The sequence below is a fragment of the Tetrao urogallus genome (assembly GCF_951394365.1).
Source record: "Tetrao urogallus genome assembly, chromosome: 3".
Lineage (NCBI taxonomy): Eukaryota > Metazoa > Chordata > Aves > Galliformes > Phasianidae > Tetrao > Tetrao urogallus.
Genome location: NC_136815.1, coordinates 35,620,320 through 35,692,408, shown reverse-complemented (window position 1 = coordinate 35,692,408; position 72,089 = coordinate 35,620,320). Strand labels below are relative to the sequence as shown.

General features: G+C 38.7%; 1 protein-coding gene across 2 annotated transcripts; it reads left to right on the top strand.

Moving 5' to 3' along the window:
- Positions 1-29,483: 29,483 nt before the first annotated feature.
- On the top strand, positions 29,484-70,489 carry RAB2A (RAB2A, member RAS oncogene family; the record flags this gene model as incomplete). Of its 2 annotated transcripts, XM_079533751.1 has the most annotated exons (8): positions 29,484-29,529; positions 39,231-39,302; positions 42,712-42,779; positions 52,355-52,437; positions 53,811-53,903; positions 57,016-57,127; positions 68,140-68,208; positions 70,394-70,489. In XM_079533751.1, the coding sequence occupies 8 exons, from the start codon at positions 29,484-29,486 to the stop codon at positions 70,487-70,489; spliced, it is 639 nt and encodes a 212-aa protein (XP_079389877.1). The 2 variants fall into 2 exon arrangements, with proteins under 2 accessions (XP_079389877.1, XP_079389878.1); XM_079533752.1 differs by lacking the exon at positions 39,231-39,302.
- Between the last annotated feature and the right edge of the window lie 1,600 nt (positions 70,490-72,089).

The following is a 72,089-nucleotide window of genomic DNA, read 5'->3' as shown; positions in this document are numbered from 1 at the left end:
AAGTGTACAACACAGAGTAGAACTCAATAGCCAAGGTATTCTCTAATAAAGGACTGTCCTATATTAAATACTCATAGAGAACCATCCAAAATAGACAGATTTCATGGCAATTTGTAAATCAATTACTTACTTGTTAACGCTGCTGTGAGGACCGCTTTGGACATTACACAAATGCCCAAAACAATCAAATTGAGTTCAGTAGCAGAGAAGTGCCCACAGCCAAGCAAACACATGTGCCATGTGTAGAACAATTTCACAAAACAAGTAACTATATAGAATCAATTTAAAATCAGTTAATTTGAAGTAAAAGTGCAGCTTACAATATCCCAGGAGATAGGCAGGTGCTAGAACAGTTGCCATATATGCTGTGTTTTGAGTGGCAGGAACAATTTGGTTACAACAATTACATTTTAATTAGTAACAAACCAAAGATCTGTAATAACTTATGTGAAAGGCGTAACTACAGACAAGAAGAACAAATCCTGGCCTTACAGCTTGAGCAGAAGTAAGTGAAAAGCAGAAAGTATTAGTCATAGCACTTACAACACTTACTTTGAAATATTTGATGGTGTGAGAACAAAACTGAATATTGGCAGAAACATTTCTTTTTGGTCTTATTGAGCAACACAATTTTTTTTGTGTGTGTTTAAAAGGATGGAAAAATGTTTGAACTGAGATACAATATTCTTAAGTCATGAAAAAAAATCTGATTTATGCCTTTTATCATTAAAACATTATGTGGATATAAATAAGGACCGTGATTGGCAGTGGCTGGAAAAGAAGTCTGTTGTTAACTCATTAATTAACTGCATCAAGTACTCGTTTGGAATTGTAGCTAAGTATTTCAGAATGGATCTAATGACATTACTTTCATTGTTTGATGCAGATATACATATTTTACCCCATGCCTCATCGCTCAGATTTTTGCATATTTCATAGGAATATAAGATTGGAAGTCCTCCTCCCCTTTAGTCACTAAATACATTCCCTGCTAACTGAGACAACCACGTGAATAGTTTGCTATCATTCTGTTATTATTAGATACATCAGACAGCTTCCTTTTTCTTTTCTGTTCTTTTTTTTTTTTTTAAACAAACTCGTCCCAAGAAGCTCTGTAAATCTCATTATGTTAAGTGCACTGCCAACATTCATCAACAAAGGGGAAAGACACGATAAAAACAAAAACAGTTATCTTTTAACCACATGTAAATTCCTGACATGACTGAAGTTGATGGGTACTCTGCCATTTGTTTGAGATTTCACCCTGCAATTATAGAAAGAAGGTGTTCCCACTCCTTCAGGCTTTCCTCGTGGAGCCATAGAAGCATAAAAGGAAGGATGGGATTATAAAGCTAGGTTCATACAAAGGGTTTGGGATTTACACACTGAGTCTGAAACTCACCTACCTGATGCCTTCACTTAGCAGCTCTTCCACTCCAGAAAGCCCACAGTTTCCAGATTCCTAACTTGTGCCTATTCTGGGATGCACCAAGAATTACTTACACACTCAAAGGGAATTCCCAAACCATGAGACTACCACTGTATTTTCTTCCTTGTGAGACCTTATAAGACTGATGTTCTTAGACCAACAACAACAAAAAAAAAGCTGTTTCTTCTACAAAATTAAGGAAAAAAAGTATCTTTTGTCCTTACCTTTTAATGTCCTCATCTTTTATGCAAAATTTGCAGGTTAAATTTCTCATCCAGGATATACGAGATTCAAGGTTAAATCTCAAGAAGGTTTGATCAACCTCACCCCCTTACCAAGGGAATTTATTATCACCATGTCTCAAACAAGTCAGAGTGAACCTCAATTAGCCGTCTTAACTGTCTCCACTTTGCATATCGTAATTCAGGAGGAGTTCAAAGCCTGGAAAGATCTGAACAGTCCTAAGTCCATTCAGCTGTTTCATACAGTATGCAAAAATGTGAAGAAGAAACTACAAAACCTGGACTCAACTCTCCCAGCACCGCCACCTCTGAAGATAAAAGAAACGAGTTTGAATGCAACAGTGAATGCTCCACATCATTAAGTTGCACTGGCTCTTCCTCTTACCTTCATTAGGGATTTGTGAGAAAGGGAGACTCCAGTTTCAGGAGAGAGGTACTGACACTGGAGAACCTTAATGAGTGAGATTCGTGCTTACTTGGGATTTCTTACCACAACTGTGTGTTGATAGGTGGGTCCCATGGACCCCACTCTTGCAAACCTCACTCTCCATATACATAGCACAACTGCCTAACTGTTGAAGTCTCTGCATTGAAAAAATGGTCCCTGAAAATTCTTCAGTTGATGGTGGATTCCCAGAGCATAGTGATGCACTGGAATGGGCTGCCCAATGAGGTTGTGGATGCCTCATCCCTGGATGCATTCAAGGCCAGGTTGGATGTGGCTCTGGGCAGCCTGGTCTGGTGGTTGGTGACCCTGCACATCGCAGGGGGGTTAAAACTTGATGATCATTGTTTTCAACCCAGGCCATTCTATGATATGATTCTATGACTCCGGTACAGAGAATAAAAGAAAATAGAAAATAAAAAAAAATAGATTTCCTTCCTTGCCTCTAAAATTATCAATCTTACTGATCTAATGGGATATAATAATGCCAGTGTGAAACTGGACAGTTCAAGTACTTTTCTGGGAAAGTTATACTTCTGGGACTTGCATAAATGTGTTTGCATTCTGAGGAAGTATTTTGGACTGAAAACCAGTATTTCCCATACACAGAATAAGTCATAGAGACTCTCTTAGCCAGATGCAAAACAAGCAAAATATATCAGCTGGGAAACTTGTTTGAACTGACAAGTTAAGGTAAAAGATGCTTGTGTTTGTTGTCTTCTGAACACAATAAAAGTCTTTCAGTTTCATGTGAGCAGATACTGGTTTTCTCATTTCACTGTGTTATGCATTTGTAGTGCTGAGATCACTTTCGCACAGCTGTCTCATGGGCAGAAGAAGGAGCGCACAGTCTTCCTCTTCATGAGTTTTTGTTTGTTCTACAGATGTAACACTTTAAACTGAAAATCTCCTTCATTACACCTGAACTTTGTGTCCCATGATTTTATCTCTGGCTGTGGACATCTTGGCTCTTGATCTTCTCTTTGTATCCTAATTAAATGGAAAACAATTACTCAGAGGAGCTGGTTATCTGGAAGGTTTCCATACAGAGATCTGAAAACAGAAGTTTCTTCTTCAGCCTGGCTCTTGTTTCTATTACTTCAAGGCACAACTGAGATGAATTATTTTCTGTTCTCTGCCCATCAAACCGAACTCAGGGGTACAACAGCCTCATGTAGCGTTACCTGCACTGGCACACATGGACTGCTACAGTGGTTACAAAAGTCAGCAGAGCAAAACTTGCAGTGAAAAACTGACAAGAGCACTCTTACACACAGAGCACTGTTCCAGGGACCAAGGAGTTCTCAGCATAGCAAAGAAATTTGACAAACTCCCGATCTGTGCTTAATTAGCGGGTCATTTGTTTTCCTCATCAATCAATCCTTCCCAAGCTGTACTTCAAAAAAAAAAAAAAAAAAAGTTTCTGTTACTGTTTTATTAAATGATAGCTCTTGAATGACTATTTCTTCAAGACAACTATTGAGGCAGAGGTGATTTATATGATACAAATGTGATGGCATTCCCTAAGCGTGTTGCATTTATTTGGTACAGACATATGCCTCATTTGAACACTTCTGAATGCTCTTAAGCAATTACAGAAACAAGGAGGGGTATGTTTTCTCAAAAAGTAAAAAAAAAAAGAAAAGCTGTAAGCCTGTATTTCTTTATTGATGAACCAGAAGTTGCAAAACTGGTGCAGTGCAGAAGCCTAAAAGTTATTTGCCTTCCATTCTGTACAGAAGGTCCTCCTTATAACCAGGCTCAGTGACAGCTGGCTTTCTGGACTGAAGAAAACTGCTCGGTCTTGTGGATCCCAAGAAATGTTTTTTTTCCTACCCGTGGATGTTCCCTGCCCCTCTTGACTGTCTCTGCCTGAGATTCCCTGCTCCTCTCCCCCGTGCTCCAGTTGCTGGAACTGTTGCTCTCCAGCTGTGCCCAGATGTTTCCACAGGAAGGATCCATCTTCCTCCTCCTCCAGGAAATCACTCTGACTCCAGTGCCCTTTTACCTTTAACCCAACATGCAAGCAGCAAGCAAAAAAAACAGGCAGACAGTCCATAATGGTCCACTGCTCTCTGTCAATATTTTTCAACTTGTACCGGAAGAAGAGAGAAAAGCGTTACAGGAAATAAAACAAATAATTAAAGGATGTTACAAGCTGAAAAGGAAGCTGAGTATTAAATGACCAGAGAAACCCGTTCATTCGTCTGGCAAAGGACAGAAATGTCAGCCATCCCCAGATTTGCAGCATCTCTTATGCCGTGAGTGTTACAGGTCAAGTGAAATAAAGGTTGCCATATCCCGGTACAGCAGATGCATTCATGTTCCCACTCTTCCTGTATCTCTCAAGGCAAAACAGAGGCCAGCAATAAACTGGGCTCAGAAGGCCATCAAACCCTCACTCTAACTCTGACTTCAATTACTGGCAGGAGCTCCCTTTCATCCACAGAAGGAAGACAGCGTGTTGCCCAGAAAAGATGAATTACCCCTTTCTGCTTCAGTGGGCCCTGTGAGCACCACACCCAATTGGCTCTTGATATACCGACTTTCCAAGTTAAACTCCTAAACTCAATCTTAATTATGCTTAGTTGGATCTGGCCTCTCATTATCATCATGTCTTTTTAAAAATTGTTCTTTCCACGCCACGGTAGACCTTCCTAATAAACTACTTTTTAAGCTTTAGATTTCTAGCCCTAAATTTGCTACCAACTCTGAACGTAAGCTTAATTATTAGTAGGAGCACATTTTAGTAGAACAGAGAATATGAAAAAATTTCCCTTATATTATTTAATAATTTTAAAGTCATTCTTTTATAGCAATTACTAATATTAAAAAATTACATATTACTTATTGCCTATTGCTGTCTTTGTAAGTCATACAAAGTGTGCATCCTAACACAAAATCTAATTATATGAATGAACTGAAGGAAATACAGAAGTAAATGAAAATATAAAACACTGACCAATCCAATTGTCTACCCTATTTTTAATTAGATCTTTATCTAATTTGCAATTAGATAAAGATGGTTCCTTTAAAAATTAAACCCAAAACTTTAACACTAGCTCCAAACCTAACGTTAACATTAATGCCAGCAGTGGATACAGCAAGGAAAAACTAAACAAAAGCTTATTTCCATAGAGAAACATGTCATCCCCATATTTTCCTAGTCCCTGGAGAATCCAACAATAAGTTGGAGTCAGTAACCTTCAGGTTCCCAATTCCTAATACTACCCCTAGCCAGCACACTTGTATGAATCGAGGTAGACTGTGTAGAGCCTTGATCTTTCCAAAAAACTGCCCACTTCCAAGTCTTTAGGAATAATGAAATACAACCATGGCCTGGGCTCTCAGCATGCCTCTTAACCCAAAACCTAATTTTGGTGCTAAACTCAAAGCAAGGCAGAGCTTTAACCTAATCTATAGACCACCACTCGACCTAAACTTAATAATACACGCATACCAACAATAACATATTTCCCTTTATCATCCCCTGTTGTCCCGTCTTTTAAGCTCTGCAAGACATGGATAATACATTAAAAGCTGCAGTCATGAAAATGAAAATGTGGTTCCAAACCCTATATCTGGCTGTAATTATTTTCAGAGTTAATCACATAATGATAGAAATATCCAGTTTCTTCCCTATCATTACTTGTCCTGTTCCTAACTTAGGCCAACAGAATAAAGAATTCAGCAAATGTCCTTAACACACGAGTTCCCAAACCCCAGCTCCAACACTTGCACTAATTGAACAAGCAGATAGTAGATGTGGATATAGAGCATTCACTCCTTTCAGATGCTGCCCTCTTCCTGATGCTCCACTCCCCGAGGAAACCAAAAAAACACCTCTTCTTCTCCAGAGTTTCTCTTACATTCCCAAACTGCAGCTCAAAATGCATCTTGAAGTTTAGTGTTAGCTAGTACATCCCACCAAGCACTGCCTTTTGTGGATTGTTCCCCTCTGCAGCTGTGGGCCTCAGAACCTTTATGCTTAGACTCTTACAAAACCTTATCCCACCCTCCAATTATTTCCAGTAGACAAATGCGCAGACCGCAGATTTGTTTCCACAGATTAATCCCAGAAAAAACGGCCCCATTAATGAAGATTAATGAGATCTTCATTCTCCTCCCACCTATATGGGACCTACAGAATATTGCAACATGCCTGGCTCCTGGATCTGCAGAAACTCTGCAGTTAATCCCAGCACTGATCCTACACAGTGGCTGAGATCTGTATCCAGGGTAAAAAGACCCTTTCAAACGTTCCCTTTAGTCAGCATTTGTCCTCTTCCCAGTTTTGAGGAACTTAATAGTTTTGTACTGGCCATGTTTACAGAAACATTGAAAATAATAAAGTATTGCTTTTCCCACATTTAACTGGGATTTAGATAAGAGTGATTTAATCTTTTTTGGCAAACATTTTTTTCCCTGATCATTCCTCTGGAGAGTCTGTGCAGTGAACACCCCATCAGAATCAGCCGGATGGGGAAGAAAAATATTTTCAACGAGTGAATTTCACAGAAAATTTGATAACAACCAAAATCGACTTCTCCAACTACAATTCCAAGAAACATATTTTCAAACATAAATTAAGACAGTGCTCTAAAAGCACACCGTTTCTATGCCGTAAATTTGAAAACCCTCTTTCAGTGAATCATAGAATCATTAAGGTTGGAAAAGACCTCTGAAGTCATCCAGTTCAACTGTCAGCCCATCCCCACCATGCCCAGTGCCCACGTCCCTCAGTGCCACATCTACACGGTTCTTTAACACCTCCAGGGACGGTGACTCCACCACCCCCCTGGGCAACCTGTTCCAATGCCTCAGCACTTTTTCTGAGAAAAGAAGTTTTCCTAACATCCAACCTGAACCTCCCCTGGTGCGACCTAAGGCCATTCCGTTTGTCAAAACTGATAAAAAGAAAATATTACACAAAATCTACTCCACTGTTTGCAGGTTGATTTCCGCAGCAGCAGCAGCTGAGGTTTCAGCGCTGCCATTTCAGTTCCATACTTGATGCAAGTTCCCCACCTAGTGGAGTAATTCCTAACGCTTCTCGAAATGATAGCACTTCCTCGCATGTCATTTTTATTTCTGATTCACTTCAGGGGTAATAGCAACAGTTTCCTTACACAGTGTTTCATAAATATTTAAGCTAGATAGTAAGTTCTTCCAAAATTAAAATTCGTTTCACACTGCAACTGAAATATTTATAATACCTTTGGAAAACAGAAGGGCCAAGGGAGCTATAACAGAAAACCTCATTGCCCTGAGCAAGCCGGTAATTTGAAAGCACAGCCTCAGTTGTTTTTCACTTTGATTTGGACAAAATTCTATTTTTCAGAAATCCTATGTGCTCCACAAATGTTAACAACAATCACATTTTACAGAGCATTTTACAGCAGGCAAAATACTGTTCATAGCTCTAACAGCATACCTACGTACATCAAGCAGAGATTCTAGTGGAAAGGAGGGATCATCAGAATGCCAAAAGTCAGACTAAGCAATCAGAATCCTCCACCCTATTTAAATGTATGCATCATCACAATATCCCTCCTTCCAAACTACAGCATCTTGGAGAAACACACAAAGGTAAGGGCAGCTCATGCCAAACACACAGGTCACATCTCACATCTGCTTAAAATTAAGCTGGCACGTCACTCCTTGGCTTAACCCTGCTCCTGCACTCATAACCACACGTGTAGCACAGAGCACAGAGAAACCAATGTCCCCTCACTAGATTTGGCCTTGGGCCACTCAGGGTGACAAAAGCCAGGCCAGAGGACATGAGTTCCCCAAGGCTTTCACTCAAGCAGTTGCTGCTAAGGCAGTGGATGCAATGAAGGGTATTCTGGGCTTTGTCACCTCGCAGCTGTGTTGTGACTCAACAGAGAGCACAGAGTTACAGTATTCCTACACTGGAATTAATGAATGTATAGATTATGGTAGAGTGCCTGCATCAGGTGAAGGTCTTTTGTCCTCACTTGATACAAATAAGCATATAAATGTGGTATCATTTAGCATGAGCTTTGGAAAGATACCTTGACTCATTTTGCCAGGATTGGAGATCATATTGCTCCCAGTTGATGGAAGTTGCTGCTAAACCTTCGGCTTCATTCTGGCTGACTCTGGCAGGGCTGAAGTCTTGCAGATGCAAAGAGCCATGGAGCTCCCACTTGTGCAGTCACAGAACCACAGAACTGCTGGAGTTGGGTGGGTTCTGTGGAGATGGAGCTGGAAGGAACCTCTGGAGGTAAGCTCACCAACACACTCAGCATCTCACCCTATCCTGAAGCCTGTCAGGAGCACAAGTGTATAGTGAAGTCTCAGGGCTGGAGTTAACAGGACCCAAATGACCCATCTAAGGCCCTCACCTCCCCAAAGAACTTTTGCTGTAACCTCTGTCTTTGTGGTCAGTGTGTGTATGGGGTGAGTGCTGTAAGCCATCTTACTACAGAGGGCTGCCCAACTGCACGCAGTTGAGTAAACTGGCTGCTGCAGGCACCCTCAGACAACCTTACCACTCTTGTTGTGGTACAGTAGGCATCTGCATGGCTTAACAAATCTGCCACATTACCAGAGTGCCAATGCCTCAGCAAAAAAAACCAAGGATCAGACACAGTTACTAAGTCAGACAGTCCAAGCAGCCCATTTCCTGGCCGTCCAGTCAGAAACAAGAGGGCAAAATTCACAGCATCTCCTCACTGTTCTGTCTGGAAACGTGTCCTGTGGTCTTTAGCTGGAACTACACTGGCCTTTTGCCAACACACTGCTTTCCACTTTTTCTTTGTCACTATCAATAATAGTCTACTGATTTTGTCTGCTGCTCCTGATTATAATTTCCCTTCATTTCTTCTTGTGAATCAATAAATATTACTGTCCTCCATAGACAGAAAGATAGACTGGGTAATAATGTTTCCTGTTTGCTAGGTTCCTTCCACTACAGCAGCAAGGCATCTGGTGAAGGGCTGGAGAAGCTCAGCAAGCTTCTTCCATCCTGCCAGCCACAACAGGGCAGAACTTGTTCTAACAGCATATATTCAATTAGGTGCTAAATTTTTCTAGTCTAACTGATATTAGCTTATTACCTGAATGAGAACAGACATTCTGTTCCTTGAAAAAACACCAATAACCAGAAGGGAGAAAAGATTTCCACAGATATTTGAGTAAATGCTCATACTGTGGAGTTTTCTTTAATTTCCCTTATGGAATTGGATGAAGCTTTCAGTAGTTCAGCACTGCAAACTGGAGAAATCAAAATCAATTTGGGGAGCACATGTCAGAGTTACCACCCAGCCAAATTTCACTTCATCTACCACCTACTGTGTCAGTGCCAGGATTGTAACAAATTTTAAAATTTTAATTTTTTAATTTTAATTATTTTAATTTAAATAATTTTAAAATTATTATGGAAAAATGTACTTTTCACTCGGCATGACAAAAGGGCTGGGAAACAGTGATGAAGTCCTCTGCGAAATTTGTGCGAGAAAAACCTGACTGTGAATTGGAAAATGTAACTGGAAGCTACATTTATTTACATATGTAAATGAGACTGTCTGGAAGTTTCTGGAAGACATGAATACATAGAAATACTGGTTAACGAAGGCAGTGTTCACAGACTGTTGGTCAGATTGCAAGTATGGCACTGGAATATGTAAGCTTCCTAAGTACTCTAAGTAAGTTTTGAAATAAGGTCACAACCATCTCTGAATCACACTACAATCAATGCTGGTGTTCTTTCAGGGTTTGGGGAAGTGGGTTTTTGAGTTATATTACATTAAGCTGGCATCTGAATACGACTTTGGGCTCTTTGGTGCTTTCCTATAGCATGATAGATTCTTCTTTCTTAATCACAGTTCATGAAAGAATCCCTTAAAAGGTGTGGGCTATTGTGAGAACACAGCTCACTGTTTAAGAACGTATATTCGTTTATCTACAGCAGAAGGCAATTTTCTGCACATTGCCACATTGTACAGCTACAGGAAAAGAGGGAACTTTTCTTCGTTACATATCATTATAATTTGAGTCACATTGGACACTGAGTAATGATCCCTTGGGATTGGGTAAGCAATACCAAATTCTTTTTTATTTCCTAAAGATGATAAATGCAAAACATTTTAAGTAGCAGTTGTCCCTTTTTTCTGTAGAGTACAAGGACAAAATCTGCCACATTGTTCTTTTTATGAATTGACCATTTACTTCAGAAATTCCTTTAACAATCGGACATTGTTTGTTGGCAGGGGTTATATTCAGAGTTATGATTGTGGATATTGTGGGAGACATGGAGGCTATTTATGTATATATGACTTGTTTTTTCCTTCTGATCTATACCAATCTTTGACTGAAGATTTACAAAAAGAACTTTCAGAAAACTGAAAATTTCCACTTTTGGCCTATAGCACAAATTCATCACTTCCTTATTACCTACTACAATAAAGCCCAGAACATAAAGAGGACAAGTTCATACTGCCCGCAGTAATAGCCATGGCTCTGTATATAGTTCATGGAGCAGGCCAAACGTACCTGAAGGAGCTCTTTGAATTGCCTTCTGGAGGTGTCTCTCTTTATTTGCTGACTAGGGAAGGAATGGCTGATGGCTAAACCTAGACAAGGAAAAGTCTTAGATGTTTTGGGTGAAGACTTTGGTGTAAATTACAATAGCCTCAAAAGAAGTAACTATGTTAAGCTATGTTATTGGGGCAAGAACAAATTAACATTTCTATTTGCAAGGCTGATAGCATCTTTCTAAAGAAAACACCAATGCAAGGCTTCATTTGGCAAGAAGGTGGTTGCTGTTGTCATCATAGAACAATTGTGACATGAAGAGTTTGGAGTATTCTTCCCATTCACAGGCTCTGTCTTACAGTTAAACAAAATTGATTGCCACCTTGCTCTTTGAATTGGCCCTTCAAATCCTTGTGTTTGCCTGCCTGCCAAAGATAGGAAGAGATTAAGAGTGACTGACAGAAGAAAAAGATTATGCAGCTGCATATGTGTTAATCTTGCCATCTTTTCTGCGGGGTTCGGAATGAGAAGTATATTTATAACTGCTCCTTTGTCTTGCTTTTGGACTAGCCACTCACTTCCCAGCTCCCTGGAAAACAATGCTAAAGGTCTGTCACAGAAAAAAAATAATTATTTCAAGACAACTAATCTCTCCATTCATGCCACTCATATGAAAGTACTTCTGCATCCTTAGTATTGACCAGAATGTTTGGTCCAGAGTCTTGGGCCAAAAAAAGACTGGGAGACTGATAAACATTTCCTTTATTACAGTCTAAACTAACCCAATGCAATATGACATTTGAAATCAAATCAGTATACTTTTGCTTGTTGGCAAACTTGGGCCAGCAGCCTGTTTCTGGTCACAGGCTGAAGAGACATTTTTGACCTCAATAACAGTTAAGGTCTTATCTGAAGGTTGTCTCAACATCAAGGGCTCAGGATGTTGGTTTGCATAACATGGCTACATAACTTTTATTAATTTATCCTCAGAACATAGTCACCAATAAGACTGAAACAGATTTTTGTCTTTTCTTCTTCTCAAGGCAGCTTCGGGTACCACATTGGAGAAGTAATCTGCTACATATCCCTAACCCCCATCATTTGTTATTACTACTTTTTTTGGCCATATTGGATGCTATGACAACATGTTATAGACAGCCGATGTCTGAAAGACAGGACTTACAAGGAACATAAATGAATGCACTTTTTTCTCTTACAACTAAGTACGAATATTCCAATTTTTCATTTTATTAATATTTTACACACATAAAGATCCTTTTGTCCTAATGGTTTCCAAAGCAAACCATTAAAAAAGAAATCAGTGACATAGATATTACTTCCCATAATTGGATTATATGTTCCTTGCCTCTGTGCTAAATTACTGTAGCAGTTCAGCCTACAGATGACTAAAGTCTCTGATTTCTCAGTTGAGAAACAGCCTTCTCTTTGAGCAACAGACTTGTAATTGTAAGACAGAATTTGTCAAAAGATCCATTCTATCCTCAGCTGAATTAAACACATAAAAGATGCAAGAACACATTTGTGCTGCTGATAGTGACAGTACCAGCTCTGCAGATGTCACTGTTGCTGTCACTTTGCCCCACATAACTCAGGCAATCTTGGGTATCTTTCCAGAAAATAACACAAAGCCTGATTCAGTCCTCCCCTTTCATGCTTGGCTTTTATAGTTAAGGGAATATAGCAAGCAGGAAAAGGAAGAAGCCATTTGGATAGCAACTTCTAATTAATTTATATTTTTAGGGTCTGAACTACAATTTCAGCAAACTATTGGTCACTAAACTGACTCTTTGGGGTTAAGTCCCTCTAGGTTTCTGGTTTTGGAACTTGTTTCTAAACCTGTCAGTTGGGTGTAAAGGTCCAATTGGTGCAGAACAAGATCTTCTGAAATACTAACATTCACTTATATTTTAGAAGTTCTAGCCGTCAGAGTTTAGTGAGATACCCACAGGACATCAAAGGGTAAGACAAAGTACATTTGTAAATGTTCTGTTTCTTTCAGGATTTAAAGTTTTCAAAAACTCAACAGACAAGACAGGCTCCCATGCAAGCTATACCTAAGTTTAACAGACCTCTCGTGTTAAAATTGCCTCATGAAACATTTAACTAGCCTGGCAAGATAAGTTTAGCTTTAAGAGTCTCACTTGCTTGATACAGATTGCTTTAGCAGAAGATTTCTGCAGAAGATAGAGCAGAAGTGTCATCTAATGAATAGTTGAAAGATGTCTGTATTGGGATAGGAGGGGTTTTACTCCAGCAGAAGAAAGAATACCTAAGAGAAGTCTCTGAGTATTATTTTGGGGGAAAATAGCATAGAATTACATCAAAAATCCATTCTAACTGAATCAAATATTAAATTACTTGGAGGAGAGTTAGAAGAATAGAAATGAATTACAACAAGGAAAAAAAAAAAAAAAAAGAGGAGGAAGAATTCAGGAATATAATGAAAAATTAAAATTGACATACTGTTCCAAGAAAGCATGAAGGAAATGATGTGCTAGTGGAAAATCTGTTAACTGTCAGCAGCTAAAGCCAGAACATGCAAAAGAAAAGAGTTTAAAGTCACAGCTCCCTGAATATGGATAGATAAGTCAGCTTTACCCATTTTGGTTTATCATAATGAAAGTGGGATTTGATCAGAGTATCCTGGACAGCTGAAAAATGGATGCGTTAATTCTGTGAATAGTATTTTTTGGGACCAGTAGCCGAGATTCAGGATTGCTGAGTGGTGTCATTCCAGAGCATTGTGCAGAAGAATAACAAGTGAAAAGAGACAAAGCAAGAAATACTGACACCTAAAATACTGTGAATAAATTAGAGTTACTAATTTAATTGGAAAGAGAAGATGAGGTTTTGTGGAACACTGAAGCCCATGAGCAGATATCTGAGGATATGCCTTCGTTTGAAGGGTAAGGAAACTGTGTCAGGCTGTCAGTGAACAAAAATTTATTAGAAAGGATGAAAAGAAATCTTTTTTAATTAAGCAAAAAGAGTTGTTCACTGATGGTTCTCAACTGAACTGGGTATTTGATCACTGGCAACAGTGTTCCTGAAATTATAAACAGAGCAGTACAGTGATATGGCTGCAGTTCAGTGGTGTGCTATCAAACCTGACTCGCTAAGAGCGTGGAGTATCTTCTTTGTCAGGCCAGCTTGTGGGCATCGTTACATTCCTATAATTTAGGAAGACTGAAAAGGAAAGAGAATTAATTCTCTTCCCAGAGAAAGGCCCTAACGTAGCATGTTGTACTCGTGTATCCAGCTATTGAAAATTTAACAGCACTACTTTGGAAGGAGAATCCTGCTCAGGAACTCAAAAGTAGAATATACAAATACTAACCTGAGTATTATAAAGGATCATTGGCGTTATTTTATAAATTAAGTTTACTGATAAGACACTGTATTGGATACTTACAATGTATTGGTGGAACATATCTGGAAAAGAAAGGGTTCGTGTCTTGGATTAGCCATCAGATAGAACAGCTGTTCTGAGTCAGCAGGAAACAGCTTATCAGAGATGTACAGGAAAATAAGCTATAAAATACTCAAAGAAAATATTCAAACATTTGTGAAGACTTAGTCTGGATCCTTAGTCTATATGCGTATGTTAAGTAATGCAAGAAGTAAACTGTAGACAAGACTTACCGATGTCTCATCTAACATATAAAATGATCCAGTAAAACAAACAAAAAAAAAAACCAATAACAAAATCTAGAGAAAATCAGGCTCTGAGAAAAGGAAGAAAAACATACTGGTATACAACAGATCCATGAAACTCAGGCCTGTCAGCATGTGAATCTCACTAACTCATTTTTAGAACAAGAAAAACTGGACCATTAATGGTTAGCTGTTGAACAAAGCACAGCCTTGTGCAGGCACAAAAATCCTACTTGGTTGATACATGAAACTTGTAACAGAGGAGAAACGTATTGTGTATAATTTCAAGGTGAAGCATGTACTCCAAATGTGGAACAGCCTTACTGCCATCACATCACCACTGAAGTGTAAGAAAAATGCTGTAGCTATCACAAGAACATCTGGAAGATGGTAAGCCCTCGAAGAAACCTCACTGCTTGATTAAAACTGGGCTGAAATTAACCCTCCTGAAAGGAATCTGAGGTTTACTGATGCAAGTTGCTAAGCATTCTTATCTGCTTTCAAAAGTATTTTTGCAAGCCTTTTCAAGTACCAATACATACATAAGCACTAAAGGAAAGAAGAGAGAAAAAAGATCTATATTATCAAAAGTTACCTTCTTTTGTTGCTATTGTTCTGTTGTTGTTTTGTTTTTGTTTTGTTTTTTTGCCCTTTTGTCCTTAGGAACCAAGTAAAGGAACCAAGTGCTGATTTATACCAAATTTTAGAGGGCAAACTCAGTAAATGATAGTGGACCACTGACTATAGTTGAAAGCAATTATTACTTGTCAAAAATACTTAGAGTGGCAAACTCTACAGTTGATGAGTTGATTATGGCTCAGTATGCCCTTAAAAGGTTTAGATTCTATATAAGCATAATTAAGTGGCTTTTTTCCTAAGCTACCTAACATTTTTGTAAATCTTGGCTCTGCTACATGTTAATAAAAAATGTATAACTCCAAATAGCTTGCTTTGGAAGCAAATAATTCTTGATATTTTTTTTTTTTTTCCTTTTCTGATGATAGTTGTTAATCTTAGTCAGTAATGCTCAGTTACGGAGAAAAGAAAAACAGCCACTAGTTCAGGAAATTCAGGTTGGTCAAACTCATCTCTGTGCTGGGTAAGCACAGATCACGTCATAAAGCAGATCTTGCTGGACGCTATGCCAAGGCTCTTAGAGAACAGAGAGATGACTGGTGACAGCCAATGCAGCTTCATTAAGAGCAAATCATGCCTAATAAATCTGGTGATCTTCTATGATGGGGTTACGACACTGGTGGATAAAGAAAGAGCAAAAGGTATCATCTACCTGGCTTGTGGAAAATGTGTGACACTGTCCCACATTACATCCTTACTTCCAAATTGTAAATACTTGAATTTGATGGATGGATCACTCAGTGGATAAGAAAGTGGCTGAATGATTGCACTCAAGGAACTTCAGCTAATGGCTTGATGTCCAGGTAGAGACCAGTGACAAATGGTCTCTCTCAAATGCTTGTGTTAGGATCAATATTATTTGTTGGTGACATGGACAGTGGGATTGAGTAAACCCTCAGCAAGTTTGCCAGTGACACTGAGATGTGTGCCGTGATCAACACACTGAAGGGAAAGAGGGACCCTGATAGATTTGAGATGTGGGCCTTTGCAAGCCTCATGAAATTCAACACAGCCAAGTGCTGCACCTAGGTCAGGGCAAACTTAAGCACAAATGCATGTTGGGTGATGAGTGGATGGAGAGTAGCCCTGAGAAGAATGACTTCAGGGTACTGATGGATGAAAAGCTTGACAGGATGCAACTGCGGCCCAGAAAGCCAAGCATACCTTGGGCTGCATCAAAAGTGTAACTAGACAGTGAAGGGTAAATAGATTGTCCCCATCTACTCTGCTCCTATGAAGTCTTACCTGAAGTGTTCGGCTATGTGTCACCCAGCATAAGAAAGACATGGACCTGTTGGAGTGGGTCTAGAGGAGGGCCTTGAGGATGATCAGAAAGACTAAGGAGCTGGGGTTAGTTAGCTGAGAGAAGTCTCACAAGGGGACCTTATAGTGGCCTTCCAGTATTTAAAGGGGGCCTACAGTAAGGAGAGACTTTCTATCAGGGATTGTAGTAACAGGAGAGGAATAATGATATCAAACTAAAAGAAGGAAGGTTTAGATTAGTAGAAGAAAGAAATTCTTGATTATTAGGGTGATGAGGCACTGAAATAGGTTGCCCTAAGAAACTGTGGATGCCCCATCCCTGGAGGTGTTCAAGGCCAGGTTGGATGGCCTTGGGAGGTCCCCATGTCCATGGCAGAGTGGTTGGAACTAAATGATCTGTAAGGTCCCTTCAAACCTCAATCATTGATATGATTCCTTAAAATTGATTGCTTTGAAAATTCCCCTGTTATTGGTTACCTCAAGAATGACTTCATACAGAGGATCTTTCTAGATAAGAGGCTGGCACAGCGTGCTAAATTTCTTGAGGAAAACACTTTCAGTGATTAACTCAAAATAATTAGTAATTACTTCTATGTTGATAGGAATTCATTATTTATTACAAGAGTGATAAAAGATTAGAAAGGAATTACTCAGTTATAAATCAAAGAATGAATTCAGTGCCATTACAGAGTTTCTAGTTACATTTCATAGTAAATTCAGAAAAAAGTCGCTAAAATAGCTGTATCCAAAACATATGTAGAAAGTATTTATACAGACAGTCCCAAACCCTGAAAATGTTTGTATAAACACATAACATCCATTCTCTGGTGTAATATTCTACAACAGTCCAGCAAGATATCTTACTGGAAATCTAAATGATCTTAAGTAATCTAATTATGATCACAACATCATCTCTGACCCAGCCCAAATGTAAACAGGTATTTCAGGTCTTTTCAGCTATGGAATCATAGTAGATGATGGTGGCTTTTTCCTTCTCTATTCATAGTTACAGAGGTACATCCTTTCTGATGCATGTCTATTTTCAGCTGACTACATATGCTTGCATTGCCATTATTACTGAGATATCTGAGCTCTTCAGTCTTTCTTGATCTTCATCTTTTGTAATGTTAGAAACCAGAATTTTTACCAGGGCAACGGTAGATCTGTGGCAGACCAATAAATTCAAGCCACAAGATGATGTCCCAGTTCTTAAACCAACTTCCTATGATATTGCCAAAGTAAATTTAAACTTTCCATCTTAAAAATATCCTGCTTACACTTTGAAGTAAAGTTTTGGAGAGATAATAATAACAGCAATAACCTTCTTGGCTGTTTCTACATTATTTAACCAAGAATTGTGACCAGAGGAATGGTAAAAGTGACTCTGAAAGTTCTTTGTGTATGGTAAAAGTAAATATTATAATGCAGCCCTCTAAACTGACAGAATATTGCAAAAGAAAGTCTGACTCCACTAACCTGTGCTAGCCTAAATTGTTTATTTTGACAGTGACTGAAGAAAGTGATGTTTCAGCTATGACTGCTGACCTTCCTCAAGGTTTCTTCCAAATGAGTCGAAGCAAATTCTCCAAATACCTGGAAGAAAAGCAATGTCAAATCACTGTACTTCAAAATAACTGTCAACATGTATGACTAAATTAAATTAACCTGGAGATTAGATGTCGTTGTTCTGAAATGCTTATCAATCTTTATATTCATTGAAGCAACTGCACTAAGATAACCTTGATAATTTCCGTGAATTTGGGGAGGAGGACACAAACATAAGGCCGATTAAATTCGGTGGTCAGCCGTGAGCGCTGGCCCAAGTAAACAATGAAAAGTTATGTTACACTAAACACTAACAGTTCCAGTTTTAATATTTAGTACCTGAGATATTGACGGTGTTGGATGTAATTGTTAGCCATAAATCACACTCTGGGGAGAGCAGCTCTATGTTCTAACATATCAAATCACTACAGTTATTTAACAGTAGTAGTGCTATGGAGGTTTTTAATGGTTATGTCACAGTTTCCTTCTGCAGCGAGTGAGAGCATCCAAACACTGAAATGTTGGTGTATAGGAAACAACAGTAGTTCATTTACATTCTAAAATCCAATCCTGTTATTCATATAAATTTCTTTGATAATTAAACAATTATGGTAAAGCACAGATTGAGTTCCACCAAAGATTAAACTACAGGGGTTACTACAGTTGTTGTTTGCAGAAGCAGAACCTGAAAAGATTTTATGTAGCTATTATTCATATGTATGATCATCTCAAACATGTAGGCTACCTCAAGAGAGCTGGAGTTGCACTGCTTAGCCCTCAACTGGTTATATAAATCTAAGCTGTCATTTTCTCTTCTCTTTTAATTTAAATTCCTGCCAGGATAATTGTGAGAGTATATGCATGCAATTTTTATTAATTATTTAACTGAATATAGAAACCTTTGCAAATTAGGGGGAAAAAACACCGACCCTCTACCAGTCTGTTAGTGCAAGACAGTCATCACTGCTTAGTTTATGCCAGGCCAAGGCTGGTTTTATTCTCTTGATATTCAGAGATATGCTTCTAGTTATTTAAAACCTCAGCAGCTCCTCATCTAAAGCTCCTGTATCCTGTTACACACCAGGAAAAGTACATGAGCCAAAATGCATCTTCTGGGATGTTTTATGCTCTGCATGATTGGCTATTCACACATGTAGAGTCTGCACTTGTGTCATTAGATTCTAGATGACATTTAAATCTTCTGCATCTGCAATGTTTTGAGGGTAAGTTTAATCCAGTTAAGAAAGACATTATTAGCACATTTCAAATAGTTCCTTTCCTTCATTTCTCGGTGTCTGCTATCATATAAACTACTCCTCAGCCTATTCTTAGCCTTCCCAGAGTAATTGCAGCTCTAGAAAATGCTTATATACTACAACAATCCATGCAGCTAAAGGAGATAAATTATTCAGTGAAGTATCGTTTCCAACCTCCAAATCTTGGCAAAGACTTTTATTTTGATGGAGGCTTACTAGAATGGACCATCACACTCTGATTACAGTACCTTCTTTTTTCTACTGTTACTGGCAACCCAAAAGAAAAAAGTTGCTTATTAGTTTTGCAATTATTAATGGACTTCATTGATTTTTAAAGTCTTCTTCCTTTCTTATTCTATGCATCTCGAACACAACAGGAATACTCTGCTACGCTTCCATTTCCTTTCCACAACTCAGTCTTGGTGGAAAAAGGACTGAAAAACTCTGCTGGCCTTGTTCCACCATTAGAAGACTACTCTGCAGTGCCCTTTTCCTCTTCCATTAGCTTCCCTAAGGGATTATGTTTGTTCTTGCTCTGCCTTTCCACAGGGGCTCCCTAATCATGGTTGGATGCAAACAATCATGTTTGACAGACAATTTAACCCGTACATTTCAAATGAAGTCTAAAATCTGGTCTTGTTTCAATACCTGAGGAAAAGAGCCAGGAGCTACCTTATTCACTTTCAAGATTCAGCTTCTTACCCAATGGTCTAAGTTCAAGGCCTGCTAAATGCAGTTTTAGCCAAGTTGTAATTACAATTTGAAGCCTCCTGCTGATGCTTCCTGGCTACTTTTTAAGGCTCTTCCTTCAGAATGTGTTTTCTGTAAAGTATTCTCTTTGATGTTCCATTTATCTTTGTTGCATCATCCACTATCAATTCCATGGAAAGGTAACAGTTTGTGAGAAATACTGAAGTAATACTAAAAAAGCTTCTTCTTGTATAGGATTGAAAGTTAAAGCAGTATAAAAAGAAATACAAGACACAGTTAAATGAGTATTTCTAAAAGAGCAATATAAAGAATGTATATATTTTTTTTTACATAATATTTTTTCAAATATAAAAAATATAATGCATGTGACAAAATTATGTTAAGGACCTTTCACTGCAGCCATCTGTGTTTATTTTCCGAAAAGCACGACTGCTCTTTTAACAGTAACACCTGGTGTTTCGTGCCCATAATTGGAAGTTATGGGGAATAAATAAAATATCTCTCTTTGTATCAGTTTGAAGTGTACCAAACTTGTGGAATAATGTTGTTTATTCCTATCTATTCCTAATACGTGCATTTCAAAAGTGCTTTTAATGCCACTTTTTCTTTCTCTTCTACACTGTGGCTGTCAAAAGAGCTATGAAACCTCGCAAGCAAATCATTTTGCACCACATTTCCCCTAAATAGAAGCCAGTATATATACACTGTGTCACATCTTCTGCTAGATTGCAATAACTTATCCTTATCAAATGAGATACTAAACATACTGTTAGAAATAATATATAACATGTATGTGTTTTATGCCTTACAAAACTGTAATTCGTAATTTCATTTTCATTCAGCAGAGGGGTTTAGATGGAACTTCAATTCTGATCAGGATAATTACTTTAAAATAAAGCTCAGCAAAGTACTAATTCTTACTGTCTGGTTTCAGCTCAAGTCTGCATTACTCAAGCTCAGTTAGGTCACATGCATCAGTTAGACCTTCAGTTCTCTTGGTGAAAAAGTCAATGACTATGCATACAAAAATGCACGGAATTTACTCACCTCAGGACATAAGGTCAAACATCTGCTTACTCTAAGAATGGTATTTAAACCTATTTGATCTTTATCTGAGGTGTAAGACAAAATGTTTGCATGGCATAAGTAACTTTTGTCTTTTAAGAGACACTCATAAACTTAGAATTCATAAAGATGAACTACTGAATGATGGGACAATTCCAAGTGCCAAAATGACCAGATAAATAGGCCTGTTGTCATTACAGCAACATTTTCTTTTAAAAACAGTATAATGAAATCATCATGGTGGTTTTGTGCCGTTTTTTTTTTTTTTTTTTAATAATTTAAATGTTGATTATTGTCAGAACTTTCAGCTTGCTGAGATGAAATCTAAAGGACTGAGCCACCAACTGGAAGGTATCTGCCACAGACACAATTTGTGCCCCACCACAAGGTCCCAATTACATGTTTTACTTTCCATTAAAAGCAAGGGGTGGGAGGGAGGGGAAACAGGCTTAATTCAGACAAATTAGGAACTATGGATCTATTTTACTGGGACATGTTAACCAGCACACAAATCTGGGTATGGTTCCCTGGTTATGGATATCAGTCCACTTGTACATTTGGTCTGTATCTATCTCTTGTTTTTCTTCTTTTTCTTCTTTTTCTTTTTTTCTTTTCAGTGACTACAGCACTCAACACACTTTTCCAAAAATACTTGTTTTATTCCATTTCAGACAAGATGCTGTAGTATATAAACCAGATATTGCACTGTTGCCTCCATTTTGATTGGACATAAACGTTACTATCAGCATAAGCTGTTCTTTGTGCTCTCTTTATCTCAACTGACATGAAAACCAGTTGAACCAGAAAATTTCATTGCTTTCACTTGCGGGAACATTTTTAATATCTTTCTCAGAGTCATCAAGATACAAAATATGTTGATCTCTATTTGCCTAACTCAGATGAATTCACTAAGTGCCACCACACCTTTCTGGGTACGTTGCTTGCTTAGTTTCTCTCTATGCCAAGACAAGTCACACACCTAACACCCTGCAGAATTTTATTGTGTACCGTCAGCATAGGAAGTCAGATGCACCATGCAAGTACCCTATTCATGAATAGCTATAGCCTGATTAATTCTGTTACACAGAGTATAAACAGAGAGGATGGCTATAGTGAGACTGCAAATGCAGAAAGAATTTCTGCAGTTTGCTTCTGGTCACTCTTATTGTCTGGGACAGCTCTGCTTTTCTCCATCACACAGCTGTTTCATGTGCACGGCAAGAAGAGCTACAGAAAATTTTCACATTACTGTTGTTCCTGGAAAAGTTCATTCTGTCTCCTCCCCATAAGCTCCTGCATTGCTGCTGTCAAAGAAAAGTGGTACTAGGAGAAGCCTCCTACTTCCTACAGGGCGAAAGTTAACCTGCCTGACTTGCTGGCCATGGCCAGGTGTTACAAGGCTGACTGTTTCCTTGAAGAAGCAAGCTGAGCGCTGATTTTCTAAAATTAGCAACTTTGGGGTTTGTTTGTTTTTGAAATACAAAATTAATTTGCACAGTTTGCAGGTCATTCTGAGTTCATACTGGGGAGTACTACACACTTTTTTCTACCCTTACAGCACCAAGGAGATCCTCAAACAGACTATTCCTCTTACCATTTGAAAACGTGAGAAAAAAATACCCATTTTGTCAATTATCTTTTTTTTTTTTTTTTTTACCATATCATGAAAAGAAAGTCACTCTGAAGAAAACATAAAATACATATAAATATAAAATACATAAAGGAGTGAGAAACGTACCAGGAAAAAAACTGCTACATATTAGAGCTGTGTTTGGAAAGGAAGACGGCCAACATACCACAGAGCAAGTGATAAGGGCTTACAGTGATAAGGGCTTACATTGCCAGCATCTGCAAGTATTGTCTACACAAGTTAATTATGATGAGACAAAGGCTGTAAAAACAAAACAAATCTTAAAAGATATAATTACAGTGGCTAGCTATGTCATCTGAACTTATTTTTATCAAGTGAGCTTCATTAAGACGTGACACAATTCTTCATGATTTTGGACTAGAAATGAAGACTTGAAGAATCTCTTTTTAAAGTGGTATGGAAGTATATCACAGAGTGATAAAGGAGGAAATTCATCATCAAAGAAAAATCTGATGGAAAATAAACTGGACCTTGATGCTGGGAGAATTACTTTCCTTCTACAGTTACAGCCATGAAACATAACGCAGAATCCTAGACAAATTTTTGTACTATTTGGCATCTCATGATCACAGAAACAAGATAAATGTGAAAATATTTGTCACAGAGAGAAGTCATGCATTTACTAATCCAAAATTACATATTTAACACCTAATAATTAGCCATCTGAAATGAATGCAAGGTAAAGTGTTTAGGGTTTTTTGTCCCACTAAAATTCATCCTACTGGGTTGTTGGTTTTGCTTTCTTGTTTTGTTTTTGTTTTGTAATTCTAGGATATACTGTTTACCTCTCTCATACCCATACCAGTATGTGAATGTCAGTAGATAGTGATACAGGAACAAATGCAAAAAAATTGATATTTGACTATTGTCTGCTCTGTGAAATTAAAGATTCCCTAGCTCACAACACAGGGCTACAATCACAGAGCACATGTGGTCAATAACAGCTTTGGTGTGACCTTCACAACCTGAGACAAGGAAGGGAAGCTGCGCTAAAATGGCCTTAAAACAGCTTGAATTCTAAAACATAGAGTCAATCCGAGAAAGGAAAATACATGCAGAAGCACGTGCTGCCATCCACATCAATAAGTGTTGAATGCAAAAAGAATCTGTGTACGTATTTGTTAAAGGAAAATATCTCCTGGTTTAAAATACTTAAGATTAATGCCTACTTGGAGAAATACACAGCAAAGAAGGCCTTGCCACAGAAACAATTCTATTTGCTATTCATATTATTTTGGTTTGAAAAGTTTTAAACAATTTCAGCAGGAACTTGCAGCCTTTTAACATCATCATCATAGCTATGATTTGGCTACAAGCATTTTAGTTAGAATTAACAGACTTTTCTACTATACCTCTCAGACAAAAATGCAGGGTAGGCTATCCCTAATATCTGGATGGAAAACAATCATTTCTGTCACTCTGGTCCTAAGACTTCCTCACCTCAAATCGTTCAGCAACTTCACTGGCTTCCAAAATCTCAGATAGTTCCTTACTTTCTACAGGCACAAAAGAAAATGTCAGTAGAGGTATTAGAAAAAGAAAATTATTGATATTTTGAGGGGGAAAAAAAACAAACACAAAAGCAAAAGCAGAGAACAATACAAAACAGAAAGAAAAAAAAAAAAAAAACCTTCGTTTTAAGGGTTTAAGACCAGAATGATGTTTTCAGTTTGAAAAACAAAATATGACTGAACTCGCTCAGTCCTACTCCTTTTTAATGAAACCAATTTCCTTCAAGTTTTCTTACTTCATAGTATTAGTACACAGGAAGGTTTTGTGATTTTCACTTCCTGTGAGCCTGTGCAACATCTCTTTAATACCTTCTGCTTTCTTTGGATTTAACCACTGTCAAAACAATTGTTTAAAGAGATCTAAAGGAAATTAAGAAAAAAATATGTCTCTGAAGTCAGAAAATCTTCAAAGATGTCCGTTCAAGTAGACTTCCGCATCGATCTGACATTGCCTGGATAGCGCTGACACTCGATGCCCTTGTGAATTTTGTTATGAGCACGCTTTTGAGAACAACAACAAAAAAATCAGCATATTTTCTCAGTTCGTCTGTTAGCCATTCAAGGTTACTTCAAGGATCCTTTTGTTTTCCTACTTTTTATGAGAAAAGCGCTGTTTTATCAAAGTATCAAGGCAGCAGAAAACAAGGTTATTCGCAAGGAAAAGCAGGGTACAATGATAACAGTGGCAAAGGCCATTAGTAAATAAACAGGGATAAAGCAGAGTTCATGTAAATATTTCCATAAGTAGGTTCAAAAACCCAAAATGTGAATGCAGCTGCAAAAGTGAAGTACCCTTCCCTTTTGTTGTATTATCTACAGATAATAGTTAAACACTATACGATTCTAAATAAACATGTAGTTAAAAAGTTAAAACCATTTCCAAACTTTTTTTTACCAGATCAAAAGCAACAATTTAACTTAGCTTGTTTGTGTGTTTATATGTTTTTTAAACTATACAAATTGGCCTGCAGTAGAACTGCTGTATCTCTAAAAGCAAATCAGTGGCTGCAAAAGCAGATGGTGAAACCTCTGTGCAGATGCTGCAGCCATTAACTGAAATCCTGGCATGAGTGTTCTGGAATAGGACCCTCAGAGGCTGATGTGTCCACATCTCTCATAGGCACATATTTCTGGGTTCTCTGCTTGGAAATCCACTCTCCATTTTCTTTCACTTTCTAAAAAAAGGCCTCTAAAAACACTGGCCTTCCAGGCCTTTTATCTTATTGTAGGTGTTTTTTCTCACATTGCACCAAATCCTCTTTCATTCCAAACCCCAAATTCAGGGAGGTGATGGAGTCACTGTCCCTGGAGGTGATATGTGAATGTGGAATGGAGAGACATCGTTTAGTGGGCATGGTGGTGGTGGTTGCACATCTGAAAATTTTAAAGCATTTCAGGTGACTGGATAACCATAAGTGGTCCATTTGTCTGTCTAGCTGCTGTGCAGCCACTGGACAGAGCCAAGCAGCAATTAGGCCCTATGGGCTGCATTCAGGATGGGTACCTCTCTGGCTTACCAGCTGTCAAAGCAAAAACAGGAAGGAAGGCCTCTCTCCAAAATGTCTAAGCAAAAGTGTTAAGGATACACTGTAGTCTCTGCATTTTCTCCCCATCAGCAATCTGCAGTTCTACAGAATGGTAATTCCATTTCCTGATGAGATTTTATTTAGTCGGTTCAGGTCAATTTTGCTTGCGTCAAAACAGAAGATTACAGAAACAGGAAACTGAGACCACTTCCAATGGGTGAAATAAATGTCCTTAAATATTACAACACAGGGATGTTGAGGTGATTGCTGAGGCTCGATCAGCCCTCTGAGTAATAAATACTTCTTGTGGTCCAGCAACGCAGAAATCCCTAATGCTAAAGGAGGCTTGGAGCTGTCATGAGTGGACGAGACTCCGGAGGAGATGGTGAAGGTGACACAACGCACACAGGTCTCCTTAAACCTGTCAGCCAAGGGAGAGGCTCCAGCAGAAGAGGGCTGACGTTAAGACTCAAAACCCATCCGCATGGCTGATGTCTAGAAGGGGCCTTCCAACCAGAGGGCTCTACAAGAAGTGATGACTGCTGGGGACAGTTGGGTTCCATGCGACAAAGTTGGCAATGCATTAAACCTTGTGTGGCTATGGGACCAAGAATGGGTCTGTCTTAAAGCTAACACTGAAAAATTAATGCTTATCCAGTCCAGTTCCCCAGCTGACCAGACAGTTTAAACAGGGGGGGTCAAAGAGTGTCCCTCTGCAGCAGACACAGATCATAGAATCATAGAATGGCCTGGGTTGAAAAGGAACACAGTGATCATCTACTTTCAACCCCCCTGCTATGTGCAGGGTCCCAACCACCAGACCCGGCTGCCAGAGCCACGTCCAGCCTGGCCTTGAATGCCTCCAGGGATGGGGCATCCACAACCTCCTTGGGCAACCTGTTCCAGTGCGTCACCACAGATGCACCAGCTCTATCAGCAGCAGCCTTTAGTTATGTCAGATGAGATGGCATCTTATCTGCTCTTTTCCTGCAGCTTTGCAGGCTGTCATACCAACCAGTGAGAAGAGCATGAACACCAGCTGAAGTTCTTTCTTCAGAGGTCGAGTGAGCACTTAGGAGTACCTGTTTCAGGCTGAATTCTGTATTGGAGGCAATAAGTGATCCCAGCTGCAACTCTTCCTTCAGCTAAGGCCTCTATCATAGAAATTATTAGGAAAGAGAACAGATCCTTTACACACAAAATACTGAAAATAGAACCTAATTTTCATACACTATGGGGCAAAACTTTTTTTTTTTTTCCCTGAGAAAACTAATTCTGGATAGGAATTAATGAAACTCGTTATTAAATTAATTTGAAAAATATCAAAATTTCACTTCTTGTACATAAGATAATGGGGAAGTGGCTTTTAGGAAGATCCTCCAAAAGAAAGAGACATTCTTCCATGGTGTTGTGTTTTCAGGAAAAGACAAGGTGCTTGGACATCCAAGAAAGCAAATGCTTTGGATTTGCTCAAATATGACTTACTGGTTGAAGAAAGCTGATTTACGTGGTATAACTGGTTTCATTAATAAATAATAAAAATTTAACAAATAACAACAAACAAATGAAGTTCAAGAAGTAAAAAGCAGTAAATGGATAAGTTGGATTTCTCAAGAATAAACTCTGATTGAACTAACTTTATTTCCTTCACTGACAAGCCACAGGAATGAAAGAAAAATGAATGTACAATACCTTAGGTTCAGGAAGGCTTCTGACGTTTTTTTTCCACTACAATTGTAAAGTCCAGAAAAAATGACTATGCCATGCACATTTGGCTAAAAAAGTACAGTTGTAGAAGGTTTTTAAACTAAGGAAAAGCTTTGCATGTGGCCTTCTAATGCTCTGTTTAGACCAGGCAAACCTATTCAATATTTTCATGGACAGCCTGGGTAATAAGATGGCTGAGATGGAATTAAAAAAAAACGAAGTACATTTGACAAAATGAGTGAGTGGCCTTGATCAAAACTACTGAAATTAAGTGAAAGCAAAAACAGCAGGATATCAAATATATAGTTGTATTTGTGTAGTAACTGGATTGAAGAGATCTAGGATGAAAAATTAAATTTAGATGCTGCTGCTGTAAAATCAAACCGAACTACATTTGGAGAGGAGAAAGACACGAGACAACACTTAGAGGTGAGGAGGCTGGTGTTATTGACAAGTGAGAATTGCTATTTGGGACGCCATGCTTTGCCAATAGTATTGGGAAAAGAAATTAAGTACATGGGAAAGAGGGAAAAAAGACTGGTAAAGGAACACGTTGTTTTTCATGCAAAGAAGTAGACACAATTTGTATGTAAAGGGAAGATGACTAAAAGAAAAAAGAAGTTTAATTGTAGGAAAAATCAGTGTTGGTAAAGCCACTCAATATGGAAATGGGATTTGGGACACTGCACAATCAGCTTTATTGAGTATTTTTAAGAGTAAGTTAGTCACACAGCTCTTAGAAGTGACAAAACTTCCTGACCTGACACATCACAAATTAAAGTCTTTATAAAATTAAAAGCTACCAGACTGGTACAGCCAGGAAGGCAGATCCGTGAGTTTCACGTGAAGAAAATGTCAATGGCTCTTCAACAGTTCCACCAATTCATAGCAATTAACCAACCCAAGTCTCATCAACCACACCTACAGAGAGCAGCCCTTCTCTCAGCACCCGATGCAGCCATGGGGCACGGAGCCAGCCCAGGTGCCGAGCCGCTGTGCCAGCTCAGGGGCCGAAGTTCTGGGTACACAGATTGCTCCACGGAGCAGCACTGAATTAGAAAGACCTTGAAGTTTCTTCCAACTCATTGGGCCTTTGTAATACCAAGTTTTAAACAGCGGCTCACAACTTGGATACCTTGCTGGCTGACTGCTTACAGTTTGATGAGGAACGACAGAAAAAGGAAAAAAACATTTCCCAAGCCAGAACTGAATCATGGTATGTTCCATTAGTGTTCCAGTTTGCATGGAACTACAGAATGGCTTAGGTTGGAAAGGATCTCAAAGATCACGTAGTTCCAATCTCGCACCACAGGCAGTGTTGTCAAATAAATCAGGCACCAGCTCAGCTGTCCAAGGCCCCATCCAACCCAGCCTCAAGCACCTCCAGGGATGGGGCACCCACAGCTTCTTTGGACAGCTGTGCCACTGCCTCATGGTCCTCTGAGAGAAAAATTCCCCTGACATCTAATCTAAATCATAGAATCACAGAATCACAGAATTGCTCAGGTTGGAAAAGACCTCAAAAATCATCGAGTCCAACCACAACCTAACCATACTACCCTAACTAACAGCCCTCTGCTACATCATGTCCCTGAGCACCACATCCAAACGGTTTCTAAACACATCCAGGGATGGTGACACAGCCACCTCCCCGGGGAGCCTATTCCAGTGCTTAACAACCTTTTCTGGAAAGAAGTTTTTCCTGATATCCAACCTAAACTTACCGTGCGCAACTCCAGAGTAGTTTCCCCTCGTCCTGTCACCTAGACTTTTTTTTACTTTCAACTCCAACCCGTTACCACTCCCTGCCCCTGGCCGCAGGCACAGAACTCAGCAGCACCTACGCTCTTTCTCCCGCTCTCCTGCCGAGAGACAGCCGCACCGGCGCAGTTCCATCCCGGAGGGGGCGGGGCGTGCCGCGGAGCTCCGTCCCCCCAAGCCGGCGGGAGGCGGCCGCGCGCGCGCGCGCGCCCCGCGGCTACCTCAGCACTTCCGGGTCGGGGGCGGGGCCAGGCGAGGAGGTTGGTGCGTGACGTTGCCGGAGGGCTCCGGGCCGCTCGGCGCCTGTTATTGTTCTCGCCTCGCGCTCCGACCGCCGCCGCGTCCTTCCGCGGGCGCCTCGGGGAGCGGCGGGAGAAGAGCGGCGAGCGAGAGAGAGATAAAGAGAGCGGCCGATAGGGGCGGGAGGCGGCGGGGCGGAGGTCGGAGGGAGCGGCCGTTAACCGTTTCGAACTCTCCGCAGCGCGAGCCCGGCCAGCGGGGGCGGGGGGAGAGCGCGCGCATCACGAAGGAGCGAGCGAGAGGCGGCGGCGGGCGGCCATGGCCTACGCGTATCTCTTCAAGTACATCATCATCGGGGACACGGGTAAGCGGGGGCGGCCGGGGGCGGGCGGAGCGAGCGCGGGGCCCGGCTCCCCGTTCCCATTTCCGCAGTGCTGGCGTCGCCGACGTGGTGGCTTTGCGCGCTGGGAGGCGGCTCCCCGCCCCTGCGCCCGGCCCCGCCCGGGGCCTCCGCCCGCCGCTCGGCCTCGGGGCCCGCCGCTCCTCTCGCGGCGCTGCCTGCGGCGTCCGGCGGGCCGAGCGGCGGCTGTCACCGCGGGGTCCGAGCCTGGACGCCGCCCCGCCTGCGGGCGGCTATCGGGGGCCGCCGTGCCGTGGCTGCGGGCGGCCCGCTAAGGTGTCCGGAGGAATGCGGAAAAAAAGCCTCGTCTCATTCTCGATTTCTTTATTTTTTTTCCCTGCTGATGCTGTCATCCCCTCTCTCATCCTTCGTAGAAACTCGCGGTGCACTGGTTCTCACCGCCACGTAGCAAATAACCCTGCTTACTGCGTTTATACCACTGTTGCTGTGAGCATCACCGCACGCTGATAGAAACTGCTGTCTGAAGGTTCTTAGCCAGTGTATTCCGTGTGCCCTTGGCACAGGATGGATTTGGTAGCGTGTTTCCATTCCAGCTGTTGTCAGGGGGAGGTAACTAACGTAGTTATTGTGCCTGTGCATCATGCGTCTTCCCTGTTGTTTTCCTCATACCTGGGTAAATACCTCTTTCAGTAGCTTTGATGACGCAGATGTCATCTTGCATATTCTTACAGGGATACTTCCATAATTGTACTTCATGAGCCAAACTGTAGTTGGAGTGTAATTGGACGTGGCAGTTGCATTACACATGAGGTTATTAAATATACTGGTTGCAATTACTATTTTTTTTTTCTTCCTTTTTTTTTTTTTTTTTCCTGAACTCTGCAAGCATTTTTTAGGCTGCTGAAGTAGAAGCTGTTGTACAAATGTCTGTTAAGAAAGAAATCACAGTTTTAACTCCCATTTTGGGAATGTTTAAGGTTTAAGATAAGTGAAAATCCTGGTATATATATATATTTTTTTCTTGAATGTTTGAGTGAGTGACAGTTCATTAACCCAAAGCATGGGAGAATACCTGAGCAGCTTCAGGGGAAGAAGCAAGTTTGTCTGCCCAGGAGCGTGCAAAATAGTAATGCAGAGTTCAGAGTGATGGTACTTCAGAACAGGTCATCAATTCTGCTGCATTTCTAAAGCTGTGATTGCTGAAGTGGTAGGGAAGACAGCAAACAAGTGCTTTGGTGTATTGATTGTATGCTGATTAAATTTTTAGAATGAACTTTCCATAATGCAGCGATCTGTGCTGCAATTCAGTTGCTTAAAATGAGAAATGCAGAATTGATGTGTGTTACTCCTGTCGCTGTTTCAGATTCTTGAGAGCCAAATATGGATACAGTAAGATACAGAAGGGAGATATGAGAAAACATGTCACAAATTTATTTTTTGTTTTGTTGTTGGGTTTGTGATTTTTTTCTTTTAGTTTCTTTGGCTTTTATTCAAAATTGCTACAGGAAGCTAATTAAAACCAATGCAATGATCATTCTTGAAGTAAACGAATGCCTATGGCAGAAAGTTGGTTTTGCTTTCGATCAGATCTCCTGTGAGTCTTTTAGTATTCTAATATAGCTAGTACTGAAGAGACAATTCATGTTGTGCTCAGCTTGTTGCCAAAAATGCTGTGATGCTGTGATACGTGTTGCTACTGTTACTCAGCCAAAGACAGCTGAACTGGTAGCTCTGTTTATGGGAATTAACAATGGGTGGGGGTTATCTCGATCTGTTCCAGTGGTGTTTTGTCACAGGGTTACCACCAGTGGCCTTGCATGCCATGTGATTTTCGCAGCAGTACAGAAATTTATCCCTGAGACTTGAGAGTCTTTGGAAGTGGATCAACCACTTGGTGACTCAGCAATTGGTTGTAAACAAACTGTAGGAGAAAAGTAACCAAGGACAGATGTTAACATTTAGCTCGTATTCTTTTTCAGCACTACAAAGCAAAGTGGGTTATGCAAGCTGAAAACAAAACAAAGAAAAAACCTGCAGTTATACAAGACACCTGCATGTGTCTTCTCCAAATTGTGATTCCTGGTGCTTTCATCTACTTAAACACAGGAATTCAGGATGATCTCAGCCTCTTAAAATGACAGCCACAGGAGTTGACTGTGCAACACTGTCTTTTGCTTGAGAGATCTTGTCCCTTTGCTTGCCTTGTTTTTCATTGACATTCTTTTTCAGTGGCTTATTGTTCTGCTGCTACTTCAAGCACTGTAGCTTTATGAACATGGGGTTGATTCTGTTGTGATTGCTATATTATTTATCTAAAAAAAAAAAAAAAGGTGTGTTGTGGGAGAACACATGGCTGTTCCTCAGGTCTTCAGGCATCACTGTTGTGTAAAAACCATGTAGATTCACTGGTATCAGTGGGGCAGCAGCTGTAGAATTTAATTGTTGGTGTCTTCAAGGGAAAAATGCAAGCATTACAGAATACTGGCTGCTGTTAGAGTTATCGGGTGAAGTCTTTTGGTCTGGATGTTTCCTAAACACAGGAGTTTGCTGATGTGCTTAGGAACATATGTGGAGTGTAATGCTTGGGGCTTACTCCTGAGACCTTTGTGTTATGACTGATGGGGTATTTTTTAGCTTGATTGCCAGTGGAAGGTGATGTGTTCCTCTGCTCTTTCCAGCACATCTGCTTTTGGCCATCAGTTGAAGTTTAGGTGGACTTTGATCTGAGTCAGGGTGAACACTCCTAGCACACAGAGGTTGCCAAGTTTTGTAGTTGGTGGCTGAAAGTCTTCCTGTTCTCAGAGGTTTTGCTATATGACAGTGAAATCTCCTTTCCAGGTTAAATGTCTTCATTACCAGTATTACTATTACTATATAATACTAACTATATTTCTCTCTCTCTCTCTCTATATATATATGTGTGTGTATATATATATATATTATAACTATATAGAATATGGTGTGTGTGTGTGTGTGTGTGTATATATATATATGTGTATATATATATATATATATATATATATATATATATACTATATAATACTAACATGTTGCTATATATAAAGAAAATGATGCATAAAATTTCTGTAAGTAGTAGGGCTGGATTTCCCCCATTCCATGAAATAGGATTTTCTGGTATTAGAGTATGTTTAGTAGTTTCCATTAGAGACTGTTACAAAACTTTAGTATGTCTGAAATACCAGTTTTGCAACAGTCAGATTTCTTGCCACCAACATAATTTGTCAGTTGTGTTCCAACTAAATGTCTGTGTATGATCAGCATTGCTGCATCTTTCATGAGCGGGTCTGTCTTCCTCTTTTCTTTGATGTGTTAGTTCAGCAATCCTCAGAGTTCCTTGTGTAATGAACTTCTTGCCTTCTAAATTTGGTAAATAATTGCTACCTATAAACCAAGGGTATCTCTGTTGTTCCTCCTAGGCAAAGATAAGAGAAAGTAGGATGGCTTTATGATCTCGCTTTCCTTACCTGAACAGCTAACTTTACTCTGGAATGTCAGCTGTTTCACTTGTCCAGGAGATTCTTGAATGTTGAAATTAAGTGGTTGAATTGGCTTTATTTTTATCTCGTCTCTTTGTGAAATGTTTCCAGTGTCGCTGCACTTTGCTCTAGGATAGCCATTATTTGCTGGCAGTATGCAAGGCAAAAGCCTCTCACCCTTAATTTCTACAAGTATGTTACAATAGTTCTTAACTAGACATGTTTTCATCTCTCTGGAGCTGGCGTTAACAGTAAAAGAATAGTTTGAGGACTTCTTCATACTGAAAATCAGGAAACTGGACCTACACTACTTACATCTTGCCTTGAGATGCTTTTGATGACACTGTGATCCCAAAAGTGTAGATATTATGTATTGTGTAAGTACATCTTAGATTCTTAGAAGTAGTGAACTAGAAATAGCAAACTGTAAACCCACTTGTAGAAATGGTTTGTTACTGTTTGCCCTCATACTAATTCTAATGTTCAGTTAGTAAAAAGGTTTTATTCAAGTTTTTTTACTGAATGGCTGGCAATTTTCTAAGTCTGTTGGGATCATCTAGAATACAAACAGTTTTCTGCAACCTTGTGTAGTTCTGTTAGAAATAATTTCTGTTTTTAAAACCTGTAGAGTTAGCAGTTGAGTTGTGCCGTGCAACAAGGAATGTGATAAAGCTGAATGTTCCTTTCAGTTTGTTGATCTGGACTGTATTTTAATGTAGAAATGAAAAGTAGCATTATTGATTTCAGATGCATCACTGTAAATAATGTACAGCAATGTTGGTTTGTTGATTTTTTTTTTTTTTTTTTTTTTTTTTTTTTTTTTTTGTTTTTTAGCATTAAGTTAAAAAGCCATTTTTACAGTAGTGTTTTTCACAAGTATATGTAGCCATCATGAAGGATTTTGAAGGTTGTTTTGCTTTCTTGTCCCTGGTATATGAAGTCCCTTTGCTTTGTCAGTAGCAGTTTGAAGCTGCGTAGCCTCTCCTTCCTATTGATTTTATTTAGAAGAAAAAAAAATCAGTTAATGAGAGAGTTGTCTGACAGACAGCCGATAAGATAACTCTGATAAGAGTTTAAGGATAATCTTTGCTTTAAGTTAATGTCTTATTATGCTTAGCCCTGTGGAAGAGTCAAATGCAGCTTTACTTTGCTGAGTTGGAAAAATGTGCTGTATTTGGAAAGGAAGGAGAGAACGAATGAGCTGCAGCCTGTGATGAGGCAAGGGGCTCACGAAACATCTGGAAGCAATCTACAACAGTGCAGACTACTGTAAAGAACCACAAGTTGCTCATAAGCCAGATTAGAAGTCTGTATCTTGTGACATCTTTACTATTTAATTATCTGGTTTAAATCTGATTTGGTTTTTAAGTCTGTTATTTGAGACTTGTCTGTTGAGGCAGGTTTTAGCCTATTTAAAGATTTATTTTTGTTTATTTCCTTAATAGAAGTAGGAGAAGCAGGAAACTTGCTTCATCTCAGTATTGTGGCTTTGGTTACTTAGGGATTCAACTAACGTCGTTGATCACAGGTAAAAGGGAGGTCTGGCTCCTCATCATCTCATGGACATCTTTGCACTCCAGTATGAGCTGATTTAGCTCACAGATGCAGTAGAAAAGTCCTTAAGTTTTGAGTTAACTACTTACTGGGTTGGCCCAGGAAATTGCTACCTAGGTTGGAGCGCTTTCAAGAGCGGGAAATGGACCTAGGAAAATTGGTGCGAGTGACATATCACAGGAGTAGGTTTTTGCCACTGTGGGTGGTGAGCTGATTGGTCACCCTGTCTTGTGAAGCAACAAGAAAAAATAGTCTGAGATGCCTGAGCTAATCCAGTGCTTATCTGCTGCCAAAATGGGAGGTGCTGGTTATCTCTCGTCCGGGCTACAAATTTCTGCTTCTGAGCTATTGGTGTCAGTACTTGTCCCTTCAGAAAGACAGTTCAGTTCACAGAAGTGATTTAAAGAAACAAAGCCAAGCAGGTGTGATCAGAAAAGTGTAAGAGCCATTCTGAGTAAAGAGGCAGAATTGTGTGGGAAGGAGTGAGTCTACCTGTCAGAGGAGGTTAGCAGTTTAACTACAGAGATTTGCTGTCAGAATTCAGTATCGATACCCCAGCTGTGATGACTGCAGTTGCAGTTGGTTGTTTTTTTTTTCCTTTTGTCACCTTTCTGGGGCTATAGCAGAGCTTATGTGAACAAGTTAGGAAGTGAGCTTAGCTTTCCCCCACCCACACACTATTTATTTTTGCATTGTTGGTTTTGAGACAGGTTAGCTTTCTAAGACAGACATCAGTGGAGAGAACAGGAGTGCAGCACTTAGATGGTTGTAAATTGTTGTGGATCCCTATCTGCTGGCTGTAATTTGAGAGTAGGTGAGTTTAGTCTAGTGGTAATAAAAACCTGGAAGTTCCTTTAGGAAGACAGCAGTGCACCTCTGACTTTGCAGCTGACAGTTAATCAAGCATAAAAATATGTATTTCTTTTCCTTTTCTTGAGTTATTTACGGAAACTCAGGAGCTGGAAGGGAAGAAGGAACCAAGTCTGTTTTCTTGTCAAAGCAATTGAACTGGTTTATCTGTATCATCACAAGTGCTGTGGTTCCAGAGCTGCTTTCTAAATTGCTACAAGCAGGCTCTGCTGCTAGAGGGATCAGCTCTTTATTTATTTTGTATTCCTTGTCTCATGCATGTTCTAATATTTTGGGTGACTGTAGTTTTCTGCAGGATCAGTTTCTTGATTTAGCTCACTGTGTAATCTTGTGAGCGAGATGGGAGAGATTAGCTTTCCTTCTTTGCTGCTCTGTGTGCTGAGCAGTGAAATGAATGCTGGTGCTGGAGTCCGGAGGTGTTGAAGCATCTCTGGGCCGGTGGGGACCATAGCAAAGGTGTGGCAATGTTTTGCCTAGGGAAATTGACTGCAGAGCAGCACCTGGATAAAGAGGAAGCTGTTCTGAAAGGCAGAGACATTTGGAGACTCCTTAGGCTGGTGGTTTGGAATACAGAGATGAAAGAGTGAAGTAGTACTGTGGCGCAGCTTCACATCGCTTTCTGTCACTGTTTGAGTACTAAGAAATGAAGTGATTCTGCAATAGGGTCTTGCAAAGAAGCATGCTGCTCCCTTCTGAGCACATAATCTGTTGCTTGAATTTGTTCCTAAGCAAAAGCTTTTGTTTGCTGTTTGTTGGTGAAACGTATCCAAGATCTGCTGGTATCTCGTTTTAAGGGTTTTTTCTCCTCTGGGAATGGTTTGTCTGAAATAATTGTTGCAGTAAAACAGAGAGTGAGTTAATAAATAACTGAATCTATCCCTTCTGTGTTGTACAACTCACTAGCATGAGACGTGTTCCTAGGGAGTCGGCCTCATTTCAGGCAGAAGACTTACAGTGCTAAGACTATGATTATCTCACAAATAGCCACTTTGCTCAAGAATGAACCAGTGGAGTTAGCATAAGACATCTGTGTGACAATTAATTATCTGCCATGCAACTGTGAGATCATCTTTGCTGCCCTGATATACCTTGCATGATGGTAAACTGTTCAGGATTTAATATGACTCCTGTTTCTGATAAAGGTTGCTGTGTCTGTGGTAGCACAGTCTGCTCATGCTCTAGAAGTGTGTGGGTCACTAGCTAATGTAATAAGAAATGTCTTGTTACAAATTTGCAGTGTGTTAAAACTATAAAATGAAACCAAAATGTTGCTATTAAATGTAGGCGTTACAATATTTATAAGCATTATCTGAAGATGAATTATAGCATAAATCTGGGAGGAGCTGCAGCTTTGTTTGCAACTTTTTGTGAAACTTATTCAGTGCAACACTTACAGACTTCCACAGGCTTTCACTGGAGGGTGTGGAAGTAGCAGGAATGGCACTGAATAAAAACTGGTTCATTTCTTCTGTTTCTGTTGAGTGAACCTATCAGTCTGCTCCCAAAAACCTTGCTATAAGAACATACAGGTTCAGGCATCTTGGTCATTTTGTAGTGCTAACTACAGACCACGTGTGTGTCAGAGGGCTGTGCCTGTCCATCATCTGGACTGTGCTGACCATAGTGTTTGTATGTTCATCTGAACCAACGAGCTGCTCATCAGCCTTCCAAGCAGAAAGATCAGATTGCTGCCTGAGAACTGGTGCTGGGACACCGAATCAAGTGTCATTTTGTTGATTGAATTTTGAAGTGTTTTTCTAATGATGGTAAGATTTTTGCAGGTAATAGCTGATGATAGGTTTGAGCTTCTGGTTTATTCAGTGATACTTGAAATTACTTTTTCAAGTTAATGGCAAAAGCTTTTCTGTGTTCTATTTCTGGATTGATTTATAGGTTGTTTTTGTAAGTGAGATGATGATTATGTTCTGTGGTGGGGCAGCTGTATTTCAATAGTGGTGATATAAAAGTTATCTCTGTATGTAAACACTGCTCTGGGGGTACTATAATGGCTGTTATTTTAAGACTTCTTAGAGATCTGTGTTCTCTGTCTCTACAGCTCCAGTATTTTGCCTGTCCTTCAATCTGTTATGTCCAGCACTTGCCCATTCCTCTTCTTCTTCTGTCATGTCCACTAACTTTGTTGGAGGCTGAATGGGACATAACCTCTAACTGCTTCCCAGTTTCTGGCAGAGAGAGCTACAGGAAAAAAACAAAAAACAACAATCTGTTAAGGCCAATGCTGTAAACTTTGCCTTGGGCTGTAGTTCCATGCCACTCTAAGCTGTTGATCTGCCGGCTGCTGCATTTCTCTTCCCTCATTTGAACTCACACTCATGCTTGTCTGACCTTGCATTAAGCCATTTGTTCGCTTTGTCACTTCTCTTGTCAGGTTAGCATGCTAACCCAGCAGAAAACTAAAATGGCTTAGTCCAGTGAGTTCTGAAATGGTGTGGAGAAGGGAGCATGAACATCTGCAAGAGTAGGGACAGCAGCACCAGGGACTGGCTTAGCTGGCTGCAATTGCTGCCTCAGTTGTTATTTACCTCCAAGTGATGAAATGCAAGACTCCTATCGCTGTGAGCTTTAACTGTAACTGCTCTTAGCTTTTAAGACTAAACTGACAGATGTGTGGTGATTCTGATGGAGTAGGCTTTGGTTTCTTGTGAAACTATACTAAAAAAGCTCTGGGAATGTTGAAGTTAGCAGTAGAAAGATAAATATCATTATATGCAAATGTCTGGTATGCGTATCTTGTATCTTAAAGTATGGTTCTACTTTTACTTGTCCCTCCTTTTTTTTTTTTTTCTGTTATCTTGTTTTGTCAGGCGTGTTGCTCCTGATCAGCTGTTGCTGACCTCTGATATGTAGCTGAACTAGCCTTACCTCTCTGTACAGTTTAAACAAAGTCCAGCAGGAGAATGGCTGCTACAGTATCCCATTTTGATAGTGCAGAATTTAAATGTATAGAAGTCAAATGCGTGATTGCCAAGCTGTATAAGGCTAGAAATATGATTTAGCAGAACTGAAAGAATTGTACCTTCCAAGTAAAAGAACAAGAATAAACTACTTGTGATTAGTCAGTGTTTACAAATGCAGGTAGTTTGAGTATTCCTTTCAGCTGTATCTGCTTTTATGTACTTCCATGTACAGAAGAAATTGCCCGTTTGCTGACCAGTGTCTGTGTAGTGTGAATTAGTTAAACCCATGTTAACTAATTCTGAGATCAGGATAGCTGTGTTATCCTGTTTGGTTGTAATGTGAGCTCATTTGTTCCTAATTCCGCATAGACTGCTTTTTGGCTTGTTGGGAACTAGTGAGCAGTAAGTAGCACATAATGATCGCAGGCAGCCCACAAATACCTGTTGTTACCTCAGCTGATAAATTAGGAGATGTGGCAGCGAGGTGTTATTGAGGATGATGTTAGCTTGAGAGAAAGCTGAAACTCCTGGAAGGGAAGTAGACATAGGATTGTGATGAGGAGCAGCAAGCCCTGTAGCTAGAGTGGTGAGAGGATATGGAATAGTGCTTTGAAAGTCTGTTGGGAAACCTTTTTTCTCAGTCTTAAAGGCAGAACTACAAAATAATTAAATAACTATTTTAATACTTACAAAACTGTTAAGAGAGAGTTGTGTTTATATGAGTGAAAGTTTCAAACTCAGTATTTCAGGTTCTAGTGATGAATTTTTAAACAATATACATCATTCACCTCAGTTGATTTATATTGACTCTTGACAGATTATTTCAGAATTTACTTAAAACTTTTCTCTTTTTTCTTTTTTTCAGGTGTTGGGAAATCATGTTTATTGTTACAGTTCACAGATAAGCGTTTTCAACCAGTCCATGATCTCACTATTGGTACGTCTCTTTGGTTCCCCCACAATACTGATGTGTTGTTTTGAAACGTATTTAAGATTGGTTTGTTTGATTGGCCTTTTTTTAAGGGTTTTAAGCAACTAGGATATCTCTGCATGTGTTTATGCGTTTGTGCTAAGCTACTGTTGGATTTTTTCTTATTAATGCAGCAGCAAATCCTTAGCTATGAGCGTTTGTTAGCGAATAAAGTCAAATGGAGGCCTGTTTCTTACTTGGAAGATAATCACAATCTGAAATAACAACAAAAATCATAACTATCTCAGTTGTCTTTTGCTAAAAGGCTGAAAACTAAATGCGGATAGAATTGAAATGCCCTGAAGGTGATGCGAACGGCAGGCTTTTCACTAGGGGACAGAGCCTGTAGCTCAGCCTCTGGCTACAGAACTTTGAAGACAAGTACAAGATAAAACCAAAGCAAAGTTAACCTTAAAGATGAATAAGCAAGTTTGGCAAGATTAGCTTACTGATAGCAAAGAATTATGTGTAAATGATGTGTGTCCCTTCCACTGTTTGGAAGGGACAGGTATTTCCATAACTTCTCAGTTGGTTGAGGACTGTTTGTGTTGGTAGGATTTGATATTCGTACTGTAGGAAGTGAATAAATGTTCTCAGAATGCATTGTCTCTGTGTCTCTTACCACAGTAAATGATACCAACTTCTGTTTATATTTCCACATAAAATAAGAGGAATAGTGTGGAAATAAAATTTTCTGTGGACAAATGTAGTCTTCAGATCAGTTTCACTGTTAAGCATAACAAATGCTAGCCTTTAGTAAGTTTGCAGAACCTTTGAACTTGTTCATGTTACTTCAAAGAACCTGTTAAGCTTTCCTTCAGATCATGCTGAGCATTGTACAGAATGTGTCCCTAGTCTTTATTTGTAGTTTGTGTCCTGGAATAGGTAGACTTCCTGTGTTGGGAGGTACTAAAATAGACACTTGAAACATAAACAGATATTTTTCATGTAACAGAATGTATGCTGGGGCTTAATTATGGCCATCTGATACAATTCAAACTATTGGAGTCACATCAATTTTCATATACTTCTGATGTCTTGGCAGCAGGTAGGCTAGCTGAATAAAAAGCCTGGGCTGTTTCACAGATGTATAATTTATTCTCATCTTTTCTTCTTTGGTCCTGCCCAATATATGACACCCATAAAAACATATGCCTTTGGCAGTCTGTGGCACATTTCTGTTTCTCAGCAGCTTGATAATCTGTGGGAAACAGCTTCACTTCAGCAGGATGGCTGTAGTGCCAGTTCAGTGCCTGCCATACAGCTGACATCTAAGAGCAGGTACAGAAGCTAGTGGCATGAGGAAGTGAGCCTAGATAGCAACATAGTGAGTCATGTGGAAATGGAGCATGGGAAGCTGCTTGGAAAAGAAGAAAAGGGGTATAGGCTGAAAGCTTCCTTGAGCATTACTGATAGGGCATGTCTGTTTTGGCTAGAATACTTCTCTCATTTACTATAAACAGATTTAGGATGACAGAGATGGAGAACATGGATTCAAACTGATACAAATGCCCATGTGGGGCAAGATAGGATGGGTTGGTATTATCTTAGGTGCTTCCAGCTGATGATGTTAAAACTCCAGAGGACCTGTAGATTTTGAAAGGCCTATGTAAAGCAAGCACTTTCTTATCAATACAGTACAACAATTCTACCAAATAGGAGTTCAGTTTATATTTCTACTGTGGGCAGCTCAGAAGAGAATGGAAATTGAAATTAGACATTGGGAAGACAGTTACTTCAAGCGTGTAAAATTCCACCTAAAATTTTAGTATGGCTAGCCTAGCATACTATTTCTTAAATTCAGGCATAAACCTTCAATGAAAATCAGAAGAAAGAAGAAGACAGAAAAGTATCTGCTTCTGTATAGTCTGTCTTTTAGCTACATGCAGAGTTGTGCATAACTGAAATAGGATACTCAAACCTAGTAACTTAAAATGCAACAACTATCCATATAGTTTTCGTTCGAAAATGAAAGTATCTGCCATTAAAATAAATGAAGCAGTTTCAAACTGATGATACTAAATGAAGTAGTTTCAAACTGGGTTGTTTCAAGTTCAGGTTTTGCTCTTAGCAACTGTTTTGATGGAACAGGATAAATACTTTTGACTTTTCTGTGAGGTTGAGTGTAGAACTAAACATTTAGGAAGGTTGCTGAGTTTAAATCAGCTGCTCAGTATCTGTATTTTTGAGATCAGATAATAAATTTTGACACTTCTGTTACTCTTAAGCACTTTCCTCTGGCTTGGCACTCAACATCAGAGCACTGCCTTTCACTTGCTCCCTCATTATCACACCTTCCCCCGTTCTTTTTATTTTGCATGTGATTACTGCAAGTTGTTCAGATGATAGAGCACAGTGTTCTTTGGCCAATGGGTTCTATTTGGCTCTGGTATCCTGTGGGAGGGAGAGTGGTTTCCTTCCTGCCTCTCCCTTCCCAAAAGTCATTAATTCTGCAGAAAGTAACTGTGCCCCAAAACATTCACAGCAAGCTTTTGAAGAGGTGTTTGGAGTCCTTCAAGGTGAGGATTGAAGACATGAATCTAGACAATTTTAAATGAAGTTTACACTTTTAAATCTCTTTTCTAATGAAATAGTAGATGTGTGAATCATAGCTTAATGGAAACTTTGTAGTCTTGTAGTTGTGTAAATTAACTCTATGTGTTTTTTTCGTATTTTAAATACTATAGCAATAGCTTCAAATTTATGCTTCATTTACTCTTACTGATCTCAGAATTTCTTTAAAAGACTGGTAGAAAATGCTGGATTTTTCCACTAAAGAAATTCATTTGTTGATTGGATATATTTTTTTTCCCTTCTGCTGCTGCTTACCAGATTTGATCTTTAACTAGATTGGATTTTGGAAACGTTTTTTCATAAAGGCAGATGAATTCTAATTAATAGAGTAATAGAATTTATCTTGTTGAAGGTGACATTCTTTTGATTGTTTTGACTATTCTTGTTGATAACGAATTGTAGACTTAAGTTCTTCTAAACTGCCTGTAGTAATAAAACATTGGCAGAGTGTTAAAAATGACCACAACTCTGTTCGTTTCTCTGTTTGTACCCAAGCACATGGGGTTTTTTTCTGCTCTGAGAAAGACCTATTGAATCATTTTGAAAACTTGGTAGGAAATATCTCCTTAGCACTTGCTCTAATCAATATATTTATAAAGCAATTGGGAAGTTACAGCTTTCTTCCTTCTGGAAAATATTCAGGCTCTTTAAAGCAGCTCAAGAATTAACTAAAGCAGGAGGAGAAATAGATTATAAACTACTGTGAATGCAGGAACATATGTTAACTCAGTATTGTATTTCTAGGAAACATTCTTCTTTCTGATGTCTTCTAATAATGTAACCTTCTATTACATCTATCCAGGTGTAGAATTTGGGGCTCGAATGATCACTATTGATGGAAAACAAATAAAGCTTCAGATATGGGATACGGTAAGTAATAAATTATTTAAACACATCTCCTCTGGCTTTTTCTTTTGTTGTTCTGGTTAAGCTCCCCATGATCTACACCGTGTTAGTCTAAGTCTTGCAGCTTTCTGTGACTTCCATGAACATGAAATCTTTTTAGCAAATTTTTCTTTTTTGATGTAATGTGCTCTTAAAACTTTGCAAATTGCTGCTGTTTACAGCATAACCCAGCTTCCACAAGCAATGCTTGCTCAGATTTGAGAGACTCTTTTTCTTTTTTCCAAAACTCGCTGTTCTGCTTTTCAGAACTTAGATTTCTCTAAGTAGTCTCTATGCTCATGCAAAGTTTGGCTGAATGTCACTTTCTGTTGGCTTGTGTCTACTAGTTTTGTTTAAGAGCTCCCTAGAGTAGATTTTTGCATTTGCAGTGCAGGATGTAAAAGATTCCGCTCACTGTTTTCACAGAAACCGTCAAGACCTCCAGTTCACTGTAGTCATCATAATACTTGGATGGTTAAGAAGGGACTGGTAAAAGCTTAACATTTCAAAATGCCTACCAAAACAAACCCAAAGACCTTAACTTTCAGGGGGAGTTCAGATTAAAACATGTATTAACAAAGTCAGATATATTGGTGGTTGCTGTAGCACTGACAAGTTGGCCTCAGTGTTCTTGTCATGATTCAACATCTCTAAGACACCCAATACCAATAGCTCTGTCTTTTTTGTGTGCTTAACTGTTTGATAAATCACAGTTTTATTTCCTTTTCCAAAAGCCTTTTAAGATACCTTTAGGAACCCACAGATTCACATTTGTGTTCTTTCTGGCATAGCAAATCAATGAAGGGAGATGTGTTCATATATATGTGTATATCTAAAAATGTAAACAAAAGCAGTACTTTAGCTAACTTCATAGGTAAAATCTAACGTGTCTTACTTATTCTACAAGTTCATCTTCTAAAATCGCATCTAAAACCTGTGCCTCCTTACATATTCTCTGTGGTATAAGTGAATTATGTTCAGACTGTGCATCAGGCTTTTTGTAAGCCAGGGCGTTTTTACAGCTACAGCTGTGGATTTGCAAACTACCAAGATAGCTGAGACTTCATAAGTTCAATAGGCAACCAGAGGGTAGCATAAACAGAAGTTTCAAGAGCAAACCTTTAGTATGTAGCTTAACTAGGAAAATCCTAGTACCCTAAAATTGGGACAGATTGTCTGCAGATAAAATTACTATTTTTACTGCCAATGTAGTCACTGCATTTTATTAATCAAATCAATTTGAAAGATAATGTGCAGTTACCTGTTTCCTGGATGCACGTGAGCTTTACCTATTTTGTAGTAGATTGTTTTCCTTTCTGCCTCAGATTGAGTAGCTCTTCTGTCTGTTTGGCTACTTACGTGCAAGCAAAGTATCTGATAGCCACAAATTCAATGTAGTTGCTTTTGATTATAAATTATGAGCTGTTTTTTGGCAGGGATTTTATTTGGCTAGATTCTTAACTGATAACGTAAAGATATTCAAAATACTAATTGGAAGATTTCATATTCTCTGAATAGACTGGGAAATTGTAGTTAATAATTTATGAACTGTAAGCAGTGAATGACTTAGTATGTTGCCTGGAGTTAAAATGTAAACTGTGTGCAGACTTTTTTAAACACAGGATAAATCTATTGTAATCAAGTCTCATAAGCATACCTATGTTCAGTTTTGAGCTACGGCTCAGTTTTGAGCTTGGCTGTAAAGGTATTAAAAAAATATTAAGATAAGAAATACAGTGAGGCACATTTCAAACATACAGATGTCAAGGTACATAAATATGTCCGTAATGACCAAAGTTACTCTGTCTCTGTTGTTTGTCTGGGCTAAACATTGCCTGGATTTCATTTTCTGTTGGCAAAAGCTGCTAATTGTTGCTAGTGCTATGTTTATATTTATTAAGCTGTAACAATTTCTATTCCAGAAAAGAAAGTTCATTTTTACACGTATCACTAAGAAAACTTGATACATTGAGTCACAGCACCACCACTTCTCTGATTTAGTGCTGTTCTTACATGCCTACTTCTAATCTGTCACTGGGCAAGAAGCATCTTGAGGAGAGGCATGAGAAATGGAAAACTAGATAAAATGTTTCCCCTGATTAAAAGTAAATGAGGACTTTGGCTTTCTTAAGCAAATTTTTCTTGCTTGATATTTCAGTGCTATGGTATCAGTTTGTTGTCTTCAGCTCCAAGGAAAAGTGTATCCTTTAGTTCCTTGGTGAAGGACAGTGTGTGGAAGCTGCAGCATACCTCACTGCAGGAGTAGATTAAGGGGCAGCTGAAGTAAACAGCGTTGTATGTCAGTGAGATCCGTTTGTGTGGTTTCTGCTGGACTTTTTTGTACCATAACTCAAGACTTCGTTAGCTTAGTTTGATTCAGGAGTGGGCTGCAGGAGCAGGGTCTGCTTACTGCACTCTGGATTTCATGTGGGAGTACACAAACTGGATTCCTTTTGGATGAGGCTGTATTGGAAGATATGCTCAAGGAATGCTACATGTGCCTATTAGCATTTGTAGTCCAGTATTTGTTTTTATGAGCTGACGTCTGGTAAAACTTGTCTGAAGTGAAATAAAAACAAAATACTGGGGGGAAAAAAAACCCAACAACAACTTGCATAAAAGATGCTTGGTATGAGCACTGCGTACTTGTGCTCAGTGTTGCAGTCTCAGGACTGCTTCTGTTTATACATTGACACCAACAGCCAATGCATCCCCTCATCTCCCAGCAGTGGAGGCTGCTTCTGGATAAATTCTCCCTGCTGCCTGGCTCCAGAAACTTGGTGCTGTGTGTGCTGTGGCGCGTCAAGGTGCTTAGGTCTGGAAGTCCTGGGATTTCACTTCCGCTTCCTGACACTTTTAGGCCAGTCAAGGGGGGGGTGCAGATATTAATTGTCATCAATTAATTATCAAATTATTCTTTTGTCTTGTCTGCCTCTAGGTTATTTTATTTCCTCTGATCTTTACCTTATTAAAGATTTTCATCAGTTGGAAAGATTGAGAAGCAGTTTTGTTTAAAAAAAAAAAAAAAAAAAAGTTATCAGGTAGTTTACTAGTATGAGAAGTTTGGATGCTCTTTTTTTGGAAGAGTGTGATAGCTGAGCTTGCATCAGTTACCAGCATCCCCTTTCTGTCTGGGGATCTAGAAGTGGAAGTGGCCTGTAGAAGCTGGTAAGGATCAGCCACAGTGTTTGTTCTGGGAGCTGTTTAGCTTCACAGGGTTAAATAAGCTGTGTAGATGAAGGTTGCTTGTCTTGTGGCAGTACAACACTGAGAAATATAAAAATCATTTCTCCTCAGAAAAAAGACTTCATTGTTGCAGAATGCTGCTGGGCTTGTTACCACGCTGAGTCAATATCTTTCTTTTTATTATTGGGGGGGGGGGGGGGGGGGGTGTTCTGAATCATATTTATTGTTACTTACATCATTGTTAGAAAATAAGCATGGTTTTTCTGGTTTTCTCCTTGAGTTTTTGTAGATGTGGGGGTGGCAGTTTTGGACAATGAACTATTCCTTGTAAGCCCGTATTTAAAAACAAAACAAACAATGACCAAAAAAGAAAAAGACCTCTGCATTTTGGATTTGTTAGACGAGTTTGAAATTCCTTTCTTATAAACTGTTTTCAAATAGTTGCATTGTTTTCATATAAGTTTTCTAACTGAATTAGCAGTGGTTTTGTTGATTTGGTGGTTTTTTGTTCGTTTTTTTGCTAACTGGGAGCTTGCACCAAGAAAGGTGTGTTTGTGCAAGATGGAAAGTATAATTGAAGGCATGTCTCTCTCTTTTTTTTTTTTTTTTTTTTTTTTTTTTCTCCAGTAGAACTGTACTATGACATGTCTGCATTGAGATATTTGGACTCTACCAATCCTTCTTGGAATCTCAGTTACCCTTAATGTATGAGTTCAAGTGATCCTAGTTACTTAAAGGTTTCATATATATTTATAAACTGAAATAATTCATGAGGGTGCTTCTAATAGTGGAGAGTTGAAGCTTTCTGTTTCTGTTAGTGTGTTGGGAATTGCTTTGAATGTCTAAATTGCATGCATTTGACATCAGGAAAGAAAGGCATGTGTATAGTTCCACCCTTGGGTATTCTTATTCTTCATGAAATTTCAGTTCTTATTAGGATGCTGACAGAGTTATTTTTGAAGCAGTTTGTAACTTGACTGAATAATCCGTTAAGCCTGACATTTTTACAAGTTTTAATGAATTTGTATTCACCTGCATCTTTTAGTTCCATCTCTTCTACAAGAGATGGATCTTAGTAAAGAACACTTTTGCTGGAAGGCACTACTGTTTTCTTATCTTTACACTGCCTTTATGCTTTTTTCTTATAATAGATGTTAATAAATTATCTGAAAATTATTTTATTCCGGAGTAAAAGACATAATGGCAAGATTAAAAGGCTGACTGTGCTGAAGGATATGCTTTGCTCTTCTCCCTTTCTGGAACATTTTATTTGGGGGATCAACTTGTTGAAGTAGATCCCAACTGGCAGTTGTCATAAGTAGTCTGACAGTGGCATGAACTGGTTAATTATTTTTTCAGTTTACATATAGGTTGCGCCAAAAGTAATGCCTGCTTTTATTTCCATAGAAATTACAACAGGTGCGAAGAATGCAGTAACACTATTTGGTAGGGAAAATTTTCAGCTACAAAACAGTTTTTCAACATAACCACCATTATTAGCTATGCATTTTCACCAGCAGTGAACAAGAGCTTGCATGTTGGGCTTATAAAAAAAAAAAAAAAAAAAAAATCTGCACCAACAGAGTTGACCTGCTGTTGCCACTGCTGAAATGCACCACCCACTGCAAGTGTTGATGAGTGTCAATGGTGCAGTTTTTTTTCACATGGAGGAATTCACTTTCACCCCTTTGCTTTATTTGCACTTCCGTGTCAGACACCATTTGATCAATCTGCCCCTCTGCTTCCATCTGTCATGTGGCAGCAAAATGTAATGGCATATTGGCAGGAAGATTCAGTCTCTACTGCCATACTACCATACACCATCTGTCTCTGACGTCATGTGCCAGTGTAATAACATAAGTGGCTTTACTTTTGGAGCAGTCCTCATAGATTCAAAAATACACAATTCAGGATCTTTCAAAGTACCCTTTTTGGTCACTGGATGAGGAGCTGCAAGATACGGTTTAGTGGCTTGTGGTAGCAATGGTAATGGGAGGACAGTTGGACTAGATGGTCTTGCAGGTCATTTCCAATCTTGTGATTCTATAACAGAGACTTGTCTATAATTTTCACAACTGAACCCTCCACAGCTACACTGCACCCTTGGAGATGTTGCTGAGATTTCCTATAGGAAATGTAATACTTGAAGTTTTTTCCCTCATGTGCCACAGGCGTGTCAACTGTAACACAGTTAATGGCCTGGGAAACTTCAACACAGGACCTGTGTAGGTAATGTGATGGATAATGCTTTACATTATTTACATTATGCCATTATTTTGAAGTTGCACCTTGGTCTGTACAGAAATTTATATTTAAAGAGCAGGAATATACATTCATGCAGCTGAGCAGTTCATGCAGGGATTAAGATTTTCAGTACTGTTTTGAAGACTTGTAACTCAAGTCTCATTTCAGATAGTTTATCTTCATTAGCTGATAGTGTGTGAACTGTAAAAGCTCACAGTCCAAAAGACAACCAAAACAGGTGTTATTTAACAAAGAATCAGTTGTTTATCAGAGACTCACTTTTTCTCTTTTCCAGCAAGCTACTACTCATGCCAGAACTAGCACCCTTTAACCTAGGGAGAAAAGAGGCATGTTCAGGCCTGTGTAGCATGGTTGAACATTGATTCCTGTAGGCTACCTTGCCAGGGCTAGAGTTTCTATGAGTGAAATAGCTGCTGTTGTCTGTCTGTTATCTAAAACAGCTTCCACCTTCTCCCTTCCTCTATAGTGTAACTCTGAAAGTGGGTGTAACCTGACATTGCATCAGAGCAAAGGCTTGTGTTGTGTCTACCAGATATAATTAGGCCTTCATTTAGTGTCTGCTGCCACTAACTACTAACTCCCCTGCCCCCTACTCCCTCATTCAATCTCTGGCATATGTTGCTGAAAAATTAAACAACTGCATCAGGCAGAGTGTTATCAACACATTGAAGGAAGTGCTCCTTCCCCTCTGCTCAGCAGGTGGGGAGGCCACACCTGAAATGCTGTGTCCTGTTCTGGGTTCCCAGTATGAGAGACCTGGGTGTATTGGAGAGTCCAGCAAGATGATGGATGAAGGGACTGGAGCAGCATTCCTTGAAGAGATGCTGAGAGAGCTGGGACCCTTCAGCCTTCAGGAGCCTTAAGGGAGAACTCTTACCAGGGTCTGTAAATGCCTGAAGAGGGTATGCAGTGAAGATGGAGCCCAGTGGCAGGACAAGATGTCATGGGCACAAACTGGAATACAGGGAGTTTCCTTTCAACACCTGGGAACGCTTCTTTGGGAAAGAAAAAGAAAATCTCTGTGAATGACTGTGTGCTGCCTCAGGTTCCCTAGGAAGGTTGTGATCTCTGCTTTGGAGATCTTCAGAAGCTGTCTGAACATGGCCCTGGGCACCCAGCTCTGAGTATCCCTGCTTAAGCAGGGGCTGGATAACATGGACCCAGAGATCCCTTCTGATCTTAGTTGTTTTGTGAAGAAACTGGAAATTTGAAATTTGCTTGAATATAGAAGCAGAGAAAAGTGTTACATTTTAGGAGAGTGTGGAAAAGATTTTATGCATGCTGTTAATTCCACTTGACAAGATAGAGGGCTCTCCTTGTGTCAAACCTGGTTTTGCTCTTGTATTGAGCTTCCTTACTGCTTGTTCCATCCATTTCTTCTTAAAGCACGTAGCAGAACTTGAATTGGTCCCTCTTTGCAAGTTAGAGGAAGTATTAAAACCATAAGAAAATTGTATTTTCAAATGTTACTATAGTAGTAATATTAATAATTCCTATATTTTGGGGTGTTAGCGTATGCTTCTGTGTTTTGTCTTTCCCTCCTCTTCAAATGAAGGGGTTGGAAGTAAAAGAGCAATGAAGAGCAAAGTTCACAGATGAAAAATGCTTCAAGTAATAACAATACAAATAAATTTATGTGGAGAATCTTTTACATGCCTAAACCATGTTATTTTGACCTTACAGTTCACTCATTTATATTTCTGTTGTTGAAATAGGCTTCAAATAAATGTTTCTTACTGTTCTGTCTAATAGGTAAATCTCTACATGTGAAGATGCGTTTTTATGTATTACACATACGTATATATACCTTTATATATTAGATTTCACAGAGTTTCTCTACAGAAACTCAATTTTCTTCTGTTTAGAATAAAAGAGGCTTCGGTTTCTGTTGCTAAATGGAAATGGAAAACCATATCTTTGGGGAAGATAGTAATGCTTTCCACCTTCTCAAGCTTTCCTTCAGGAAGCAATGATACTTAAGAAAGATCATCATGCACAAGTAATAAGCAGTTGAGAACGCTAAAGTAATATCAGGATGTAAATACCAAGTGATTCTTTTAAGAACTCCAAATTCTTACGTTCTTGTAGATCTGGTAGAGCCTCTGGCAATTGTGGTTGACTTTAACTTGTTCATCTTCCACAGTAAATTATTTAACATGACAAGGTTGAATTGATGAGGGTGAAACAGGCAATCTTGAATGTGGTAGGCAGTCTCAATAATGTACCATTTTTGGCAATGTGTAGAATATATTAGTAACAGTAACTTGGTTTATTGTCTAGTCAGGAGGAAAATGTTTAATGCATCTACTGTGCGCTTGCTCAAGTCATCACACCAAGAAAAAACTCTTGACTTTCTTGGAGCTCCTGGGCAAGGAATCCAGTACTGAGCTGAACACTTGTTTGCTTTTACTATTCCTTAGTGTACTCTATTAGGCTGCCTGCATTTTGTTACCTTTGTCTGTATGAAGATGGGCTCGGATTGGACCCTTCTTCTAGTCCGTATGTTAGTGTATTTCAATTCAGCTGAAACTGGTGAATGTATTTTCTATCTTTTGTAACTCATTTCAATGGAGGGACTAAGACAAAATGTTTTCTTAAGCTGAAGTAACTGATTATTCTGGAAGATAAGGGTGCTTTTTGAAAACTGACCACATAAAAATGTATTGTGCTCTAGATTCTGCTATTGTATTGAGTAGCAGAATCTGGCTCAAGTGCACCTGAAATTCAAGAGAACCATATATTATGGAAGTACAGTGATTGTGAGAAGATTCTGTAGGTCTGGCTGAATCATAACTAGTGCACAGCACAAGCTTTGATAAATATTTCATTCTCATTTTTCATAGTTTTAAATCAGAATAATTTCCTGTAGTCGTAAGGATAAGTATCTTACTGCATGTCATTTTTCAGCATTAACATTAGTGTTTCTTAATCATGTTCTGTGCTAGCTCTGAATTAAGCTAAAGCTTTTATTAATACTAAACATTAAAAATAAATCTTTTTCTCTAATAACTGTTAATTGCTAGATAGCACTTCTGAAAAACACGAGCACAGGAGCTCAGTGTTTGCAATTATGAATATTTATCTTTCAGGGCCTTGATTTTTTTAGTACAGGAAGGAAACGAGTTATACCTTTGTCCTTTAGCTTCATCCACGTGAACTGTTCTACCTGTGCTCTTCAAAATAGTTTTTATAAATGCAGAAAAGGCTTTGGGTTGACTATTGCATGTTAGTGAGGGATATCTTGGTAAAGAAGACTCAAGACATCTGTGGATTGCTGGAAGGTGATTCAAATCTAAGCTGATAAGCATGTTCTTCTAAGAGCTGAGATTTTTACAGATACTTTTCTGAAAGAACTATCTAATTTCTGTAGTATCTCACCAGTTTTTCTTGTGGATATGGATATGGAGACGACTGTTGCATCCTGTGGCTGTTTGACACGTGTTATTTATCAAGTACAGGGGAAATTGATTAGCTGTGGAGCAGAATTGTATAGAATTGAATTCAAAACCATTTTCTGTTTTTTCATAATAAAATGATTACTGAAAGAATTCCATCTGAAGACTGTTGAAAGCTGGCTGCAGTTTATGATATAACGGATAAAATCTGCATCCTTGGCCTTCCAACAACCTTTACACCAGCAGATGGTGGGCGTAAAGATGTCATTCATCATTTATTTACAATGGGCTTTATTTATTCTAGTGTCAACAGCTGCCCCAGGGAGCGGGTTATTGAATTCAAATGTGAAGCTCTGGGTTATTTGCTTCCTTTCAAATTTGTCTTCAGAGCTTAGTTGCTAGGAGTCCATTCTGTGCTCTAATAATGATTCATGTATTGTGAAGCCATTCAGTAAATTGGGTTGTCAGGGATTGCCAAAAAAGGTTTAGAGGTCTTGTTCCGTGTTTTTTTCTTTTTTAACTGCACGGTGCTGTAGTTGGTGTCTCCTCCTTATGTGCCTTCTTTTGCCAGTGTTAGAGACTTTGTCCCCAATTGTTCCCTCTCCGATTTCCCCTCCATATACTTCCTTGCCCTCACAAAAGTAGTAAGTTTATGGTTTTCAGCAATGAAACGTAAATTTGAGACATGAAATAATGAAACTTTGTCTTCTGCAGGCAGGGCAGGAGTCCTTCCGTTCCATTACAAGGTCATACTACAGAGGGGCAGCAGGGGCTTTACTAGTGTATGACATTACAAGGTGAGGATATGGTAGAAGTTACAATTGCACTAAAATTGTGTCTTTGTAGATTTGTGCTGTGATTTATAGCAATGTTAAAAATGTCTAATTCAGCATGTTGTGTTTTTTTGTTTTTTTTTTTGTGCAAATACTTGCAATCTAATGTTTTATCATGTTTGTTAGGCAACCAAAATCAACATAAAACCCAGATTCAGTATATATATTTATAATTTTCTCAGTATACTGGTTGAGGAAAAAGTATGTATAAACTCTTGGGAAGAGTGAATCAAAGTATTTGACCATGAACCTGTGGATTACCTTTACTGAGAAAGGCACTGAAATACTTCATGAATTCCTTTTTGTGTTTTTATTACTGTGAACTATAATTCTTCTTTTACTATAGCAAACTTTTTACTTAGCTGCCATTCTTGAAGTAAATGAGTAAAAAATAGCGAAATATCAGAATCTCATTACATAGAAATACCAGGAAACTTCTACTAATGCTGTCTTTATCAAGCTGGGGAATATAGTTCTTCAGGTGTGATTTCAGTAGCAGATGTTCAGATGTGACTGAGATATTCCTGCAGTCTTGAATAAAGCTTCTGTAACTCTTGTCTGCAAAACCATGGTGTGATTTTTTTGACTAAAAAATTATTACGGCTGGATTGTGAAAATATACAGGCTCCCAGGCACTTTTATATTGTGTGATTCCTTTTTGTGGATCTTGAGTCTCATTGTGGAATCATGCAACGAGATTTCTTAGTTTCCCTTTTGTTCCCTGCTTATTTTTAAATGTCAGAAAGCAATCTATTCTTTTCAGTTGACTTCCAACAAATCAATCTTTGATTCATAAGTAGGTGGCTTTATGCTTGTGAAATATTAAATGCACAATCGTGTTATTAAATATTTAGTGTACATTTTCTGTAAGATCTGTAACACTGTCATCTTGTATCTATCTTACTTGAAAATACATCACTGCTAAATTCATTGTTAAGTTTAAAACTTCAGAGAAAACGAAAGTCAACCTTTTATTTTGCCAGCAGTAGAATAAGTATTATTTCATGCATATGTTTGTATTGTTTGAAAAACTAAAACTGCAGTCAGCAGTATGACATCGCAGATTTTCATAAGAATACTTTTTGTAATAAATGTTTTCAGTTACTCTTTAGGCAGAGTTCATTAATGCTCCATGTTTGCTAAATTTTTGTGTGCTTGTTTTCCTCTCACAAAGGGATTACCAGCTTTTATTCTTTAAGTGTATTTACTAGTAAATGAGTTGGTTGCTCAGGTAGAGAAGCTAATTAAGAGAGGAGAAAAAAGATTTTTATATATATATATATATATATATATTTTTTTTAATATTGCCTTTAATTTTCCTTCTCTTCCATATTCAGGAGGGACACTTTCAATCACTTGACAACTTGGTTAGAAGATGCTCGTCAGCATTCCAATTCCAACATGGTTATAATGCTTATTGGAAATAAAAGGTAAAACTTAACCAATCATAACTTTGTAGATGGTGGAAATTTAAAACTTTTCTCATTACCTTTTTTTTTCCTAAATGATGATGACACCATGTGTAAGCACCTAGTTCTGTCCCTTAGAAAGGGAATATGACTCCTTATCAGGGCATTTTAAAATGCTTTGCATTTCTAGTTAAGAATCACAGCAGAGGAACTTTGCTATTTGATTCACTTGAAAAGACATTATGAAATACAAAAGAAATGTGTCTCAGCAATTACAAGGTGCTTCTGAACTTCAGGCCTGCTTCATGTTCTGTACATTCCAGCTGGGAGTGGGGTCAGAAGCTTTTTAACCACCTCCTAGTGATTCAAAAGATTTAAAAGTTTGTTAGTAAATTTGAAAACATTTATCTGCCTGTTTTTTCATCAGCTAGATTGTCCAGAGTTCCAAAATGATTCCTTATGGATGCTGAGACTTTGATCTATGTTGAAAGTCTTCGTAAAAAAAATTTACACAATACATTAGGTTTATCTGAATTTTTCTGGTTCTTAATCTGCTGGACTGTAACACTGTGTCTAGATTTTTACTGGATGTTAGTGTTTCTTTTGAACATCAAAAGTATTATCTCAGAATTTAATGACCTATTAGTTACAGGTCCTTACCTAGAAGATTTTAACTTGTCTCCTTGCCTAGGTAGTTCTTGAAGGTAAAGATGCCAGCTGAAGTAACTGTGTATGCTTGTCACTAAAATGAACAGCTGGATCATGTCTTAGATGCTACTGAGAAACAGCTTTGTAGTAAACATGGTCTAGTTTTGTTAGTCTGGCCTGTTCACCTCTTGTTTTCTTCTTTTTCTTCCCCTTTCTATCCCCTTCTGTTTTCTTCTCTCTGTCCTTCTACCTTCCTCCCCCTCAAAAAAAAAAAAAAAAAAAAAAAAAGCAAACAAACATGCTAAGCAGTAAGTAATTATGAAGCTTGCCCACATTTTTGTGTATAATCTGGAAAGTGACCAGAAGGTTCTTTCTATTAGTGGAATGTGATAATCAGTCTTCACAAATGGTTTACAAATGAAACTTTGGTAAGCCCATGATGCCAATGACCAGCAGTTTATGTTAGTTAAAAGGTGGCCATGAGAGGAAAAAGTGTGTACTGTTTACTTGCATAAGGTACTATGAAAATAAATATTACGATGCAGATAATGGTGCCACAGGAAGCAAATGTTCTTCAAGAAGCTTTTTAAAGGGGATTGTTTTCAAACCTCAAAGAGAAGGATGGGAAGAATATTTCCTTTCTGCAATATACTAACAGCATATTACAGGAGTTCTTTACAGTAGAGCATACTGCTAGAGACATGGAAGAACACATATAATAGCAAAATATTTTTAAAACAACAAACTTTGTTTCTAAGAATCCCAAAAATGCACTTACGTTTGTTCTGCTGCCTTCTAAATTTGAAGGGAGTTGAGAATTTAAGCTGAAATACAGTAGCTGTTTTTTGAAAACATTACAAATAGTGGTATTAAAACATGACAAATGCTATGCTTAATCTCCTTTCCAGAACAAAGCATAGCTATAATGATCTAGTAAGACCAAATGCTTCGAATTATTGGAATGGGATGTATGCAGAGAGGAAGACAACTGTGGTTAGTAGAAGCAGTTAAAGCTCTTACATGGATATCTTTAGATACCGGTAACGAGTGGGTTATCACTGCAGTTTCCAATGCAACAGCACTATTTCAAATAAAAATAATTGTTTATTTCTATTGTAGTATGCAGATAGCACTGTAGTGAATCAGGTTTTAAATAAGATGTTTCTGAGTGCAGCATGGTAGTGGCAATGAAGACATTGCTCTTGTTCAAGAATATCATGTTGAACAGCTATCTCAGGCACGTGAGAAACACCTTGTTTAGCTTATCTGAAGCCTGGAGCTGAGATATTGGAAATGCTTACAGACTTGAGCATCAACTTTAATTTTTTGCTTTGAGAAAACAATTCTTCTATCCTTATCTTCAAATGCTCTGTCTTTAAATAATGTGTTGAATTGTCTTGACTCTAAAATTTATCTGAGCTAGCATGTAGTTGTAAAAATAACAAGAGCTTGCTTTGCTGCAAAATAGATGCCACATTGAGTGTGACTTATGTTCAATGTATGTGTCATTAAAAGAATGGTGGCCCAGTATGTTTCTTACTAGCATTCTAGCTGCAGATAAAATCTATGTATTTGCAACTTTTTAATTTGAATATTTAAGAATGGCTTTATATGTGTAATTTAAAGGCAGCTTTCTTTATATGTGTATAAAATACTATTTATATATCAAGAAATACAGCATTATTACTGCTCAGGATTTAATATATTTAAAGGGGCAGAAACTCTCGATGACCTTGTTCCTAAAGAAGCTTTAAAAAGGAAGAGTGAAATACTAATATGTCCATGTGACCTACAGGGGTGAACTTGGTATTAGTTGTTCAGTCCCATAAGGTATTCTTTGCTATTTTTGTAGTAGTTAACTTTTTTATAGTCTGCTTGGAAAGCAGGCAACAAAACATTGTGTTACAGTGACTTTAAGTTCTGCTGCTAAAGGGATTGGTCAAAACTGTTATGCTAGGGTTGTCAGGAGGGAACGAGTAATGTAGTTCAAAATAACTTAATTTTGTTCTTAGGTTTTGCCCTGTTAAAAAGACCTAAATACCAAGTTTTCATGAGTAGGAAAAAAAAAAAAGGTCTGGAGGGTTTGGTTCTCTTAATGAATATTTTATAAAAGTCTTCTATCATTTCAGTTTTGCAGTGTGGTTTGGTAGATACTAGAAAAGTGATAATTACCTAAAATGACTATGTCTAAAGTTAACATCCCAAGGAATGGCTTGATAAGTATATTTGTATCCTTTTAAGGCATTGCACAACTCTTGGATAAGATCTGTATCAACTAGAATTAATGAGTCAATTTGTGATATCTGTGTCTATTCTGTGTACTATAAGTGCAAAGTTCATAATAATTCTACTTTAAATGAAGGCTTGAATATATTTTTGTATGTACATTAGTTCTGATGGGGTCTGTTCACTTATAAGCATGTATCTGAACAATGTCATTTACATGGACAGACCATGTGAGTAACTTTTTTTTATTATATCTTAGTGATTTAGAGTCTAGACGAGAAGTCAAGAAAGAAGAAGGTGAAGCATTTGCACGAGAGCATGGGCTCATCTTTATGGAGACATCTGCCAAAACTGCTTCCAATGTAGAAGAGGTAACTTTGCTTAACACTGGTATTTTAGTAAAAACAATTGTTTTGAGTTGCATTCTGTAGTTTGTGCAGATGCTGTTCCTTTAGTGTTTGGATTTATCAACTTGAATTAACTACTTTTTAATTTGTAGTATGAGAAAGACACGGTCTAGTTTATATCTGATTGCACAGCACTAATTATATCATTGATATTCTATTACCTAATGTACTTCTTAAAAATACTCAGTGAAATGGGTACACCTGTCTGTCTCTAAATCTTAAAATTGAAACTAGAATGGATTTGCTAGTCCAAAGCAAGACAAGCTCTCAGTTTCCTTCACAGATCTAACCTGTTCTTAAAGACATTTAATATTTCGCATACTCTTCAGTGCAAGCTGTTGTGATGCTTAGTTGTATCTACTATAAAAGAAGTTTGCATTGTTTCTCTCCACTACCTAACAGGAACCTTCTTTGCTGCAGTTCACACACAGAATTTTTTTTCAGTCCTCTGGAGAGTTGCTGAAGAGATCATTATCTTGGTTTCTGTAGTATTTGAATAATGTTAGGTTTTTCATTCTTTTGCTGTTTTAGAGTAAACAACATAAGTCCTTGAAGTTTAACATATAATTCATATTTCTGGGTATAGGTGTCTTTATATATTTCAGCTTGATTTACTACAAATTTTTCTTGAACAGTGATTATGGTTGACATCAGCCAAAAACTAAAACCCACCCAGTTGCTTACTCTCCACTTGCCCAATAGGTTGGGAGAGAGAATCAAAGAAACTGAAGTGAGAAAAAACAAAGTGCTTAAGATGAAGAAAACAGTTCAGTGGGTGAAGGAAGGGGCATGGAGGAGGAGTGAGACAGTGATGGGAAAGACAGTCACTCCCAACTTCCCATAGATAAACTGAGTCTCTGAGCAAATAGGTTGTTGCCCAGGGACTTGTTGAGTCTCTGAGCAACAGCTACTTTTGAAAGACTACCCCTTGTTTTTTATTGCTGAGTATGATCGTTACGTGATAGAAAATACATTTCTGTCCAGCTCAGGTCAGCTGTCTGTGTCTCCCCCAGTGTCTTGCTTACCCCAAGCCTAATTGCTGGGGCAGAGGGAAGAATGAAAGCTTGACACTATGCATGAAATGTTTAGCAGTAGTTAAAACATTAGTGTCTTATCTCTGTTTTGGTCACAAATCTAAAACACAGCAGCATGCAGGCATCTGTGAAGGAAATTAACTCCATCCCAGCCAGACCCAATGGACAAATTGCTCTTGGTGAGCCGTTGGTGCTATGCAGAGCAGAGAGATTTCTTCACTTGACTTTAGGCCCTCAATTCCTGCTTCCCAGTTTCCTATCTTTGTTTACAGTACTATGTTGTAGTTGTGTTTTTCATGCTACCTAATCTGTTGCTGCTCGTATCCAAAGTCATTCTAAATGCAGGATGGTAGACAGCAATCATGGTATACTTTAAGTAGTAAAATCTTCTCATTTGGCAATATTTTACTTTTTAAAGGTTACAAAAAGCATACTGCTTTCATTTACTTCATTCTGTTTTGTTATTATATGATTCTAACATTAGCACCTTTTGCCGTGATAAAAAAAAAAAAATGCTTTACGGTGGATGCGTTGGCCAGTAATGAGTCTGTGATTATCAGGAGGAAGAGCAGCATAAAGTTGTTTTTCAAATAAGTTTGAACTGAATCCTCTCTTTGTTATGATGTGAATGCGCGATTGTATTTGCTTTCTCACTCTGGAAAAGCCTTAAGATATAATTTTTTGTAGTGCCAGTCAAGTACATTTCTTAAATGATATTCTCAATCAACTAAAAGAGGTAGCATGGTCTAGAATGGTTACAACTGAAAGAGCAAGATCTTAACCTCATTTTTTAATAAAAATGAATGTGAAGAAATAGTAGGCACAGGAAGTAAAAAGTGCCACTTCATGGGTGAAGGAAGAGCCCATTTTATTTTTAGGTCAGTGTGCTTATTCTGAGCTGTTCAATATCAAAAAAATAGAGGGGAACAAGGGAATAAATAGTGTGAAATGGGCAACATTAGAGGAAAGAACAAGAGGTATTCAGAACTGAGGCAGACATAGCTTCCAGTATGTGATTTCTGGGCTAGAAAGAAATGATAATGTTGTGACTAGCTGAGGATGTAGAAGCTAAACAGAAAGAAAAATTGAGATAAGTCAGCTGAACTTACCTGGCTGAAATTTTAAGCAGAAAAAACCTGTGACCATGCGTCCACAAATCTGTGCAGGATAATCAGAATCACAGAATTACCAAGGTTGGAAAAGACCTACAAGATCACCCAGTCCAACCATCCACCTGCCACCAATAGTTCTCACTAAACCATGTCCCTCAACGCAATGTCCAAACGTTCCTTGAACATCTCCAGGGTCGGTGACTCCACCACCTCCCTGGGGACCGGGAGCCTGACCACTCTTGCCGAGAAGTAGCATTTCCTAACGCCCAGCCTAAATCTCCCCTGGCGCAGCTTGAAGCCATTCCCTCTAGTTCTATCACCAGTTACACAGGAGAAGAAGCTGACCCCCAGCTCACTACAGCCTCCCTTCAGGTAGTTATAGAGAGCAATTAAGGTCTCCCCTGAGCCTCCTCTTCTCCAGACTGAACAATCCCAGCTCCTTCAGCTGCTCCTCATAAGGTCTGTGCTCCAGACCCCTCACCAGCTTTGTTGCCTTTCTTTGAACATGCTCCAGTAATATTTATAATCATAATGGTAAGTCTGACTGTATTTTTAAATGAGCAAATCTGCTTCTGTCTTTGTGGGTTTGTCTTTGTTTTTTGTTTGTTTTTTTTCTCCTTTGCTAATCCTTATTTCTACCACTATGTAGTGCCCTAGTCAATATCTAGCCACAGCAACAGTACCATGTCCTTGTTTGGTGCTTGGATCTTAAGCAATTTTAGAATGTTCATTGTGTTCTAATAGGTTGTGGATGCCACTTCTTGGAGGTGTTAAAGGCCAGTTTGGAGAGGGCTTTGAGTCCAGGTCTAGTGGGAGGTGTCCTTGTGTATAGCAGGGAGTTGGAACTAGATGATCTTAAAGGTCTTTTTCAACCCAAACCATTTTATGATTCTTCAGAATTATCTATTAACCTGCATCTCAGATGTGAATGTTTAGCAGTGGAGAATAAGAATAATATCCTGTTAGCTGTTCATCTTGTGCAAGGCTGTTATGTGAGGCTGAACAGGCTGCCCAGAGGGGTTGTGGAGATGCCCTGTCCCTGCAGATTTGATGGGGCCCTGGGCAGCCTGGTGTAGTATTAAATGGGGAGGTTGGTGGCCCTGCATGTGGCAGGGGGGTTTGAGATTCGTGATCCTTGAGGTCCCTTCCAACCCTGTGATTCTGTAATACCCTGTTTCCATAATGTACCATTAAGTGGAAAGCAGACAGGTTTTTCCTTCATAGCTTCTCTGGAGGTTTCTAAGAAATCAGCATGGCCACAGAGTTAAATCCTGTTGGGTATGGAGTGTGATGGGGTGGAATTTTCTGAATCGTTAGGAGGATAAAAGGACTGGAGGGAAGTTGTTATTGGACTGTCTATTGTTTGACTGCTGCCAAAAGACCAGTGATGGTAGCCTCTTCAGCCATACTGCATTTGTGGGAAGTTTTTTTGGTTTTGTGCACTTTTTTAGTTTCTCCCTATAGCCATCTAGATAGATAAAGAGCTATCTAGATAACAGGATTTTTTTGGGGGTGCTCTTCTTCTTCAGTGTTTTCTGAGCTGTCTACACTGGGCATTTCTTTCTTCACAATTCTGTAGAAATAATCTTTTAAACATTTTGAAGGTGTTTTGTAATGTATGCTCTGAACATGCCTGTTGGCTTTCTTAGACCAGGATATATGCTGATATCTGATGAGAAACACTGAATTTTTTTCTTCTATGTTGAAAGTAATCTAGCATTAACTTTTAGATTTAGTTACTGTGTCTGTTATACTTCCATCCTATTCACAACTCATAGATATTGTGTGTGTTTTCTCATAGTGTGCTCTAAGGTACCATTGCAGAACTCGATGTCTTATTTACTTTTCTCCAAAGAAAGCATTGTGATATAGGAGTAAGCTTTTCACTAGTATATGGACAGTTCTAAGCTTTAGACTTCAGACATGTCTACTTGTTTTCATTAAAACATCATTTACTTTCCTATCTTACATTAAAACTACACAATTTATTAAAGACCTTTTTTGTCTTGTTTGCAAAAGATACTAATGCCTGTATTGCATTTTCCAGTAGCAGTTCAACAGCAATATACAACTGTTAGTTTTAGTTTTACCTGAAAGTTGCAGTTCAGAGCTTGCTGAATGGTTTCTACTTGGGCAGTGTCTAACACTGGTACAGGTAGAGTAGGATCATCTACATGAACTCGGTAACTGTCCTATGATACTAGCACTTGGTAGTTATCTTTTCATCCCTGAAATATCATTTATTTGAATCCATTTACATACGCTTATTGTGAAGAACTGAAGATTCCTAGCTGTATTTGGAAAACTGGAATAACTGTGTGCCTTCCTCTTGCGTTCTGTACTGCTAGTTCAATAATTATTAACGTAATCAAGCTTAAGCAAAAGAGTTCTCTGGATACTGAACAAGCCATCACCAGACACCATTGCTGTTCAGGAGCTGATTCATTTACATCAGACTTGCCTATCACTGACTCCTGGTGTGAGAATGGTTTCAGTAAGTTGTTCCCCCTGTCAATGGGATTATGTAGCCCTTTGCCAAGCTTTCATCTTTGACTATTGTATTTGTTGTTCCAAGTTGTCTGCACATAAATAGATGCATTAATGTACTAATTTTTTAGGATTAAAACTGAATGGACTAACCACGTCAACTCAACAACTGAGCACTTTGGCTGTGTACAGCTGGATGGTCTTTGGACAGTTTTGTTCCAATTTTGTAACTTAATTTTCCTCTTCAGACAGTTTCTTTCATACTTTTGCTTAAATGGAAAATGAATATTCAAACCCACTGTATTTTCAACAGGGGTACTGCTCAGTCACAGATAAGGGAAGAAAGAAAGCCTTTGTAATAGTCTACAGACTAAAAATGAAAATCCCACAGAAAGATGGAATGATTATTATCAGCTTCCAAATTAGAACTGATATTTTCTAGAACTACATTTTTCCTCTCTTTAAATGTAGCTGCTGCTACACACCAGCTGTTTGACCTGGTGATCTAGTTAGCAGAGATTTAGTTAATAAAATTTGAAAATTTGAGGTGCTAGTAGCTTTAATAGAAAAGCAATACATAAGATATAATCTGACTAGAATTTACGAAACAGTTGTTTGTGAAGTATTTTTGTTTAAAATAGGTTTTACTTAAGTTCTATCAAAACCAGTATTTCTTGAGTTCCTTGAAGCCAAGTTCTGTGACGTTTCAGCTGTGAGAAGCTGGTTAGGACGGTGTCCCAGCTCTTCTGTAAGTAATAGAGGATCTTCTGCAGTTCTTAGAATTTGGGACATAGCGAGGTATCATCAGAATCCAAACTCTCAGCTTGTTTTACCTGAAAGTTTTACCTTAGTTTTACCTGAAAGTTGCAGTTCAGAGCTTGCTGAATGGTTTCTACTTGGGCAGTGTCTAACACTGGTACAGGTAGAATAGGATCATCTACGTGAACTCAGGGTAACTGTCCTATGATACTATCACTAGTTTCCAGGCTTTATAGTAGAGCATGAAACATATTATATGGCTGCCTGTGTGAGCCATAGGTTTTTTTTTTGACAGCCTGATTCTTAGCTCTGGGGTTTTAGCTTGTGGGTTTGTTTGTTTGTTTTTTCAGATCCTTTGTTCAACAGCAACTGCAGCACTTCCTGAGACACTTCAGGATCTAGTTAATATGCTTCTTTCCAGTTTGCCAGAGATTCACAGGCAAATTACTGTTTTGGGTCTGTGCATTTTCACTTTAAGTATAAAGCTACAGATGTGCTAGGACACCTATGTGGTGTGGCTTCGCTATATACTATATACTTCCCTACTGCTTGATAATTAACTACTCTGTAACCATTTCAGAGTCCCAGGCTATTTTCTGAAGATCAGAAGCGTTGTCTTAGTTGTAAAACTGCTGTTCAGAGCTTTGGGATCCCATTCTATAAAGTGACTGTCTAGTGCTACTTTCACTCTGGGATATAGAATGCCCTACTGAGTAAATCCTTTTGTGGTCCATATCATTACACCTTCCAAATGTATCCCTAGGGTAATGATCTATATTGTATCTTACTGCTGAAGGAAGGAGATTGGGAAAGAGGAATTCTAGCTGTCGACTGACCACAGAGGTGAAGGTCATGCTTTAGAATTTGTGTAATGTGTAGCAGTTCAGTGTCCTTGATTTTATTTTTTTTTTTTTGTTTTGTATTCTTACAATTAGTAATGAACTCCCCATTTGGAGTACTGTGTCCAGGTCTGTAGTCCCCAGTACAAGAAAGACAGGCAGCTGTTAAGGAGGGTCCAGAGGAGAGCCACGAAGATGATCAGGGGACTGGAGCACCTCCCCTATGAGGACAGGCTGAGGGAGCTGGGCTTGTTCAGCCTGGAGAAAAGAAGGCTGCGGGGTGACCTCATTGCAGCCTTTCAGTACCTAAAGGAAGCCTACAAATAGGAGGGGAATCAACTCTTTGAAAGGGTTGGTAACAGCAGGACAAGGGGAAATGGTTTTAAGTTGAGGGAGGGAGATTTAGGTTGGATGTCAGGGGGAAATTCTTTATAGAGAGAGTGGTGAGGTGCTGAACAGGCTGCCCAGAGAGGTTGTGGATGCCCTGTCTCTGGAGGTGTTCAAGGCCGGGTTGGATGGGGCCCCGGCCAGCCTGGTGTGATATTAAATGAGGATGTTGGTGGCCCTGCCTGTGGTGGAGGGATGGAGATTCATGATCCTTGAGGTCCCTTCCAACCCTGGCCATTCTGTGATTCTGAATTCAAACTGATTTGTATTTAAAAGTGCTAAATTTAACATTAATGAGCCACCAGAGGGCAGCATATTACATGAACTGGAAATGCAGAACCCAGTATATATTCATTTTAAGCAAAGCACTTTAAAATACGAGTTTTGAAAAGTATCAGTTATTCATTTAGAAGTCTTTCATGTGTGCGGCCTGCAGCTAAGTCATTAAATACTCATCATGGGAATGGATTTCTGAGAAAGAGTGTGGCATTGCACTTTGCAGGTGTCTTAAACAGGTGTATTTTCCACGTTATTTGCACATCTTGTCACATCTGCCAAGTGGAAACTAAATCTAGCGGTTCCATAACATGCAATGTGGTGCCTTTATCTTACTGTTATTCTTAGTATATCTCAGATGTGATAAAAAGGAGCAAGAATTCCCTTTGCTTTCAGCACTGGTGTGTGTGTGTTTCTTTTTTTACCAGTAATAAACTCGTTCTTTCTGGTTCTGTCTCAAGGGTAGCAAACCTTCACTTCTTGTTCACTCTCTCTGATAAAATGGATGTTAAATTTGATTTAATTTTATAGTTGGTGTTTTTTAGGAGTAATTTATTTTGAATTCTGTATCTGTGCTGTTGTATGGTTGTTCTTTTGAGGTTTGTTTGTTTTCTAAGAATGGTATTTTGAGACTTCTTGATTGTCAGTATGATGTAGAAGTTCCTTATGCAAGTATCTAAAGTACTTGATATCTAAGGTACATGATAATATACTCATGTAGTGTAACTTATAACCATCCTTCGTTTGCTTTGCACTAAGTGCAGGTGACGCAGCAGGCTGATCACATTTTACAAGACTCACTTTTCCCCACTGCACTAATGTAATTTTCTTCAGCATAGTTTAACTTTTGTCAGTATTTCAGAACCCAGTTATAAGTGAACAAAATAGAAGTGTTGTGTTGAAAGAAATCGCAACACAAATTCCTCAAACCCTTTTTGAAAATGTAGAACAGGTAGTCAAGCTTAAAATCATTGGTAGCTTTTGTGATTTAGGAAGAGTAACACTAAATGTAGATATATTCCACAAGTTACATTGTTTTCTTTAAATTTCCTCAAAAGTAGCCTAGAATTTGTGTATTTGGAAGTCTTTCATACTCTGCAGAACTCAACTCTTCTTTCATGAGCCCTGTAAGCGTAGTGTAGGAGCTTGCCATCTTTGCAAGTGACAGCATACAAAGGCAGAACGAATCTAGTACCACCTACTCCCACTCCTAAGGTGGTGGGAATAAACCTGGATGGACCTGAGCTGATCTAAGGTAGAGGGGCTTGAGTGTCTTTGTAGCGTGCTTTAGTGGCAGTGGTGTTACCAGGATGTGCAGTAGGCTTGATAGGCAGCCAGCCTGGGTCCATGCGAGCTCAATAGTTGAAGTCGTGTTGTGTAGAAGTGGCTCAAGTGCACCTGTATCCAAGTTGGCGTATGAAGTGCTACAGCTGTGTTCCTGCACATAGTGTAATAAATCCAAACTGGCTTTGAGGGGAAACTGCTCTGTCTTTTTGTGTTTGTAACTCAATTAATCTGCAAACAGGATAAACTGCCCATAAATAATGGAGAGTTTACAGTATACTGTATGTTCCAGATAAGAGTGAGGACAGGCAATATAAAAAGAGATTTTTAGAAGAAGCCAATTAGACAGAGTTCACCCTCTTGTCCTTGCTAATTGGGACACTAGCGTACAGTGCCAAAATCTGATAGAATATTCTTAAAGTGACTAGACTCTTTTATTAGCAGGGTTGGTCAGGTGGTTATTTCAAGTCCACTTTTACTTTGAAGCATAAGCTTCCTTAAAATAAATGGGTGCAAAAAACAAATGGATGTCTCAAGGGATGCTAGTCTTTTCATGACTGCTTACTAATTTTTCAGAATCCATGCTAACGGGGGAAAAAAAAAAAAAGAAAAAAAAAAAAACACCAAAACCAAGAAGTAGATTTATTAGTTGCTGTAGTCTTGTGAAACCATTGTTTCAAATAGGAATTGCTTGTATATGACCCAGTATGGCTTGGCATTTTGCAATGCAGTACTGCTATGTGCTGTTTTCACACTAATATTTGGCAAAGCTGAATCACGGTCAGAAATTTGGTAATCAGATGATATCTTTTCCTGATGATTGAAATGATAGAACTGAGGTAAATGTAATATTTGGATGTTTTTATTTGCTTTTTTAAATGTTAAAATACACGATCTGTACCGGATTTGGTATGCTTTTTTTTTTCTTTTTGCTTTGTACAGTCCTTGTGTAATAACTGTGCTGAATGGGGGCTGACCTGGGTGGCCCAAGTGTTGTTAAATCACGCTGCCTTTCCCCATGGGCTTTATCCTTTTTGTGAGGATAGGTGCATTGTTGCAGTGATGTGTTCTTGAATGTAAGCACCCAGAAGATACCTTGTTTTCTGTTGTTAGTTCGGAGTTTATAATCTGATAAATTTCTAGGTGGAGGGTCTAAAGCAATTTTTATAGATGTCATTTAGCTCTTATGAAATAAATTCCAAGAGCCTAAGTATACTTAGCACTGGTTCTGTAATTGTTAGATGTGCCAATTGTTAAGTGCTTGTTTACATGAAGTTATCATAACATGTTTTTAAGACTCCAAGTTCTGCTTCATGCCCTTTTTAATCGGCAGTGAGCAAGCATCCTCAGGTCCTAGCTGTGAGTTTCCAAAGTTCTTGGCATATGCCTTTCAACAGGCTCATGAATGAGGCTGTTACAATAATTAGTGTGTTATCAGAAGCCGAGATAAGGTTGAATTTTTTTCTCTCACGTTGAAAACTTCAGTTTCTGAGAAATTTGAATCAATTCATAGTTGGATGGAAGCCAATTTTTCTCCTCAACTCCAACGCGTGTTTGAAAAACGAACTCACTTCCTAAATGCCTTGTGAATCTGCAATGATTAATTCTTCTCATTATTTTGCTGCAAATTCTCATGACCCTCTGTGATGATTCGATCACCCACTTAGAGTTTATGCATATTCATATCTTTCCGCTCCTGCCGCAGTCGTTCAAGTCTCCTTCACTGGCTGTGGTGTGTGCTTGGTGCAGTAATTGAGCTGCAGTAGATTGATTACTCTGGGGAGCTGTAAGGCCTTTAAAGGTGAAAACATATCAGTCCTGTTAATTAGGAAACAAAGCTCTGGTGGCAAGTTCAGCAGTCAAATGCTTCCAGTGTAGAAATGAGGAAAGGTATGATTTGTTCCTCTCCATGAACTCTGTTTACTTTTTTATATTTGGATTAGATCTGTATTTGCTGTAACAGACCTGTGCAGAGGATAGCATACCTTGTGTGATTGTGTAGTGATGGTATTTTAAAATAAAAATAAATGTATATTTGATATTGCTTGCCATTATTAGCTGCTGTTAATCACCTCTTAAATTATACATCGTCTTAGGCATTATTTGACCTATAAAGTTAAATGTGGGATGAAAAAGAGAATAGTTGATCTTAAACTTCAACTGAAACCATCTCTATCATTCATTCTTTCAGACCCAGTATCAAAGTCTTTTCTCTGAATTAACATAATGCATTTTCAGAAATCATAATAAAATTTAGAGTCTTTCTATTATTAAGATGTCTGTTGCCCACCATGAGCAAGATTAATTAAAGAGAATACGTTCTTAAAATTAGGTGAATATTAAATGATAGCATAAGGTTTCATCCAGCAGACAGCATCCTTACATCATCATTGTAAGTACCGTGTGGTTTTATGTTGCTAAGCACTCTAATCTAGAGTGGCCTATTACAAAGATATTAAGGGTAGGGGAAACCATCTGCCACACGATCTATCCATAAGGGTCAGAAATAAATAATTTAAAAGTAATTTGTATATCTTTTTTTTTTCCCTGTAATTACTGGACAACAGATTGTAGAATACAGTTGTTATGAACAGGCTACTGTTTTTGTAAATAGCATATGATCTGTTGCTACTTCAGGGTAGGTTACAGGATGCTGTTGGCATACCTGCTCTCCTCAGGTCAGAAGGAAAGGTCTTGCTGAATAAACTATACATGAGATGGACTGCAGTTAGTATATCTTAAGCTGGGATATCACATTCACTAGTCTTTTTTTTTTTTTTTTTTTTTTTCTTTTGTAGGCATTTATTAACACTGCAAAGGAGATCTACGAGAAAATTCAGGAAGGAGTTTTTGACATAAATAATGAGGTAACTTTTAAGTATTCTAAATGTGTGACTTTTTTAAGGTACAAAATTCACCTTCCTTAGAATGCTGGACAGTAAAATACTTGTCTGTTCCATTTGGATATAGAATTGTCTGCTATTGTGATAAAAATGGATTAAAATAAGTGACCCTATCCATCCATGAAGCAGCACAAAATAATATAAATCCCCAAAAGAGAAGAAAATCCACTTTCATCCACTTCTCCATATGGTGTCATCTGTTTTCAAAGATAATTTTCCACTATGTAAATGGAGGACCATGTTGATATGCCAGATGCACTCCATGAGCTGTCCAGTGTAGGGGAGGGATTGCTTTGAGAGTTACATAAAAGACTTTTGAAATGTTCCTGGTTTAGGTGGCTGGATTCTGTAGGGAATAAAAGATTAGCCATTTTGTCTATGCACATTACTGAAATTACAGATTATCAGGGCTGGTCTCTTTGGCTTGTTTTTGTGGGGGCTGTGGCACGGAGCAGGGAATGTTTCTGTAATGCAAGAGCCAGGAAAGCCCTGTGATCTCTCTAAATGTTGAAATGACAGCGCTGTTGAAAGTGTGAGCAGCCACAAGATTGGTTCGTGCCTGTAGAAAAAGCAAACTGAAATTCAGAGTTAGAGGAAATAAATATCCGTTAGGATCATACAAATTCCCAGGTAGAATTTGCATGACAAGTAACACCACATAGAACCGTTCAGCTTTGGCAGTGCTATGTGATCCCTCATCTCTAGTGCACAAGTTTTTTACCCCGTGTCTCTAAACGTCATTGCTAAGATGCTTGGTAAAAAGCAGACGTGGAAATCTGTAATGCTTCTCTGTCCTGTGCATTCTCTGTCCAGGACTGTCAGTCTGACACTTCTCTCTGGCCTGATGGTCCTTGCAGAGGTGTTCAAAGAGCAGTGAAAGAACTGTCAGGACTCAAACTCACCTCTCTCTTCTCAGTGTAGAGCTCAACATAAGACAACTTTGACCAATAAAAATATTGCTCTTCTGATTTTTACAGAAGCAATGAGAAACTTCAGTACTATGAAGTATTTGCATTGAGAAACTTGTAGCTAAGTAAGAGTTCAGCAGTAATCATTCAGACTAATTCTGACTGAAAAATGTGGGTGTGCGTATATGGTGTTTTGGCAAAACACCCCTTAAGTTCAGTTTAGTGATGAAAAAGTTAAAATTGTCTTTAACATTTTATAAGGAAAATGCATGCAGTACAATATAAATTGGACAGTAATCGGTGTCTGAAAAAGCATGCTCATTCTATCTGTCGAGTTTCATATAGTAGCTGATTGCTTTACTGTGCCTTATGGAGCTTTGATTGCAATATGCTGTCAAGAGCCAACAGTCCGTGCTATTTCTTTGGCTGTATGCCAGGTCTGGCTCCTTGATTCCTCAAGAAGTTGCTACCAGCCCAGAGGGGGCAAAACCAATGAGCCATAGGGCATGCTTTTTATTAAAGAGGAGTCAAAGAGCGAAAAGAAACCACATCAGCTGCTGTCAATACTGAGCTAGTGCCAGAAACCCCAAGGCTACTACTGTTGCAGAACAACTGCCAAGCACTATAAATCTGAGATTTACTGTGACGCAAAGTTTCCTTAAGAGCTTAATTTCTGAAGCTACTGTATTACTTTGCTCAAAGTGCTGTATTTTTAGGTAAAATCCACTTGAGGGAGTGAGGGTTAAGATATAAGTGTGATTTTGATGAATGAAAGAACTAAGCTGTGTGTGGGTTCTTGGCAAGTAGCCACGTCTTTCGGGATCATAGAAATTATTGATGACACAGAACACTCGTATGCCCTTAGCCCGTACAGCTGATTCAACACAGAAGGAAATGCTGTCTAGAGAGGAGAAGTTTTATACTGAACTATTAAACTAGCGGAGGTTTTGGTGAGAGGGGGGAGGTTACGTGTTCCTGGCAAACGCTAGGTATTTTTAAAGCCTTACGCCGTGCAGTATTCACATGTGATTCTTACTGTGTTTCCATGCTAAGTGTTTAAGGTACAAAGTCTAACGTGGTTATAAAATTTAAATGAGAAGGAAAGAAACTTCCTTTTAAATTATATTTAATTGTTGCTAAGCAAAAAAACAATTGCTGTATTCATTGTGTGTGCTAGAAAGACTTTTCAGGTATATTTAATGTTGTGCAATAATTATACTGTGTATTAAACTTCATTTCAGGCAAATGGCATAAAAATTGGCCCTCAACATGCTGCTACTAACGCAACACTTGCAGGCAATCAGGGAGGACAACAAGCTGGTGGAGGCTGCTGTTGAGCCCGTTTTTACTTTCTAGCTGCCTAGATGGGGCCTACTAACTTGTTTGTTCACCCTTCCCTCCCTCCCCCTGCCCTGCTCGCCTCCACTGCAATTCAGCTGAGACATGAAACTTGTAAGTTGGTTTCCTGTTGCAGAAGAAGACTTTATCCTTCAAACTCTTGTATAACTTTGAATAAATGGTTAATGTTCACTTAAAGACAGATTTTGGAGATTGTATTCATATCTATTTACATTTAATTTCTAGGTCAATTGATGTGATTATTTTTGTTAAATGTTGTCTTGTGCCCTTGACTACGAACTGAATTGTATTAAACACTACGAAGTCATCTGAGTATTTTAATCGATCTGTGTAGTTAGGTTTCCCAGTTCCTGTGGTTACCTAATGTTTAATATTGTAGAGCTGTCCTCAAGTTTTTTGTCGATTTTCAAGGCTATAAAGAGAAGCAGAAGGACTCTTTTAATTCTGTATTTATCACTTTCTGTATATATAGTTTAATAACCTGCTTGGGTGTACTTGCCAAGCTAGAATTCTTTAATGCATTTGCATAAATTCTATACTACTTAGAGCTTGAAAACTACAGAAGCATTAATAGAAATTGCTTGGACGCTAAATTTTAAGCCTCTTTGACATTGTTAGCATGTTCATCCTCCCCTGTCATTATCCTGAAGTCCAAGAGAAATGCTTAATGTATATTACTAGAGGCTACATACGTGCTATCTATTTTAATGCCAAATGTTTGCTGTTTGTCCACAATTTCCACAGCACCTCTTCAGAAATGGATTAGCTGTTTGCCTTAATGAATACTGTAGGTAAAAACAGAGTGTGAATGAAAAGTAGAGGAGGAGTTGATAAACCGAAAATGGCACATTATAAAAAGGTTAATCTTTTCTTAATGCTTTCTCTTGTTTACCACTTGATTTCTAGGTATATTTTTCATGCAAGGACAGTTTTTTCAACCTAAATGTACAGTGGTTGTGTAAAGTTTTCTTTTAGTGACAACTTGTAATCCTAAGTATATGGTAAGCATCTTGTCTATTGTGAAGAGGGTGTGAAAATAAAATCTGCCGGTTTGGAAATCTTGATGAAAATCAAATCTGGAAATGCTTTGGCACTTATTATGGAGGGGAGGAGCAGGGGGGGTGTTTTGCCTCAAATGAAAGGGTTGCAACAGTACAAAACAAAATCCTGTGTTTGTTTCTTTGTTGAAGTACAGAATATTCATGTCACCTTTCCTACAAATGATGGAGCAAGTTTCCACCTCATCCTGTTTATATAAATTGCAGCTCTAAAGGGTGACAGTAATGGTAGGCCATGCTTCATGTATCTAAAGGAAAATAAAATGACCGCAGAACTTTTGTCTTACTGGACCAATATTGACTGCACCACAACAGTGGGGTACATGGATCCTCACGTCATCGTTCCAATTGTGAGAACTGAAACATCAAAATGAATGAATTCCAGTCTGATAGGTGTAACACAGCAATGGTTCTGAGATTAAATAAAGTTTAAACAGTGTGTGGAACCTTTTGTTTGTATATTGGGGGGAAGGGGCAACCGCTAAGGATTTGTTAGTTACTGATGCAAATATTTCTTGCG